The sequence below is a fragment of the Magnolia sinica genome, chromosome 19 (genome assembly GCF_029962835.1).
Source record: "Magnolia sinica isolate HGM2019 chromosome 19, MsV1, whole genome shotgun sequence".
Lineage (NCBI taxonomy): Eukaryota > Viridiplantae > Streptophyta > Magnoliopsida > Magnoliales > Magnoliaceae > Magnolia > Magnolia sinica.
In genome coordinates, this window is record NC_080591.1 from 28579808 (window position 1) to 28651896 (window position 72089).

General features: G+C 38.6%; 2 protein-coding genes, 1 long non-coding RNA gene and 1 pseudogene across 3 annotated transcripts in view; 3 read left to right on the forward strand and 1 right to left on the reverse strand.

Annotated features, from left to right (window-relative positions):
* Positions 1–843: 843 nt before the first annotated feature.
* LOC131235039 (subtilisin-like protease SBT4.14) lies at positions 844–34475 on the forward strand. Its single transcript, XM_058232129.1, has 11 exons — positions 844–966; positions 1649–1746; positions 7587–7684; positions 7828–7971; positions 8262–8367; positions 16879–17392; positions 19530–19630; positions 21327–21551; positions 30310–30418; positions 32517–32730; positions 33894–34475. Exons 1-11 carry the CDS (start codon positions 880–882, stop codon positions 34433–34435), a joined length of 2238 nt encoding a protein of 745 aa, XP_058088112.1. The 5' UTR covers positions 844–879; the 3' UTR covers positions 34436–34475.
* A 12536-nt stretch (positions 34476–47011) lies between these two features.
* LOC131234570 (uncharacterized protein At2g34460, chloroplastic-like) lies at positions 47012–49752 on the forward strand (annotated as a pseudogene).
* An 8729-nt stretch (positions 49753–58481) lies between these two features.
* On the forward strand, positions 58482–58984 carry LOC131235563 (uncharacterized). The gene is made up of 3 exons (XR_009166216.1): positions 58482–58517; positions 58661–58783; positions 58864–58984. It is a non-coding gene; the product is annotated as an uncharacterized LOC131235563 (long non-coding RNA).
* Positions 58985–70999: 12015 nt separating this feature from the next.
* Positions 71000–72089, reverse strand: part of LOC131234571 (uncharacterized) — a 2089-nt gene continuing 999 nt past the window's right edge. Inside the window, exon 2 of the mRNA XM_058231506.1 lies at positions 71000–71769. Within this exon, the coding sequence (XP_058087489.1) occupies positions 71000–71769 (770 nt within the window). The remainder of the gene's footprint in view (positions 71770–72089) is intronic.

A 72089-nucleotide genomic window follows, 5' to 3' on the forward strand; every position in this document is an offset into this window, starting at 1 on the left:
TTTTGGAAAACGTCCTAAAATGGGCTGAAAAAACAGATGGACGGCGTGGATATACAACACATCATCAAGGTCGGCCCCACAGTAAGGTAACACCTAATCTGCTCCCGTATGTATGCGCCACCTGACGAGTGGACCCGCCCATATTATAAGATGCAGCATCTTCACGTAATCTAGCTACTAGTTGATTCATGTCATGCATTTCTCACACGTGTTCCACTCTAGCACGGGTCCGGCGATTCGCCTTTTCAATCTCTCCATGCTAGCGAAAGAGTCAATGATCTCTCCTCCGTTTTCGAAAACAGACTCTACACGTGCCTCTTTAATAGAGAAACACGGCATGTGATAAACACGGACGACGCTATGTGCACTCGCGCGAGTCTGCTTTGAAAGTTAACTCGCCTCACACGTGGAAAAGAAGCACACATGCACACGATCAGATCCTGTCATCAGTCAATCCACGCAGAGTAAATCCGATATATAAAATTACACGTTGATATGATAATTAGATGGGGATAAATGTGGAAAAGAAATGAACGGCTTATAGAAACTAACCAACATTCAGAATTATATACTCTAGTATGGCCCATCTAACGATCAGACGGACACAATTTTTGAGAAGTGAATCCACACATCTGGGAGTCTTCTGATGAACAGTTCCGATCTCGTGCACGTGTTCATGATTTCTACGTGTGTGGCCAGTGAAGTTTTCAAGGTGCGCTTGGCATTTCTTATTTCCTTCGAGAATTAAGATCCAACGGCCAGAAACTCGTCCGAGTCGAGATTTAGTCCCAGAACTCTTCAAAGCGAGAGAGAGAGAGAGAGAGAGAGAGAGAGAGAGAGAGAGCTAAAATTGGTAGAAGATTACTCAATCGTCCGTTCATGAAGATGTTAGAAAAATCTATCCTTCTTTTCTCTCTATTGCTGGAGATTGTATTGATTCATGGGTCCGATCACGTAGAAAGAATGGTATACTTTCGTTTGCTATATCGGGTTTTCGTCGCCTTTTTTAAAATTATTATTTGAGAAATAATCCAATGCTCTCCTAGCTCTGAAAGTAATCATACTCCTAGTTGCATTTGGACACTTGGACAGTCCTCTCACTCAATCTAGACTGTCTATTACGTTCAGCATTCATTTCATTATCTATAATGCCAAAAACACACTGATTGGATGATCCCACTTGTTCATACTTAGTTTTTTTTTTTTTTAGTCATTCGTTCTCAAAGCCATGGATGGGATGGTTAAGATTCTAGGACAAATTTGATTTTTTAGACTTGTACGCCATCCATCATGGGCACCAACAATTACATATATCAAATTGTTGGTTAGGACTATTTTGCCATAAACAATCTTGACCGGCCATTTTATAAGCAATTGATTGATCTAATGGTTAGAAACGTTTGGGTTCGTGTGATTTTTTATGTGGTATCCCAAGAATGTGTGGTGGACCCAATGGACAAAACCCAGATTAGTCAATTGAACTGTCCCATGCACCTAAAAGCACCAAAAGCTTATAGTGCTCTAAGAGCAAGGAAACAGTTCTTCTTCTTCTTCTTCTTCTTCTTCTTTTTTTATTATTATTATATTTTTTTTTTCAAGTGATAATTCACAAACTAATCTAAGTTAATTATATTTGAATGACTAACAGCCATACATCATATACATGGGTGATGTCCCGAAGATGAGACCGTCAATGTCGTCGATGATGGAAATTCACCATAGACTCATTTCAGCAGTGATCGGAGAGTAAGTCGAATCTGACTATATTAAATTACCACTAATCAATCTAAATTAATAATAATTAGAAATTGTTCATGTTGTAGTTATTGCATTTCTCTGCATTGTATATGCAGTGCATGCATGTATGCATCGGATGCTCTCTCTCTCTCTCTCTCTCTCTCTGCAGATCAGCATACCATTTGAATTTAGTGCCTTGGGTTCGAGTCCTTACCTCAGTGGTAGACTCTACGGAGTTTCAACACGAGGTCTAGGGTTCAATACCCATAGGTGGTGAAATCCCACTAAGGCGTGCCTGAGGTTTGTATGTGTCGGGTGCATGTATAAAAAATAAAAAAATAAAAATAAATAAAAAAAATCGAATTTAGTGCCAGTTGTTCTGCGAAAGTGCTCAAATTGTCAAACCTCTCGCCGTAGCAAATGTCTGTGATCCATTCCCTCACCTTGTCAATAACCGCAGCTGTGCAAGCCCAATTCCTTAAAAGCTCAAAACCTGATCACTGAGTTCTTAGCTAACTAAATCTCCCAACAAATAAAACATGGTAGCAATAATTAGCGACCGCAAGCAGTTGAAAAATATATTGCAATATGGACTGGTTATGTATTAGGATTTTAATTAACCAAATTGGCCTCATTGTTAGGCCAAATGCACCAAATAGCGTTTCTTTACAAAACATTCTTTCTTTGACCCTATGACCATTTTTTTGGAGAATTAGTGGACGAAAATGCCCCTTCTTTGAAACCTAGTACCCATAAAGACCATTTTCTTCTTCTTCCTTTGTTGTTTTCCTGGGACTCATTTCTTTTTAGATATGTCTTACGAGGACCCACCACCACTCCCTTTGTTTGCATTTTCCTGTATAATGTCACCGCCATCAACTTCTCTAGTGTCTGGGCAGTAGCAATAACTTTTATGACCCTAAAAATGAGTGTTGTTTTTTCTCTGACAATCACAATTCTTAGAGATGGAAACCACAGTGGAAGAGATTTTGAATGAATTATTTATTTATTTATTGCAAAATAACATTTTCTTAGATATGGAAGCCACTTGTGGTTGTGGATAGAGAGGGGTGGTTGCGGTTGTTGTCGTGGGGAGAAGTGATTGTCGGAAGGGATTTAAGGTAGAGAGGAATAGTTTTCCTTGTCATGTACAAGACAATGAAGGTGATAAAATTTGGATTTTGTAATGTATTGCCTTGGTTGAATAGTTATGTCAACCTCGACCCATAATACATGTCAACCAGGAATGTTGTCATGTGTTAAGGATCAAGGTTGTCATGTATTAAAGATCTAGGTCATGGTTATTATATGTGAAAGGTCTAGGTTGTCATGTGTTGAGGGCCTGTGTCGTGGTTGTCATGTATTTATGGTCTAAGTTGTTATGTGTTAAGGGTCGTGGTTGTCATATGTTAAGGGTTGTGGGGCCCAACTTCGAATATGTGTCAAATCCACTTCATCCATTGGATTTAGAATTATAATTTAATGACATGAGTTAAAGAACGAGTTACATTCATGGATAAGGTGGACTCCACCACAAGGAAATAGACCACTGCTATTGGTTGTTGCGAGCCATTGTGATGTATATAATTTATCGAAGTCATTTATTTATATTGATAGAAAAATTTAGAGCATGAGCACTAAAAGGAGGCAAACCAAAGGCTCAAGTGGACAACACCACAAGAAATTGTGGGGATTGAACTCCTAAGGCTATGTAGACCTATATGAAGCAAAAACAAAAATATATATGGAGGTGAACCGAAGGTTCAAGTGGCCCATTGTGATGTTTATTTGTCTTTTGAGCTATTCTTAAGGTCACAAAGAGCAATATGAAGGGAAAACATAAATATCAGCTTAATCCAAAACTTCTATGGCCCCCAAGAAGTTTTCAATGGTATGTTTTCAATCTCACTGCTTTTTGTGGTGTTGTCTACTTAAGCCTTTGATATGCCTCATTTTTGGGCTAATTCCCTAAAATTCTCTTTCAAAATGGATAAACAATGTAGATAGAATACATAATCACAGTGGACCCCACGTGACCATATGTCTCTAGCTAGGTCCTGCTACCTAATCCAAGTCACGTCCCTCAAATGGATGCAAATTTTTGGTAAAAGCCTTTTGAAGGAAGTTCTTGTCATTAGAAGTTATGTTGGGCCCACCATGATGTTTATGGGAATTGCACTCTATCCATCCATTTTGGAAGACTATGTGATGACTTCAGACAAAAAAATTAGATAGATCTAAAACTCAAGTGGGCCACACGACTAGAAATAATGGAAAGGGGTTGCTTACCGTTCAAACCTTTTAAGGCTCCACCATGATGCTTATATGCAATTCAAACCATTCATAAAGTAGTCAAAATGCACATAAGGTCCTTACCACTAAGATGAATTAAAAAAATAAAAATATTAGCCTAATCCAAAGCTTCTGCGGCCTTACAAATGTTTCAATTGTAGGTGTACAATCTCCATTATTTTTTGTTGTGTGGCCCACTTGAGCTTTGGATCTACCTCATTTTTAGGCTCATGTCATAAAATATTTGGCAAAACATGTGAGCGGTGTGGATTTTTTCACAAACAACATAGTAGGCCCCATAGTGCTGATCCCGTATGCTTATGCAATACACAATCCAAATCCCTCATGCATCATGCCTTGACGGGGTTTGGGATCAATACAAGGCATTTTTGTCCCTTAAAATTTGCAATTATTGTCAGAGGGCTAAAAAAGTAAGACTTTTTAAGGGAGGCCATTTACTGTGTTTGCCCATACGATGAGGCCATTTTGGTTAAAATTAACGCTACACTAAAAAAGTCTTATACGACGTTCTCTAGTAGGCCATCCACAAGAAGGCATCAATTTTGTGATGGATAGGGATAGTATGGTTTGAGGTAACGATCGAGAGAAAGGTTGGGATCATTCAATCTTTTTTTTTTTTTTTTCGATTTATTCTATGATCGATTGGAACTGACATCCTCATTCCTCTTATGAGCATGATCGATTTCTCAAGAATATTTTAAAGGTGGTACTCCTGGCTAGTACTTAGTTTTGTAATATTTTTCAAAGGCATGAACAACATTGGTTGCAAGATAAGTACCTAGAGTTTTTTTCATGGCTCGACCATCCCAAGCTATGGTAGAGTAACTTATTGGCACTACACGAGTAGTAGAAGGGGTAGGAATGAGACCCGGAAGATGTCCAATGTCTGAAATTTTCCTAACGACTTGAGGAACTGTAGAAGTTAGACTAGGTCCAAAATGAAAGGTGTTGGTCGATCAGCTCCAGAAAGTCAAAGTTGTAGAAAGGAGGGAAGTATATACTTGATATTCAAAAAGAGAGGGCCCGATGCCTTCATATATGCTGATTTGTCTCCATGTATTGCCATATTGTTGAACTACGCAATTGTACCATTTTGTTCACCCTTTCATTAGTTTCAGCCATGATCATGAAGCTTTGAAGGCACTGACAGGATCTGGAAAATCATATTGAAGTAATAATTTTTCATTTAGACAGCCTAGGAAGAACTAATCTACCGTTGGAATTTCCTGGTGAGTAACTTTGTGATGGAAAGCTGGTCTAAGTGAAAGAAATGTTTTATTCTAATCGATAAGGATGTCAAAAACAATATCGTTCATAATCATGTGAGAGAGTGCCTAGCTCTTGTATGAGATCTTCCTGATGGCGGTGATCGAGATTTTAAAAGAAGAACAAGAGGGTATGAGAGCAAGAGGTGTAGAAAATCTAAATCGATTTGAAATTGTGTATTTATCGTTCAGAAGTGTGTTGATTAATGAAAGGATAATCATGACTCCTTGTATGATTTGACCATTCAAAAAAAGTTGCTACGTGTCACAATAACAACCATGGAAAAATCAAGACCATCATTTGAGTTTTCATCTTGGCCGAAAAAAATCAATAGGGAGTTGACACGTGGAATGGAAAGTCAATTGCATTATTGCATTGAATAACGAATCACCGTTGATGTCACCTTTTTGCCTAAAAGAGAAGCGACATGGGGGTAATGTTCTACCTTATTTTTTATCATTCCCAGAAGAAAAAATTAGGAACAGACACGTGTTGCACAAGTAATATACAACACGTATAAGATATGTGAAGATATTTGAGGCACCTTTTGGGGAATAACAGCTGGTGTTGGTCGGGAGATACACGTCATCTGAGAGTGGAACATAACCGAGAAATCAGAAGCACAATGTGGTTGAACAAGAAGAGCGGTTATCGGGATAGATGTCAAGAAGAGAATGAAGAATCTAGAAGGTCGGAGTAGTGTTGAAGCGGCTGTTGTAACCGATTAGACGTGGGAAAAAGCATCCAGATGGGTATTTTAGAGAAGTCTATAAATAGAAAATGAGCTTAATGAAGCAAAGTGTCTCATGCCAACCCAATAAAGCAAATCAAATTTATTAATTATCCTTTATGTTTCTTAGCATAACTATCTTTTATGTTTTTAGCGTAACCGGTAGCCTAATCTTATATTAGGAGTAGCAATAATCTAATAGTTGTAATCTTTAGCCGTAATCCAAGTCTACACTCATACCTTGGATGATTTCCATTGTAATATAAGTAATTCTTCTATTAGAATGGTGCTTTGCAGTTACTTTTTACAGTCAATTGTAAGTGCTTACTTTATATAAAAAAAAAAAACTTTTGTATATGAAATTCCTTTCATATAGAAGGAAAAGTGCAACCCATTTTCGGAGGACAAACCTACTCTCCAAGAATCAACTGATCATCTTAAATAGTGTGCAAGTGGCTGAATAGGTGACCGATCTCCTCAGATATCGGTAATATACAGTCAAGTCTAACATATTTGCCTATCTTGACGCTTGGGGTCAAAGTTGTTCGGTTGGAATCGAGCTGCAAAGCTGGTTCTACCATGCCCACATATATCACGTGTGATGGAATTTGAAACCAAGAGGCAACATATAGAAGAATTGCTTATGTTTCTATTCAGTATGTTGGTAGAATACATACATATATATATATATATATATATATATATATATATATATATATATATATATATATATATATATATATATAAATCAAATACTGAAAAACATCAAATAGGATAAAATCTTTCCTAATATAAAGGAAAGGAGTTTATCTTTAATTGAAGTTTTCCTAATAAGGATTAACTTTCACTTTATAATGTGGTTGGTTAATGTAACCGCCAGGAGTGTAGGATCATTGCTGTTTTGGCATAGGTGCGTGTCAGAAATAAAAGGGAAGGGGATAAAGTAAAAAATAGAAAATAAAATTGGAAAAATGACATGCAACGAGGTACGTCCGAAAATCAATTTCTCACACAGTTTTTAATATAGATGAGGTAAAAATGACTATTTTATCCTTGTAATTCTCGAATATTCCAATGAAGTACACACCATGGTCCCAGCTTACAAGCCAATCGGATTAGAAGAAAGATGAGTCTTAGCTACTTTTCATTTCAGATTTCCTTAAATGGCCACAAATCAACTAGTTAGTTAATCAAATCAGTATAATGTTTGGTCTATGGCCCATCTAAGTGGTAGATCACAGTTTGGAAGGTTTGAGTATGTCACTGGTAGAATTCCTGAGTCCTGTGTGTCAACCATCATAGTATGCCAGAGTATCAATGTTTCTTCTCAAACCAGAGTTACTAGTTTGGTCCAGGTACATCCAATATTTTGAATGTGATCAACTTAAATAATCTAGAGATACCAATGGGCGGGTCTTGAGCCCCCACTTGGGCCCTCTCTTCATGGGCTATTGGGCTTGGGCCTAGCACAATCAAAATTACATGCCTCAACATATTTTTGTTTTACTTCTTATTTCTATGTGGATCGAACAATCTGCAGTGAGGAGGTGGCCCGGCAATCAATCATACATAGCTATGGGAAAAGCTTCAATGCATTGGCAGCAAGGATGCTGCCTGACGAAGCAAAGAAACTATCTGGTTTGTAAAGTTCCAAGTTCCGAATTCCAAATTACGAAAATTTCCATCTCATTCCAAAAGAAATTGTTGAAATTTTTGTATTTTTGAGTTTTGGAGGTTGATAATTGCATTTTTCTTTCTTTGTTTCAATGGATTTCATGCAGAGATGGAGGGTGTAGTATCAGTGTTTCAGAGCACTCGTCGCACACTTCACACGACAAGATCATGGAATTTCTTAGAATTTCCAACGACAGTAGAGCGGAAGGTCGGCAGAGAGAGCAATATGATCATTGGGTTGTTGGACACAGGTACTTGGGACCGTGGATTCTTGTGATGGATATCCTGGACCATTGATGAGCCCACCTCCATCCAAATGGCCATTATAGTGGATCAATTTTAATAATTCTGCAGCCCATGAAGATGTTGTTTGGGGCCCAGCCCAAAATAATTACGTGGGTCAGACATATAACTGAATGTGCCCAACAGTGAATTTTTGCACAGGAGAAGCATTGGGTGTGCACACGTGTGCCATGGTGGCACGTGCTGGATAGTGTTGGTTTGCTTTTGGTTATAACTGTCTAATATTGGGGTTTTTCAGGAATTTGGCCTACTGCTCCGAGTTTCAATGATAAGGGATTTGGCCCACCTCCTTCCAAATGGAAGGGCAATTGCGAAAAAGTCGGCAACTTCAGTGGCTGTAACAAGTAATCTCTCTCTCTCTCTCTCTCTCTCTCTCTCTCTCTCTCTAATGGGCCGCATTCAGGTTAGATCGGTGCTCTGTGGGCCCACCTATGATGTATGTGTTTCATCCATGCCATCCATCCATTTTTCTAAATGCGTAAAAATGAGGTAGATCTAAATCTCGAGTGGAACACATCACATAAAACAGTGCTGATTGAACGCCCACCATAAAAAACTTCTTTAGAGCCACAAAAGTTTTAGATCAAGCTTATATTTGTTTTTTTCGCTTCATCCAGGTCTAGATAACCTAATCCAGAGGTTAATGTCAAATAAACAATATAGTGGGCCATAAGAGTTCACTCACAGCTGTTTTTTTAGTTTTTAATGACGGACATTTAATCACTACTATTTTCATATGGTGTCGTAAGTCTACATGAGATTTAAATCTACCTCATTTTTTAATTCAAGCCTTACAATGAGCTGAAAAAATAGATGGGTGGCATGGATAAAACATATACCTCATAGTGGGCCCACGAAGCATTGACCAGTAGCCGCAACATCACCAGTAAAACTAACCTATGCCTATGGGGTTCAGGCCACATATATAAATTTCTAATATATATTATAATTGGGTGCAGCAGGGAAGCAGATTGTGTGGTGTGCCACCTTGGTGGTATGTTGACATTACCAAGTTCCATGGCCCTACAATGATGTGTGTTTTATAATCCACACTGTCCATCCATTTTGAGTAATCATTTTAAGGAACGGCTCAAAAAATGAGGCAGATTCAAAGTTCAAGTTGACCACATCATATAAAGCGTAGGGATTGAACACCTACCATTGAAAGATTTAGGCCTGCGAGGTTTTGGATCAAGCCCATATTTGTGGTTTCCTTTATCCGGGTCCTTGTGACCTTATGAACAGGTTGGATAGAAAATAAACATAACGACAGCCCCTACGAAGGTTTCAATGGTAGGTGTCACTGTCCCACTTGCTTTCTGTGGTGTGGTCCATTTGAGCTTTGGGTCTACCTCATTTTTGGGCTCATACCCTAAAATGATCTCATAAAATGGATGGACAGCAAGGACATATTACACATAAATCACTGTGGAGCCACAGTACTTAGTGATGTCAATATACCACACAATCCGTCTCCGCAGGCAAGGTATGGTTATGGGTAGGCATACACCACACCTGACCCTATTACACCCAGTCCAGTTATTCACTCAGCTCATATTAATACCAAAATCTGCACCCATACCCATTTAGTCGACCTACCAAGCCCCCGATAACCTCTCTTCTCTTTCTGCATGGTTCCGTTGTAACTCTTTACAATTTCGTGGTATTGATGTAACCGTTTACAAAAAAATTGTTTAGATGGCTTTTCAAATTCGGTCATGTATAATATTTGTGGGTATGCAAGAACTGACTATGTGGCTCGATTTCAACCTAACAACTTTGCCCCAAGCACTTAGATAGTCAGATATGTCAAAATTGACCGTATATGATCGAGATTTAATAAGACCAATCACTTATTTAGCCACTCACAAGATGTTTAAAATGATCAGGCAATTATCGGATGGTAGGGTTCATCCTCCAAAAATGTGTTGCACCTTGCTTTCTATATGAAAGGACTTTCAAATAGAAAAGTTAAATCACAAAAGGAAAATACTTACAATCGACCACATATAGTACCTGCAAAGCACCTTCCTGAAAGAAGAACTCTATGTTTTGATGGAAATTATCTAGCGTATGAGCGAACACTTGGATTATAGCTACTAAATTACTACTATTCCTAATGTAAGATTATGCTACTAATTACGCTAAGGAACATAAAAGACAGTTTATTCGAAGAAACATAAAGGATAATTGATAGATTGATTTGTTTGATTGGGTTAGTATGAGATGTTTTTCTTCATTGAAATCCTCTGATAATTATAGATCTTCTTTGGCATAGTCATCTAAATGCTTCTTCCCATGATCGATAATTCTAAAAACTACTTCGACAGCACTTTGTCTTCTGGATCCTTCTTTGACACCTATCCCGGTAACCGCTTTAGCATCGCTTTTCCGTCGACCACGTCCCGCTTTCGAGTTTCTCGGCCACAATTCGTCTATAGATGACGTGTAACACCTTGACCGGCAGCATCAACATTAGATGCTTAATCAAGTACTCCTTAATTTTATCGAAAGCTGATTGATATTTTGCTTCCCATTTAAACTTATCTCATTGTTTTAACTTCACCAACGAAGAAAATACGTTAGTTTTTCATGCACAGCTGGAAATGAATCTACGTATAAAGTTAACTTGGCTGAGAAAACATTGTAACTCTATTTTGTTCATCGGCAACTATGCATTTATAATAGTTCATGCCTTGTTTTGATTTATCTCGATTCCTCGCTGATGTACAGGAAATCCTACGCACTTGTCAGCCAAAACGTTAAAAGCACATTTGAGGGGATTTATTTTTAGACTTTGGACCCTCATTTCCTCAAATGATTTGCATAAATGGGTGAAATGGTTAGTAACATTGATTAACGTGACCACCACATCATCATTGTATATACTTCTATGAAATGACCAATCATATCATGAAACCCCTGTGTTTTTTTAGCCCAAATGGCATAACACCAAACAAAAAGTCCCTAAAGGTCCCGAGCATTTGAATGTCGTTTTTGATACATTATCAGGAACCAGACCGGAAATAACTTTTTTTAAAGGCCCTATTAAAGTACCAAAGGCTTTCGGGGCTTACATCGGAACAAAAGGATTAAAACCTTACAAAAAACCCTTTTTGCTTCACCTAATGAATCCTGCTTTTGTCAGCCACATGATCTCCTATTTTATTTTCTTGGTGATCTCTGTTGTCATCCACTTGGGTGAATATTTGTGTATGATACCCTTCTTTTTTTGGCAACCTGTGTTTGACAAGGTTTCGATCTAAACTGAGCATTTCGTGGTAATCCCACATGAAGCAATCGACAAACCACTGATAAAAGTCGGCTTGGGATTTTGCTATGTTTCCAAATTTACTTCAACTAGGGGATCTTAGACTTGGGCCAAAGAATCCACTAGCTTTTTTGGAGCCTTTTTCAGATCCTTAAAATTTATTCCATCTTCGCCCACCTCAATGGATGATATTACAGCTTCAACTAAGTTGATAAAGCAGTCATTGCAATATTCCCTCAAGCTCTCCTTGAGCTTCTTTATTCTGGCCATGAAATCAGTTGTCCTCCCATCAATTGATGAAAAACTTGTCACGTGATTTCTTTTATAGTGCAACGATGAATTGCCCGATAGGGTACTATAGCCTTCGATAGTTCGTTATCTGGGCATATCATGGTAGCAATATCTTGTACCATGTTATTTGGATTAATTGTAGTAGATATTCTAGTTGGAGGCCCATATTTATTTCTTCTAGTGAAACATAGCGGCCCAATTTCATCTCCATAAAGGTATGCCTTGGTCGCACTAGATGTAGTCAAGAATAACTTATTGTCGTCTAACACCAATTAAACCTTATCTTGGTTCCAAAAAATATATGAATTGGTACAAAGATGATGAGATACATGAGAAAAAGTGTATCCAATCCCTCCCTAACGAAACATTGTAACTGGATAAAGTGTCGACCATGAAGAAAACTGCTAATACTTTCTTGGTTCCCACCATCAACTCAATAGGTAGGATGTCACGTGTCTTTGTTATCCCTCCCAACAAAATTACTCATCGAGACCTTGGTTGGAATTAAGTTGGACTCAGCCTTTCCCAACTTTACCATTATTTTGTTAGGGAGAATGTTCACAGCTGCCCCATTGTCGACTAGGGCTTTGGTGACTAGACAACCTTCTAAATGGACTAAGATATACAATGGCTTCAAGTGCTGGGTCATAATAATGGAGGGTCTTTCTGTGAGCACTTTTTCAGAAGATGTACTTGGCTTCACAATAATAGTCGATACATTTCTGGCTCCCTCCATTGGGTAAAAAGAACCATTTTGTATTATCATAGGATGACCAATCTCATTCATATCTCCTACCATCTTGTTAGGCTGAGACGGCTAGGTTTGAAAACTTAATGAGAGTGTGAGCACCGAGTTGTAGTCCACCATGACCGGTGGTAGTGATATAAAATTATTACAAAATTTGGACATTGCCCTTTAGGTGTTTTCAAATTTTGGTACTCTTTAGCACTCTTAACAGCAGGTACAATACTTGAGCAATTCTCCATTGGAGCCACCCCAACCTCTTCAGGACTAGGTGGGGTTTCCCCTAATAATTTTGTTGTTGCCAGAAGCTCTTCAATCAACAAATTGTCATCTAAGAAGCACTCATCGCTGAGATACTCAGTTGAGCCCTCAAGATTTTCTGTGTCTTTCCCATCGTATGTATTACTTTGCTGGCTTTTTGCAACTAAATCATCTCGGACAAGTTTCACAACTAAATTGATTGTGTTCATATCCAATTGTTTGTCCTTTGACCGGGGAATTATCAATATTTGGCGTGGCCACATGGTTTTTGGATGAAGCCCATTCTTCTTATAAGCCAATTCTCTTACTTGGCAACTTGCAATCTTTACCAACACCGATTCTAAGTGCGAGTCATCCTTTTATGCACGAATAAAAATTTGGGGTAACTGACCCTTCTTCAAACCTCCTCCTAAGTATGGAGAGGTTTGACCATCATTCGTCTCGTTGATAAAGCAAGTCGAGACTAGTCAAAATGAGGTTGGTATGTTTTTTACGGCTAATAGGAACTCCATCCTTCGACCCTCTGTGTAAAATAGAGTTTAATCTGATTAACCGAACTAGGTAATAACTTGGTCAGTCAGATCACCCTTGTGCAGTAACTGTACAAGTGTGGTTCGCTGTAAATGCGTGGTGTTATTCTCAGCCATGCCTCTGCACTTGTGGTCATCTGCCAAGATGTGTATCGTCTCTTAGTGGATTGTTGTGCCACAATCTAACGAACACAAGGACCAACGCCAACTTTCCATCTTGGTCAAACTAGCTTTTAAAGATTGATTATAGCTATATTGATCTCTAGATTAAATGAAAACGGATCAGTATCGATCAACATTGCTTCTTTTTCTTTCTTAAGAAATTTCAATAATTCATTGTCAATGTTGTTCTAGATGATATTCCTAAAAACTACAAAATCATTAATGGAGTGCGTATGGGTTCCATGCCAGTTACAATATTTGATCTTTTTTAATTCTTCAAATGTGGGCATTTTATGGTTAATGGTAACTTTAATGAATTTTTCAAATAGCATGATATCAAAAATTTCATCAGCATGGGTAATATCGAACGTATATACTTTATGAGTATTCTGTGTAGTTAGCACGGTGGATTCGGTTTTCACTAATGCTGAACACACAAGAGGCTTCTTAGCCACTACCTTGGCTGCAGTCACCCCATAGTTAGGATCATAATAATGTCACAGCTGATGATTTCTTTTGTATTACTCCTTCTTGAAGCAGGACTTCATATCGAAAAACTTTCTTTGTCAAATCATATAAATCGACAAACTCAATCCCGATAAACTTTTTACAGAGTTTATATTCCAATCCATCCTATGCAAGTTGCATAAACTTGGCCTCAGTCGTGACTACCTTGTATCGGCTCTTTACTTTCTTAAACTAAGTAATATAGTTTTCAACCGATTTACCCGACAACTACTTAAAACGAGCAAGATCGGCCATATAAATCTCCATGTCCTCGTAGAAGAATTGGGCGTGGAATTTCCCCTCCATCTCTTATCAGGTTTGAATGGAATAACCAAGTAAAAGCCACTGCAGTTAAGGAATGTCCAAACATTTATAAATTATGATAATCATTATTAGTTAATTTACCACATTGCATGGTAAATCGACCTATATAATATATGGTCGATTGACCAATGTCGCTAGTGAAAAGTGTGAAGTCTGGTCAATAATTCCTGGGTAATGGATATTGTTGGTTGATCCATTCATTTTAAGGCTTGTGGTACATCGGGGTAGTAGTGCAACCGAGAACTTGGCCTATGACTTCTTAGACTATTTGCATAACCTGATAATGATCCATGTGTTAAGGTCCAGACACTGGAGGCGGATATAGACCTTCTAAATATTATCCCCTCGAGACAAATTCTTAGGGAAAAGGATGCCCATCAGGCATTCATTGATTTCTAACTTTAAGAATAAAGTTCATGCCCTCTTGCTTAGGTCCGCTGAAATTCAACGAGCGAAGGCACAATTCATATACCCTGTGTTAGAGCAATATGCATGTTCTGTGATGGGGGAGGTACCAATGGTACTGGCAGTACTGATACCGGATTTCCAACAGAGCTGCCCTCACCATTCAGTTGAGGTGCACTAGATGCTCTTTCGGCAAGGATAGCCACCGTTCGGTTTAAGTTCTCGGTCTAGCTAGCTATCCATTTGTTGAAGGTTTCTGCATGACTTCACTATTGCTTTGCTTGAGCTTGTGCTTGCTCAACTTGAGCCCTCTATTGCTCTGAAATATGTTGAATTCCCAATTGCATATCATGCAACCCAACCGATATTGTCTCTAAAGGGTCACTCCAAGACAAGGATGCCCTATCTGGGTTGGAGGATTGGGCATTGTGTTGATGATGAACTTAAAAGTCCAGGTGCTAGTTGCACCTGCATATCCTCGAGTGGATGTAGTTTAAAACGTGTTACACAATCGTTAGCCCTAGAGGAGCTCTAGGTAACCCTTTGACTTATATTTCTAAAGTTGGATTAATTAATCAAGCTTATCTTACACCGGTATGTTTACCAAATTAGGTCTCCCCACTAGTCATGCCAAAAATTGTTGACGCACGATCGATGCACAATGAATATTTATGGCAACCAATTGGATTTGGGTTCCACTGGGCCTTCCAAAAACTGTTACCTCTCGATTTTAGATTTGGTTACGTGTAATATTTGCATGTGTGCTAGAACTGACTATGTGGCTCGATTCCAACTAAACAACTTTGACCCCCAGCACCAAGATAGACAAATACGTTAGAATTGACCGTATATGACCGAGATCTAAGAAGACCGGTCTCCTATTCAGCCACTTGCAATATGTTGTTTAAAATGATCAATGATTATCGGAGGTAGGGTTTATCCTCTGAGAATGGGTTGCACCTTGCCTTCCGTATGAAATGACTTTCAGATATAAAAGTTAAATTACAAAAAAGAAATACTTACATTCAAATGCAGATAGTAACTGCAAAGTACCTTTTTGAAATAAGAATTCTGTGTTTAAATGAAAATTATCCAATGTATGAGCATAGACTTGAATTACAACTAATGATTACAACTACTAGATTACTGTTACTCCTAATGTAAGATTAGGCTACTGGTTATGCTAAGGAATGCAAAGGATAATTGATAGATTGATTTGTTTAATTAGGTTAGCATAAGATGTTTTTCATAGTTGAAATCTTCTGCTATTTATAAGCCATCTTTGGGATAGCCATTTAGATACTTCTTCCCATGAGCAATGGTTATAATAACCCCTTCGGCACCATTTTGTCTTTTGGATCCTTCTTGAACACTTGCTCCAGTAACTGCTTTAACACCACTTTTCCCTTTACCATGTCCTGCTTTCGAGTTTCTTAGCCACGTTTTGTCTATAAATGACATGCAACACCCTCATAAGTGCCCAATGTAATTTTATAACACGTGCTCTAAATATCTTTGAAGATCTTAGATGTGTTTCATATTTACTATAAAATGACAAGTGTCTTTCCATTATTAATTTTTCCTATAATAATAATAAAAAATATGGTACAAAAATGATCTCATTATGGTATTGGTTGACATTTATTGGATAATTAGAAGTGAAAAAGATCCAATGATTCTATTTCAACAAACAAGTGTCCACAAATTAGAGTTCGGGAATGCTCACCCAATCTTACTTTGGAAATGTGACGTAGAACAGGTGCGTTCCACATTTCAGTCAGTCGAATTTTAGTTAATTTAAATGCCACCTGTATGATTTCTGAGTTCCTGAGTACGAGAAGTCATGCGCTGCAAGAGCATATCAAATAACTCCCATTACTGGAGAGGGGAGTCAATCATTGTGTCGTACGTACACGTCCGATTTAAACTATTTATCCCTTTTCCGAATTTGCATGACTTGATGCCTTGCGATCTTGGCCATCCATTTGAAGGCTACAAAATGGACGGCTACGATTGTACATACGGTATTTCTTTATACCGTAGACTATACGTGGTAAAACAAACCATGACTGATTCATTCTTAAGAGATATTGCAACGGCTGAGCTCGCCCATTCCAGCTCGGTCCAAAGATATATAGATTGGGCTAATTGGGCCCACCAGCCTTATGTGTAAATAACAGGTGTGCTCGCCCTGCTCAATCTCAGACCAATCCCAGGCTTGGCCCAGATCCAATCTGTAGTGAGTTGGGTCCAGATGGACCCATGCAATCTCAGCCCAGTTTTACTTCCACCACATATCAACGTGTGACCATGCATGGACCATTTTTTCAAGCTCTAACATTTGGTCTGATGTGCGCAGGAAGATCATAGGTGCTAAGTACTACAGGCTTGAATCCAGCCCACCAATCATCGACATACTGTCTCCGGTCGACAGAATGGGCCACGGTACACACACCTCCTCTATAGCAGCCGGGAACGCCATCACGGGTGCAAGCCTCTATGGGATTGCGAATGGGACGGCCCGTGGAGGTGTTCCATCGGCTCGGATTGCCATGTACAAGGTGTGTTGGTTTGGTGAAGGCTGCTCCGACATCGACCTCCTCGCCGGGTTCGATGATGCCATCGCTGATGGTGTGGACATAGTTTCGGTGTCCATCGGCGGTGTAACCGTCGACTATTTCAGTGATACAATCGCCATCGGAGCTTTCCATGCCATGAGAAAGGGAATACTAACATCTTGCTCAGCCGGGAACGGCGGGCCGCAAGCAGAATCCATCGTGAACACAGCGCCATGGATCTTGACGGTGGCTGCCAGCGGGGTGGATCCTCAATTCAGGACCAAGATCAGATTGGGCAATGGCAAGAAGCTCAGTGTAAGTTGTTTTTATCAAATACTTCATTTCTTTTCTAGTAATCTCATTACTAGGCCTGGGAATTGATCAGGCTAGGGCCTGGATTTTGAACTGATTGGGCCCACTGGCCCTATTGGAAATTTGATTTTTCTGGGCCCAGGCCTGCCCATTGCTAGCCTTACCCATTACTAATAATAATAATATAGTTAGCTTATCCATGTCATTTTAACCATTTAAATCAAAGATTAAACCTTGGATTAGCATTTTCAAAGTATGAGGGAGTGTTTCTCTTTGGGGTATTGAAGATCTAACCGTTAGATTGGTGGATTGGCCTTGCTTGAGTTTTGGCATGATGATCAGGTTTGATATTTGATTTTCATGGGCTGTCTGTAGATTTTTAAGCCAGTAAGGAGGCCCACCTTGCACAAGGTTTATATGCTCTACACATACAAGGAATGCTCACCTGCACACGTGAGAACTTGTTCAAAACTCATCACACGTGATGTGGGCCCAAAATCTGAACTGTCCATATGATGCAGCACCCCATAAAAACTGTAGAGCCTGACTCTCACTCTCATCCAAAACTTTGGTGGGCCATGGAAAAAGGAAACATTTTCCTCCCTTGATTTGTCTCTCTCTTCTTCCGTGTCCCACCAAAACTTTGGATCAGAGTGAAAGTCAGCCCCCGATGGTTTCATGGGTGCTGCATCACATGGACGGTTCAAATTTTGCTCAAAAAGTTTTCAGGAATTCTAGTGAAAATTGGTGTTCCTTGATACATTGACAATATAGTGTCTCCACCACTAAGATTAATTTTTGTTATTCTCTTTTTTTTTTTTTTTTTTTTTTTTTTTTTTTTTTGGGTTAGCTTGTTAATACACACCCATGTCATTACACACGCTCTATGTTAGCCACCCCCGCTAGGGATCGATACCAAGACCTCAAGTGTTGAAACGAGGTATCTCCACTTGAGCTAGTGTCAGCACCACTAAGATTGATTTTTGTTATTCTCAATGTTGAAATGCTTTTATAATCCATCATCAATCTGACTGTCCATTCCTTCCATGCCAATTTTAGTAGGCCAAGATACTAAAATCACAGCCATCAGATGGTGCTAAACCTTTCAATATTGATCAGTTCTTTGCAAGCGTCTCTATGTATGAGGCAAAGATGGACGGTTAGCATCATCTAATCAAAATACTTCCTTGGAGCCATGTAGGTTTCTACATCGAGCAGATGTTTCAAGATGGTGATGGTTTTATGTCTCGTCGATCTCGACTGTTAGTTTTTAAGGCATTGATGGGATGTTTGACGATCCAACAGTTTTAATTTTTGTATTATAGTTTGCTAAATGGTAGTTTGGGCAAATGGATAGTGTTGTGTGTTTGCTCTCTCTCTCTCTCTCTCTCTCTCTCTCTCTCTCTCTCTCTCTCTCTCTCTCTCTCTCTCTCTCTATATATATATATATATATATATATATATATATATAGAGAGAGAGAGAGGTATGAGGTCAAGCTGTGTGGGCCCATCATGATGTATGTCAAACATTAACACCGTGCATTTAATGGGTCCCCTTTAAATTATGGGATATTCTAAAAATCAGCCGTATACAGAACTTAGGTGGATCATATAATCTAAAATCATGTGAAGACATATCTAAAACATATAAAAGCACTTGGTCGAGCCCACTTGAAATTTAAATGCGTCTGAAACTTGGTCTGACCCTTGATTTGTGAACCACATCTCGGTGTGCCCAAAACATGATTATGAATGTTTTAATGAAGGGTAACCCCCCTCAACTTTATTGACTTGATTTGTAAGCCCTAGGCCTGCTATGGAATTGTGCGTCTGACGAATTTTGAGAGCTCGGTTTCCGAGTCTGGGGCATGACAAGTTCCCATGAGCTCGACTGTATAGAACCTTTTCATATATATATATATATATATATATATATATATATATATATATATATAAAGTTCGATTTTCCTCTCTATGATTTAGCTGATGATGTGTGTTGTTTGCGCAGTTGATGAAAAGCTTTGATCACTCACATGTGTGCTATGTTTATACGTGTGGTCTTAGCAAACCTCTCTCATTTTTATTTGCACACTAAATTCATAGTCATGCAACTAATCTGATTTTTCTTATGTGGCTAAAGGGAATTTCCATTAACACATTTTCACCAAAAAAACAAGTTTACCCTCTGATCAGTGGGGCAAATGCGGCCAACACCTCATCGACGAGCTACGGTGAACCCAGGTAAGTGATTTCTTTCCTTATAATCGATTACGATGATGCCCGGGCCAAGAGATAAACAGTAATTTTTGCTGATGTCAGAAATAGTAACTTAAAGCATGCTTGTCCGGCGCCCAATAGGTAATACCCCTGTTCGGAGCTCCCGACCTCCGAGGGCCACTATGATATATGAACTTTATCCACACCAACCATCCATTATTTTCTTTTTTTGAAATTATTATTATTATTATTATTTTAGAATATTATCCCAAAAATAGCGAATGTCCAGGTCTCAAATGGGCCACAAGGTCTACCGTTGAAAAATTCTTAGGGACCACTTAAGTTTTGGATCAAGTTGATATCCGTTTTTTTTTTTTAACTTCATCCAATATGACCATATCAAGGGGTTGGATGGAAAATAAACAACAAAGTGAGCCCTAATAAGGTTTCAATGGTGGCCGTCCTTAGCACCCCTGCTTCCTATTGTGTGGTCTACTTGAGCATTGGATCCGTCTTATTTTTGATTCAGTACTCTAGAATGATGTGAAAAAAGTATGGACAGTGTGGATAATAATCATACATCACACTGTCCCATCAATGGCCCTCAGAGCCTCTGCCTGTCCCTTGCTCCGAACAGTCGAGGTATAATCAGCGTCCTTTGAATGGGGCTGGCCCAATCAAACCTCACCATGCCGGGGCTTACTGGGTTGGGTGACGCCCTAGTCTCACCTAATCCACTCCCCTCTTGGTGGATCAATCCGTATGGGACATGTGGGACCCACCATGATGCGCAAGTGCCATCTAACCCAAAGCATCAGATGCATTCTTTATGTTAGGCCTAGATTCCAAAATTTGGATTGATCCATAAGTCAGGTGGGCCACACCAAATGGAATAATTGGAGACATTGGGGAGTGTGACACTTACCCTAAAATGTGGGGACCACCTTTTTGTTTATATGTCATCCAACCCACTAATAACGTGCATTCCATCATAATGAAGGAACATGCCAAAACTCAGGTGGGCCATTCAACATGAATATATAGGTTTTAATGGTGACTGTTGATTTCTCCCTGTGGTGTGTCCCACCTGAGTGTTAGATCAGGATGATTTTTGGCACCTACATTTAACATGCAACACGGTTTGGATTTTACATACATATCAGGGGTGGGCCACACAGCTCAACTGTACCGTAATTACCATAGGTTGGACTGTGATAATTCCCCATTGCATGATGCATTACATCGTTTCTCATGGTTGTATGGTCGGTGAATCTAGTTCATAGATCTGATGGGCCTTACCATGGCTGGCCTATGGGGTAAGAACTAAACTTATCGGAAGATCCTAGCCGTCACATTTATGGCCCTCAAAACGGATGATAAGAATCAAAAGGTTCAATGGTCTATGGATGGGCCATTAAGGAAGAAAAGTAAGAATCATTTAATAACCATGCAATCCTAGCCGTTCAATATGCGTCCTTCACATAAGTGGGCCTTGGAATGTGCCATGCCGTGGTATCTTCCCAATCAGATTATTCTACGGATACACGGATCGTTCATGAACATCTGATGGGGGAGATATCAGGGTCACCTTCCATCCATGTCAAGGCCCATGATCTGAACGTCTTGGATCACCCGAAGGTGGGCCTACGTGTATAGTTGGGCTGGACCAATGCTCGATCGTATGGATCTGTATTATTCATATTCCACATGTTTGTTGTAGTGCATGCGACACTGGAACCCTAGACAGTAACAAGGTGAGGGGTAAAGTGGTGTATTGCATAGAAGGAATGGGCAGACAGGATGAAAGCGTTAAGGCCTCTGGGGGCGTTGGGGCCCTCATTAGAAACGACCAGTTCATGGACACTGCTTTCAGCTTTGTTTTGCCAGCGGCTTATATCACAACTCCTGTGGCAGATATCATCAGCAATTACATTAACACTACCAAGTATGTATCATATCCATTCTTTTTCAGTACAACTGGCCCAGCCCATCCCGACCCAAGCCCAAGCCCAAGCCCATCAGCTAAGCAACAGGCCGATTGGGTCAGGGAGGACTTGGGTTAGGATCAAGGATTAATGACTCGTCGAGTTGGATATGGCTCATTCGAGTCGACTCAGATTTTGAGTTGACACTCTGAGGAACTCATTTCTGTTGATTATTTTTCTTTTAGGTTTTAACTGGCTTGGGGTTTTTGAGTATGAGTTTAGGGTTTTTGGAAGAATGGTCCACTTTGTTTATTTCCAATAAAAGGTGGTTTTTAAAAGAGAAATACCTGATACGCTGGCAGAGTCTGACGGATGATAAGCAGATGGTTAACAATTATTTAGAATTTACATACATGGAATACAATTAATTCAAGTTAATCCATCAAAATTATTTATGGGTATTGGTTAATAATTAGATTGTTGGACATTTATTCATTGGTTAAAGATGAAAAATATCCTGTTGTTTTATTTTATAAAACAAGTTCCCATAAATCAAAGGTAAGAATTGTAACTTAGTGGCAGCATGATGCACGATCTGGTATGTTTAATATAAGTTAATATCTTCTTGTGTACATGTTGTGTAGGATATTTTGGATTTTGCATATCTGTTGTGCAAAGAAGCCTTGTCATGGTTAGACTGAGGTGTTTTTCGGTTCAATTGAAAATTGGTCGTTTCTCAAGTTGTACCACTATGAAGATTTGCACATTTTTGGTTCGACCGAATAGTGCAATTGGGTTGGTTCGGTCCGACCAAAGATTACATCCTGTCCGATCGAACATGTTACACAAATTAGCGCAAATCAGGATATCTAAGTTCAATTGCGATTAGGGCTGGTTAATACGAGTGTTTTCTCTTTAAGGCCAAGAGTTTGCGAGGTGAGATGATTTTTAAACACTTGTAGGAGCTTGGGATTTTCTCAAGGGCCCGGGGTTTCCTAGGTGCGCATCGCAAGAAGAGATCCGAATTTTATCTGAAAAAAAAAAAAAGGGTGAGTGGTGTAATCTCTAAGGCTTTGATTAAAGTAGATTTTCATCGTTTTGTGCCGTGTTTTTTCCCACAAGGTTTTTTTTTTATATGTAAAATATCTTGTGTTTTATGGTTGTTTGTTTTATTGTTTAGTTATTCTACTTTATTCAACTATTCTATTTTTGTTGAACGTGCTTCTATGAAGCGCAAATATTAACGGTGGTATTAGATCCGAATTTCTAATACATAGAATTGATATGGGTTTATTGAGGGGTCTGAATCTAAACAAAGTGGTACTAGAGAGTTAGGTTTAACGACGTTTTAAAAATCCAATGAAGATGTCAGGGTCGAAGTTCAATATATAGAAATTTGATGGAAAGAACAATTTCAGTTTGTGGTAGTGGAATGTTAAGGATATTCTAGTATCACAAGGGTTAAGTAAAGTGTTGTTGGAGATTAAACCAGAGAAGATTACGGATGATGACTAGAGCGAACTGGGGGAGAAAGCTATAAGCACCATCTGTTTATGTTTATCAAAAGAAGTTATGTACAATGTTCTGCATGAGGAATCTCTCTAAAAGAAGTGAAAGAAATTAAAAAATCTATACATGGAGAAGTCCCTCATAAATAAATTGTTCGTGAAGAAACAACTTATTGGACTATAGATGAAGGAATGATCCGATATCCTAGAGTGTCCATGAAGTCATTTACAAGGGTATGTAGCGAGCTGTTAAGGCTCAGAGTGATAATAAATGAAGAAGATAAAGCGGTGCTACTTCTAGCATTGCTCTCCATATCATATGACCATCTCGTCACTACTCTACTATATGAGAAGAATACAGTGAAGCTAGAAGAGATCATTGCAGCTCTCATTTCCAATGAGATGAGAAAGAAGTCAAGTGATAAGAACTCTTAAGCAGAAGGGTTAGTCGCGAAAGGGGTCAGGGACATGAGAGATCTGTAGAGCGATATCGATTTGACAGGAAGAAAAGTCTATATCAAAATCGAAGGCAAATGATGGATGCTTCTATTATGGCATAAAAGGGACACTTCGAGAGAGACTGTCAGAAATGGAAACATGGCCTAGAAAGAAAGGGAAAAGGGTACACGGGTGAATCGACTAGTTTAGAAGAAGAGAGCTCATAAGAAGATCACCTCTCAGTTTTTTAGGTATGAGTCGTCTCTTATAGATACATGAACTTAAGTCAGAATATTCGTATCACATGTGCTTAAATAGGATTTGGTTGAATTCCAACAAGTCCTATAATAGTAGAAGTATTTTAATGGGGAATGGTACATCATATAAGGCCATTGGAATAGGGACCATTAAGGTAAGGATGTTTAATGAAGTCATACGAATGTAGATGATGTCAGATATGTCCTAGATCTGAAGAAAAACTTAATATCCTTGGGAGTTTTTAGATACAAACCAGTACACGTTTACTGCATCAGGTGGTGTAATCAAGTTCACCAAAGGTGCAATAATGTTAATGAATGGACATAAGATAGAAAATTTGTATAAGTTGATTGGGAGCACGGTTATAGGTGAGGTCACTAGCACCTCACACAAAATCCAACACATATGATACCAATTTGTGGTATATGCGGTTAGGGCATATGAGTGAGAGGGGCATGAAAAAACTTCATAAACAGAAACTGTTGAAGTGAGTTAAGGCATAAAATGTGAATTTTTGTATGCATTGTATTTATGGGAAGCAGTGCAGGGTAACGTTCAAGACTGCTACACACACTAATAGTGAGGTGCTTGACTATATTCATTTTGACGTTTGGGGGCTAGTGATAGTACCATCTATGGGAGGAGCACGATACTTCATAATCTTTATAAATGATTACTTGATGAAGATTTGGGTCTACTTCTTAAGACACAAGTCTGAGGTGTTTGCTAAGTTTAAGGAATGGATGATGGAAGTAGAGAAGCAAATCAAGAGATACGTTAAGTGTCTCAGGTTAGATAATGGCACGGAGTACAGAGAGATAGGATTTCATGAAATTTTGAAAGGAACAAGGCATCATGAGGCACTCCACAACTCCACAGACCACACAATAGAATGGGGTAGTAGAGAGGATGAATAAAACTCTATTGGAGATGACAAGAAGTATGTGGTTGCATGCGGGGCTCCCTAAAATCTTCTATGCAGAAGCGGTGAACATGTCATATTGTATTATATTATAAATTAGTCACCATTTACAGCACTAGACTCCAAGGTTGCGAAGGAAGTCTGGATAGGAAAGGATGTCGATTACTCAATGATGAAGATCTTCGAGTGTTTAGCATATGTCCATATAAAGAATATAAAGGAAGAATCTAGATCCCAAATCTAAGAAGTGTATCTTTATGGCATATGAAAAATGTGCTAAGGGCTATAAGCTTTGAGATGAAGACTCTCAGAAGGTGGTCATTAGTAGAAATGTTATCTTTGACGAGGCTTAAATGTCGAAGGCCAATAAGAACACTGCAGGGAAGTTAGGAACACATGGTGTCGCTGAGAAATTATCAGTGCAGTTGGAGCCAGTTGAGTAGGTTACTAAAGATGATATTCAGAGGAGTAAGAAATTGACCGAAATAATCAGTAGGATACCCAAGAAAGTATAGATAGAAACAAAAAGAAAAGAACAATTAGAACTCCAATTTGATACGAGTTTAAGAATATTGTTTCTTTTACATTGTTCATAGGGAGTAGAACTCTCTCCACATTTCAAGAGGTAAAATTTGAAAAGAATAGTGACAAGTGAATGTCTATCATGGCAGAAGAAATAAAATCTCTACATATGAATCAGATATGGGAGTTGGCAGAACTTCTAAAAAGGTCAGAGGGCTATATAGTGTAGTGGGTGTTCAAGAAGAAGGAAGCATAATAGAAAAAGATGTCAAAAAGTACAAGGCATGACTCATAACAAAGGGGTACTCATAGAGGGAAAGAGTATATTATAATAAAGTTTTCTCTCTGGTCATGAAACATATGTTAATTAGGGTGTTATTGCCTATAGTAGTGGGATCCAATTTGAAATTAGAGCAGCTCAATTTGAAGATGGCATTCCTTCATGGAACCTGGTAAGAAAGGCCATGTGCTTAGGTTGAAGAAGTCACTTTATGGGCTGAAACAGTCTCCGAGACAATGGTACAAGCAGTTCGATTCATATATGGTGGAGATTAGGTATATCGGGTATGAGTAGAATTGTTGCGTATATTACAAGGTGCTTAAGGATGGGGTCTACATTCATCTAATGTTTATGTTTATAACATCTTGATTGCTGCAAAGGACAAGATGGAGATACACTTGCTTAAGTTTATGATAAATAAGGAGTTTGACATGAATGATCTAGGTGCAGCGAAGAAGACCCTAGGAATGGAGATATATAAATACGGAGAGTTTGGGAAACTATAGCTTTCTTAGAAGGGTTATGTGAAAAATGCTCTAGAGAGGTGCCACATGAAAGGTACTAAGCAATTACCACACCTCTAGTAGGTCACTTTAAGTTGTTAGTTAGCTCATGTCCAAGTGCAGAAGAGAAGATTTTAGATATATCACGGGTATCATACGTGAGTGCAGTATGGAGTCTCATGTATGCAATGCTTTGTACGAGGCTAAATATCTTAAAGAAAGCCAGTGTGGTCAGCAGATACATGATGAATCCAAGAAATGAGCATTAGAATGTTGTTAAGTAGATTCTTGGGTACCTCACGAGCACAGTCAACACTGGTATAATGTTCGGGGGACATGGAGCTTTAGGTAGAGTTGTAGGCTATGTAGATTTGGATTATACTGGTGGTCTAGAAAACATGAGGTCCACTATAGGATATGTTTTCACATTAGCAGACGGACCAGTATGTTAGATATCTATGCTACAGTCTACGATAACTTATCTACAATCGAAGAGGAATATATGGTAGAGATAAAGGTGCCAATGGAGGCATTATAGTTGAAATGTCTGATAGGAGAACTTAGGTTGAAGCAGGAGGTAATTCAGTTGCATTATGATAGTCAGAGTACCATCCATCTAGTGATGAATCAGGTGTATCATGCGAGGACCAAGCAAATTGACGTGAGGTTCCACAAGATATGGGAGCTCATTACTTTAAGAGAGATTCTATTTCAGAAGATTAATACGGACAAGAATACTGTTGTTAACAAAGCTAATGACCATAGAGAAGTTCAAGCACTGATTGGGCTTCATTAATCTCATTAGCCATTAATGAGATTGAGCACCTTTGTACAGGGGTGTAGATGGAGCTGCATTCCAGTTGAAGAATATAGGGAGCAGTTTATGCCCAAGGAAGAGGTTGCACGAGAGGTCTCTGGGTGACTTGGCAAAATGCAAGTCAAGGTGAAGATTGTTGTGTAGGATGCCTTGGATTTTCCAATCTACTGTGCAAAGAAGCCCTATCTCAGTTCAACTGAAGTGCCTTTTAGTTCAATCGAAATTTGGTAGTTTCTTAGGTTATACATTATGAAGATTCGTATTTTTTTAGTTCGACTGAAAAGTGCAGTCCAGTTGGTTTGATTCGACTGAAGGTTACATCCAGTCCAATTGAACATGTTTTGCAAATTAGTGCAAGTCAAGGTATTTAAGTCTATTGAGATGCTAAAATCTATATTTGGGACATAAGTTGCATGACTGCGCAACAAGAAGAAGTTGCACAACCACAAGAAAGCAAAACCATGAAAAAATGATGGGACCATGTTGGGGTTGTGAATAAAATGATACTGATTGCACGGCCACGCAATTAGGAAGAGTTGTGCGGTCGCCCAATCTTAATATAGGTTGGATTTATCTACACAATTTGATTAAATTGTATAGAAGTCGGATATCACACATACGAATGCCTATAAAACCCATTCAGCCTTCTCATTTGGTACTTTATAAAGAATTTAAAGCTCTTTTGATATCTTGCCCAAGGAACAGAAAGATATTAAAGAGGGTTAGTGCAACAACTCCTCACCGAGTGTTATACATTATCCATAGTTAGTGTATCCTGGAGATGTAAGAAATTAGAGTTAAAGCAATAAAAGGCTTTTAGAAAAGTTGTGCAGCCACATAACTTAGCAGTCTTGCGCGACCATGCAAATACTTTATAGATAAATCAACTTAAGTATTTTTTTGTAAGTTCGTAATAACTCCATTCTGAAGTATGAAGGAAAGGTTCAAAACTCGCACAACTCTTCTGTCATTTTGACAGACATGCAACAGGGACCAGAATGCTGCTAAAATTATTCTTTTCAATTATTATTTTATACAAATTGCATAACGTTTTACAATCAAGGTTAATATAAGGAATGTAATAAGAACTTATAAAAATAATAAAACAATGTGCTGACAAATATTCTTCTATTCAAGCTTTCTTTATTATTTTTAAAATACGAATATTTCAATTTTAGAAACATATTTTTTAATCAAAATAAAGTCTAATCACGATTGTTTTTTTTACACACGCACACATACCCCCACACACTCACACCGCAGTGGGATTTCACCACCTATGAATACTCGAACCCTTGACTGGGTGTTGAAACTCCTAAGAGTCTACCACCGGAGCAAGAGAAAGGATCCAATCACGATTAGGGCTTGTTGATATGAGTGTTTTCTCTATACAAGGTAAGAGGTTTTTAAACACTTGTAAGGGCTTGGGTTTGCTTAATACACATCACAACGAAAGATTTGAGTTACATATAAAATTAAAGAAGGTGAGTGGTGTAATTTTTAAGGCTTTAATTATAATAGATTTTTGTAGCTTTGTGTCGTGATTTTTTTTCTCACATGGATTTTCATGTAAAATATCTTGTGTTCTGTGGTAGCTTGCTTTATTGCTTGTTTATTTTACTTTATTCAATTGTTTTATCTTCATTAAACATGTTTCTGCAAAACGTAAAGATTAACAGTGTTATTAGATCCCAATTTCTAATACTTAGGGTTGATTTGAGTTTGTTGAGGGGTATGACGATTGAAAGATTCAATGCAATATATTTTAGGAAATGTTAGAATTGATGAATAAAGAGTCGTTCAAATGATTATTTGAACTTCAATCATCCTTAGTATCCCGGTATTGTGTCAGTTTTAACAACAAGCTTTCATGTAGTATAAGTTCTTCTAGAACAGTTGGAACTAGATAGTTATGTCCTTAGTTGAGGTGTAGAACTAAGAATTGTTCCTTTTATTTTAATATCATTTTTTGATGATTCATTTCTCATTTATCTGATTTCATGGATTAGAAATGAAAAAAAGATTCATTTTTCACTTAACAAAAGAAAATAAATAGGATTTTTTATGTATCACAATTGGAAAACTACATCCAAGGGATTTCTATAAATAGTATACCACCAAACCACCTAATTTCCTCTATGAGGGAAAAAGAAAATTGACGAACCCGTGGATATGGGCAAAACCACAATTATTGTTAACCAAGAGAAGCTTTTCAAATTCTCCTAGCCATTATCCTACTGCAATAATTCTTATTAAGAAGAATGCCCATGTTGTGGCAATTACACCCAGAAAGTAATGGGTTACTCCTACGGCACATCCTTGTACAATGCTCAAGGCTCTTGGCTGAATATCTGGAGCAAAGTATAATTTCTAAGTAGCTACGTTTCAAGCACCATATGCAACAACTTACTTTAACAAAAACTTGAATTTTAGACAGCTGGTAATTAAAATTCATAATTTATAAAAGTGAGTCATTTGGCACTCCTGAAAGTCCAACGCTTCTATTCCAGGATGATTTAAAATTCAAGACTTTTACCTTTTTCAATTCTAAGGCAGACTCATAGCTTGTAAGATCCTAAATTTTATAGCTCTTCAATTGTTATGACTAATCTCTGCTCTCTCCTTAAGATATTCACACTATTAAATATTTTCATTTGTGTTTTAATCATGATGAGGGATACTATAAAAATCAAGCTTATACAATTTTTATATGGATCACGCAATAAAAGAAATTAACAACCATCCAAAAAATATGTAATTTTTTGCAACTTATGCAATCGTTTATTAAATTAGTGGGCCTACATTTGTGAGTTACCTGATGTTTGAAATTATCTCATTTAAACCAATGCTATCTTACAGTAGATTCAATATAATGATTTTCTTATATGTCATATGTGTTTTTCATGTTAAAGTATATCAGAGGCAATTTACCTCATTGAATTCATCATCCATGAATATACTACAAAATAATTCTAAAAATCTTCAAAGTTAAAATCAAGGTTGAAATCTAGGATTTCAAATCATGCTCCCAAATGATCCCTAAAGTGAGAAAAAAAAAAAAAAAAATTCAAATCAAAATTTTTAAAGGAAATTTGAATTTTCATCAACACTTGGAAACTTTTACAAATTTGAATAGCTTACTCGTGATTTTGATAGATACCCACCCAAATTCCTTTTGCCTTTTAAAATAACCCTAATCGATAAAAATATGTCCTTCGATCATGCCGATCGCTATGTGCTTGAGAGAAATGGACGGTTAGAAAAGAAGTCCAATGGTCTAAATTTAATGAATCTCTGCAGCTCACTTAATGAGTGTACTATGCTAAATTTTATATATGGCATGTTCAATGTGTACCACCTAATGAATGACTCAGATGGATCACACAAGTGCCATCCAACGGTGTGAACCTGGCCCCTAGCTGGGATGCTGGGGCCCACAATATATTAAAATCCTGATGAACTACATGTTGGTTTTCTTTCCTTTTAGAAAGGTTTGTCTTTCTTGCTGACTTTTGTGGGATGCATTGCAGGCATCCACAAGCTGTCATATACAAGTCACGTGATGTCCACGTGACTGCTCCCTTTGTGGGCTCCTTTTCTTCCAGAGGTCCCGACCCTTTATCCATGAAGATCCTCAAGGTAAGTTGCGTGCATGTAAATGTAGGTCTGTATCATTGTTCACTTTAATGGCTGTTACGTGGTAATAAATGCCGTTACGGAATGGTAACTGGGACAACCGCTACACACATTACAGAATGTAAATGATCATAAAGGCCGTTATGAAAAAAATAGCCCATAATAACCGTTGTAGCCTCCGTAACGGCCCATTATACCTGCCGTAAAGGCTGTAATAGCTCCATGCTCCGTAACAGTCCATTATGAGACACATACAAAATTTTCAAAGTTCTTTTTTTTTTTTTTTTTTCAATAAAAAGAAAGAGAGTAACGCTATTATAAAAGTGTAACCGCCATTACAATCGGTATAATAAAGGTAACAGTGGTAGCCATTATGACCAACGTTATTATTATGGAATACCTTAGTATGCATGCATGTTCACATCTCTCTTTTAGAGTGATTACGGTATCTTAACCGTTTATCATGAAGAGTTTGGACATGGCCAAAAAATCAGGATGGTTTGACCATCAACTAGGCCGCACCTGGATACAAACCAAATGCAATTGGCCAATTTTCAATTATCCATTCTTTCCATACAGCTGTGACCCATATCATGACCAGAATTAGCAGGGGAGAAAGTTCTTGCTAATACCTATCCCACCTAATCCAAATACATATCATTGTTTCCAGCCTGACGTAACCTGACTCAAAATTTCTCAACCCTACTCAACCCAAATGCACATCGGGTTCACATTTTCCAGCATGAACCCAACTCGTAGACCTCGGTTACCTGAACTCAGGTTGGGTCAAACAGGTTTCAGTTGACCTAAACCCAAGTTGCAGCCCTAACACCTAGTGTGGTCAAACCAGATGGACCCAACTCGATTTTTACGGATCCGGGTCCGATTTTCTGGAACAGTATAGAAATCAGATTCGGTTCAATGATAGATAAGGTGTTTTTGAACATTGAGATCTTATGTTCAAGCTCAGCTTACTGCTTCCTAAAATCGGGTCTAATGGGTCGGGTCGTGTCCAGACAGTTGAAATCCGCTAAAAATGGAAGTGATTTTTAGTAAGCCTTACAGATGTAAGAGAGCCCGTTCTGACCATGTTAATGCCCTTCAACCCGGAACTAACCTGAAACCAATGCCCATGGACCCGATCGGTATCTTGACCCGATTGGATCTGGGTTTGGGTCCTAGTTAACAATACCTGGTAGGGGTGCACATGGAACCAGTAGAACCGGTAAATCAGACCAGAACCGACTAGACCACACGGATTGATCCGATTCTGAAGTGCACCAGTTTCGATTTCGGTTCCGAAATTCAAAGAACCGGTTAATTTGGTTTGGTTCTCAGCTTGGGGTTATGTAAAATCGAATCGAACCATGAACTGGACAGTAGAACTGGAACCCTTGGTCAATAAATATTAATTTTTATTTTATTTTTTTAACATTAAAAACTAGACCATTCATCAAATGGATCACAACACGAATGGACATTGACAATGAAATCATTTTGGGAACACCAAATGATCATAAAAACAAACCATGACAAAATTACTCTATGTGAAAATTTTTAGCAAAAGATCTTGGGCTGAATTATAAGAAAAACTATGCAATTTGGCTGGATTATAAAAACAAACTATACAATTGGGATGGATTATAAAAAGCCCGTAACCGTAGAACTGAACCGGAACGAACCGGTTTTTTACAGTCGGTTCCAATTCTGTTCTAAGGTGCAAACGGTCTGTTTCTAATTCTAGTTTCTTTGGACCTGTTGGGAATGATTCAGTTCGATTTCACCCCAGAGTTGAACGAAACTGAACCATGTGCACCCCTAATGCCTGGACTTGAAGGACCCGAACTGGCAAGTCCCCAACTTGATCAGGGCGGGTACGGGTATTCTAGTATCCGACCCGATCCCAACCCGTTAATAGCCCTAACTGCACCATCTGATCCTCAAGTCACAAAGCATACATGTGGGGTCCCACCAATGAAAATCGTGGATCTTGACAGACATGTGACATTGGCACGTGTACGGAGAGCAGGACTAGGCATTTTTGTGTACAGAAATAACATTTGTAGTCTTAGCTTGATTTTGAATTTTGATGGACATGCAGCCCGATGTTACGGCCCCTGGTGTAGATATCTTGGCCGGTTATTCAAGGTTGACGACGGTGACTGGATCGTTCATGGACGATCGCGTTGTAAATTTCAATATAGTATCTGGAACGTCCATGGCTTGCCCGCATGTAGCTGCTACTGCAGCCTACGTCAAATCATTCCATCCTGATTGGTCGCCGGCCGCAATCAAGTCCGCCATCATCACAACAGGTAAGATGTGAAAAATTCGATCACTAGACCACAGAAACACAACACTATAGTGATCAGCAAAAGACCCATATGAAAATTTCACTGCATGTAGGTGAATCCTATCATTGTCCGGTCAAGATCAGATAGTTATTTTGAAGTGGGCCCCACTGACTTTGACTTGTTAGAGGTGGTGGTGTTGAGAAGGGCCCAATTCCCATCAATGTCCCCTCTTGATTAGGTAATGATTAGATTCATGCACAGCATGATTAGGTAATGATTATCTCATGTTGGCCCAAAACATACAATTGTGCAAGATCATACAGAGATTGGGAGTCAATGATTCGGTTTTCTGTGGGCCCCACCATGATGTGTGTGTTTCATCCATGCCGTCCACCCATTCTTCCAGATCATTTTATGGTATGAGCCCAAAAATGACTTTGTTCCAAATCTCAAGTGGACCGCACAGTGTTGATTGAACGCCCACCATTAAAAACTTCTTGGGGGCCACAAAAGTTTTGGATCAAGATCATATATATATTTTTTCCCTTCATCCAAGTCTGTATGACCTAATCGACAGGTTAGATGTCAAATAACCATTACAGTGGCCCTAGGAGGTTTTTAAAGGTGGATATTCAATCACAACTGTTTTTCCATGGTGTGGCCCACCTGAGACTTAGATCTACCTAATTTTTGGGATCAAGTGATAAAATTATCTTCCAAAATGGATGGACGGCGTGGATAAAACACATACATCTTGGTGGGGTCCACATAGCACTGACACTAGCCACCTGGCTGATGGCAGCGTCACTATCCAAACCACGTCCATGATAAAGAGCTATGAGCCGGCAATCGGACGGCCCTAAACATCCCTGATGGACCTATCTTCTATGTAAAACTCAGATGGTCCACTTGACAAGTTCAAAATCTAAGCCCGGGAATAGTTGCCATCTACACCTGAGGGCCAGGCCACACCTAAAAGTTCAGGCTCATACAGTCGCACCTAATGAACGGCCAGATCTTGAAGGGCGAACGTGAGTGGCCCAAGTTGCTTATTTTGGCCCGTCGTGGATCCCAACCAGGCTATCTCTAGAATTTATTTTGTGGGCCCGGCCATGGCTGCAAAGTACCCAAAAACATGTCTTAACATTCATTTCTCATGTTTGTCTGCACCCGTTTTTTGCCAGCCAAGAGTATGAGTTCTAAGAAGAACATGGACGCTGAGTTCGCCTATGGCTCGGGCCACATACAGCCAGCTAGAGCGGTCCACCCAGGTTTGATCTACGACGCCAATGAGATCTCCTACATCCAATTCCTGTGCAAGGACGGCTACAATGGATCCATGCTCCAGATAATCCTAGGCAACAATGCCATTGACTGTTCTGACGTGCGGGTCCCACCGGGATATGACGGCCTCAACTACCCAACGATGCAGTATAAAGTCCCAAGCGCTCGTCACAAGGTATCGGCTGCATTCCGTCGTACCGTTACTAATGTAGGGCATAAGAAGTCTATATATAAAGTGACGGTGAGAGCACCAAAGGAGTTATCTGTGATGGTCAAGCCAGATACATTGAAGTTCAAACGGTTGCACCAGAAGAAGTCGTTCCGGGTGTTATTGAAGGGTAGCCCGCTGGGGAAGAAGATGTTGCGATCGGCGGAGATCGTTTGGACCGACAGCAAGCACTCGGTACGGAGTCCGATTGTTGTTTATCAATCGTTTTTCTAGATCATTTTTAGGTGGGCTCACAGGTTATGACTTTTTTATTTGGTCACGTACAGTTTTTTTTCTTTTTTTTGGTTTTTTTCCCTCTGAGTAATGGAAAATCAGCGTATGCAAATCAATAAGGGTATTGGGTGTATGTATTTCTTTAGTGCACCCAAGGAGCCTACCATACATGCATTGCGTAGAGAGCTTTGTGTGTGGCTCAAAGAAGCTCGGCGTACTTTGGACACCATGCGTAGGTTAGAATTCTTGGCCTTTGGAACGAATTTTGGAACTTCCATGTTGGAGGAATTATTTGATAGTTACTGATGAAGTATGCTGGATAAGAAGCTGATGGGGAGGACGTGATGAGGTTGATCACGGTCTTCCTTGAATCTACCAGGCTTTTTTGAATACACAAGAAAAGATATTGAATTTATGAGAAAAAAGAAGAAAATTTTCTTGAATCTACAGGGCTCTTTTGAATACACAAGAAAAGATATTGAATTTATGAGAAAAAAGAAGAAAATTTTTAAGAAATTAATTTACTAAATGAATCAATGATTAAAATGAGTTAAATACTCTTTAAATAAACTTAAACAAATTTTAAAAACATAATTAAAGAGTTCTAATCAAATAAGGAAATAAATTCAGAAAATTACGCAAATTTCTGCCACCCGTCAACATGTCGTCGACTGGTCAATTTGACAGGTCGAAACAACCAAAAAGTGTTCAGAGACTTAAAAAAATTTGTGATTTTTAACCTATTGACCCGATCTATCAGCCTGTTAAATTGGATTTTGACTTGTCCACAAGATCTGTCGACCTCTCTAAACTAGTAGAAACTAAACAACAAGCAATCTGGAATTTCTGGTAGAATTTCGACCCATCTACCGGATTTGTCGACTGATCCCGGTCGAACTATGTTGAGTATGTTCAATCATTCTTGGCTTCTTTTCTTTGGTCCATCTTAGCCATGAACGAGAATTTCGACCATTCGACCAGATTTATCGACCAGTCCCGGTCAAACTATGCTAAGGGTGCTCGATCCTTTTCGGCTTATCTTCTTCAGTCCATCTTAGCCATGAACGAGTCCGAGACCCGTTCTACATTAGTCCCCTCCACTTCAAAAGAACCTGTCCCCGAGTTATTCATTGGATTCAGTTCATGATACTCGTACAGGTCCGCCACATTGAACGTCCATGAGTTCTCCATCTCTTTAAGAAGATCAACAACATAAGCATTATCATTGACCTTACGGAGGATGGGCATAGGTCCAATCTTCTTGTTATTCGGTTTATTATACGTCCCAGTCTAAAATCTCTCTTTGTGCAGATGAACCATCACATTATCGCTCACATTGAATGCTTTTAAACACCAATGTGTGTCTGCCTTCTCCATATACTTGTCGTTAGATATCTTCAACTGGACCTGAACATCAGAGTGTACTCTTATGATTCAGTTTACCATATGTTCTGCGACAATGCTCATGCCTAAAAGTTTGGGCAAGGGAACCAAATCAAGGGTGTGTCGAGGTATTTGTCCATACACAATCTCAAATTGGGACTTGTTGGTGGAACGATTCAGTATATTATTGAACACGAATTTTGCTTGAGCGCCAAGGCCAAATCCCACTATTTGGGTTTATCACCCGAAATGCATCGTATAAGGTTTCCAAGTGTATGATTTACCACTTTGGTTTGTCTATCAGTCTACGGATGATGCGTACTGCCAACTGTAATTGAGTGTCAAATCATTGCTACAAAGTCCTCCAAAATGACCGAGGAACTTAGTGTCATGACCTGAGGTGATGGATTTTAGGACCCAATGTAGCCGCATAACTTCTCAAAAAAATAGATTTGCAACGTGCGTAGCCTCGAGAATTTTCTTGCATAATATGAAATGGGTCATTTAAAAAAATTTGTCAACTATGATGAAGATAAAATCCGCACCATGTTGGGTCCGTGGGAGAACTAGCACAAACTCTATAAACAAATCCTCCCAAGGGCCATCGGGGACAGGTAATGGAGTATATAGTCCCATGTTTTGTTACCACCCCTTGGATGCCCGACACGTGTGATACTGTTGCACTACTCTTCCCACATCCCATTTCAGTTATGGTCAATAATAAAGATATTCCAAGAGAGCTATTGTCTTGTTTCACCCTAGATGACTACTGATGCCACCTCCATGTAGCTAGCTTGGATGATACAATCTCACAATGAACTCCAAGAAATGCACATTTGATTTTCTTTGAAGAGAAATCCATCTTAAATGTGGAGGTCGTTAGGTTGACCTTTCTAGCATCTGTTCCACATGTGGTTGAAGTCATCGCCGTCAACATATAGATCTTTGAGGCATTCAAACCCGACAACCTCATTGCTCATTGTGACTAACAAAGTCGTACGTTGGCTAAGTGCATCAGTCACTTTATTCTGTTTTCTAAATTTATGCTTTAGCACAAATGTGAATACCTGAAGGAATGAAATTCACCTTAGTTTGGCTATTAATGAATTTGAGAGCTTGATGGTTTGTGTAAAGAATAAATAACCTCTGAATTAAGTAATTTTACCAATGTTACAATGCCTAGATCACTGCCTACAATTCAAGCTCATATGTCGACCACTTTTTGTGTGCATTACTAAGCTTTTTATTGTAAAAGGCTATTAGCCTGCCTTCTTGTGACAAAACTCCCACAATTCTGACATAAAAAGCATCAAATTCGACCTCAAACAGTTTGTCGAAGCTAGAAAGTATAAGAACTGGGGTTGTGGACAATCTGTACTTGATTTCAACAAAGCTCTTATCAACTTCATCAGTCCACTGAAATGGTTCATTCTTCATATAATCTGTAATAAGTAGCACAATGGTGTCAAAGTTCTTCATGAACTGATGATAGACTGTTGCCAACTCATGAAAACTTTGTACTTCATGAATGTTTGTTGGAACTGATCATTTCTTGATGGGTCTCACTTTTTCATCATCTACCAGGATGCCTGTGGACGTCACGATAAAGCCTAAAAACAGTAGGCTATCGGTTAAAAACTGATTTTTTTAAGATTAAGATACAACTTATTTTTATGAGCACTTGAAAGACCTGTTTAAGGTGTTCCATATGGCTTATTTCATCCTAACTATATATAAAAATGTTATCGAAGTAGACTACTACGAACCACCCAATGAATGACTTTAGAACTTGGTTCATCAACCTCATAAATGTATTAAGTGCATTCGAAAGACCAAAGGGCATGACCAACCATTCATACAACCCTTCCTTGGTCTTAAAAGTTGTCTTCCATTCATCACCTAGCCATATTCAGATATGATGGTAACAGCTCCTTAAATCCAATTTTGAAAATAACTTCGCACCCTTAAACATATCCAACATACCGTCCGACCGTGAATTAGAAAACCTATATTTTATAGTAATCTTGTTGATCGCCTGGTTGTCGACACACATATGTTAACTCCTATATTTCTTAGGAATTAATAGGACCAGTATGGCGCATGGGCTCATGTTTTCTTGGATTAGACCCTTATGGATTAATTCCTCCACTTGTACTTACAGAATATAACGTTCTTTCATAGTAATCTAATAATGAGGACGATTGGGTAAGATGGACCAGGGGGCAAGGTCGATATGGACCTGGATCCATAGGGACTAATATGGTTTTCCAACCATCTTAGACAAAAATGCACCTATTATCTCGCCCTCTATGAGTGGTGTTACGATTGGATTGCCATGACCGATCGAGCAAAATGTGACAGGCGTTCACGTTAACAACATTGCATTCCACTTGGTTTTTATAATGTTTGTCAATTGAAAAATATATTTTACATTATTTATTTACCTTCGTTTTATTGACTTTCTTAATCCAACCGATTGTATACTTGAAGGGATGGCGTTCCATTTTCACTTGCAACTTTTCCACCATGACCTTAGAGACGATGTTCTTGCTGCTTTCATATCAATGATCACATCATAGACTATTTGATTCACCGTACACTGTTGAGGGTCAAATATTGTATATTATCCTCTATTTATAACTTAGTTTTATAAACATGATAATGCTTAATGTTCTATTTTAATCATGTTTGTGTTGTAAGGTGAATTTAAGAGCTTTGATTAAAAAGGATGCTAAAAGCATAGATTTAACGCTCAAGAATCACTAAAGCTAAGGATGGATTTTATGAGACCAAGAATGAAGAATTCACATGTCAAAGATCCAAGAAAATCAAGTAAAAAACGAAGAGAATCAAAGTTTTGAAGTAAATTTTTATGATCCTCGACTAGTCTAAGCTTCGACAAGTCCTAGCGCCTACTCGACTAGTCCTAATTTCGCTTTGACTAGTTAAGGCTCCTGCTCGACTAGTCGAAGAATCCTCGACTCGAACTCCGACAACATGAACTTCTAAATTCTCATCATCTTCGACCAGTCGAAGGCTGTCCTCGACTAGTCGAGAGTTTCGCAGATTTTGCGCGGACAGCGTAAATTTGAGGTGGTTTTCAGAATTTTCCAACTTGATGCGAAAGTTGGAGTTGCACAACTATAAATAGGAGATCCTAGGATGTTCCTAGGCATCTTTTAGGGTTTGAGGAGTGAAGAAAAAGGGTTGAGAAGCCGTCGTTAAGAGTTTTTCTTCCTTTTCCTTAGTTGTTTTTATGCTTTTCTTAAGAGATTTTAGTTCAATCATGTCTATGATTGGCTAAACCTCTTAGCTAGGGCTAAGAGGTGAAGCTTGTAGCATGATGTGATGTTTCTTTTACTTTAATTTATGTTTATGTTGAACCTTCTTTGATTTTAGTTTGATTTTAAAGGAATGCTTTCAGTTCTTAATGGTTTATTATGACTCAAATTGCAGTAGATCTGCAATAGCTTAGAGTATCTTCTTTTCCTAATTTTGAGATTGTGGGATTAATAAATCTTGTTATTAGCCATCGTCCCATAGGCATGGTTTGGTGATGGAATCTCTTCCAATTATCAGAATTCTCCTCCAATGAGAATTAGGTCAAGAAAAGTTCAGATTGATCTTAATTGTATATCTTCCAATTAGATAGGATATGACTCCAATTCCAATCGCGTGACTCGAATCAAGTAAGAGGGCTCCCTAATCTCTACAAGTGGATCCTTGGACACCCTAATTACTACATTTGAATTTGTTAGTTTTAATCACTTTAATCACAATTACTCTTTCAATTACTCAGATTTAGTTTCAGTTCTTCATCTAATTCTAGTTTAGTTCTAGTTAAATTTAGAAGACACACAAGTTCAGTCCCTGTGGATTCGACCTCGGTCTCACCGAGATTATTACTACATTGCGACCTTACATTTGGGGTTGTGAACAAGTTTTTGGCGCCGTTGCCGAGGACTAACAGTTGCATTTTTCTGAGATTGATTAGTTTTGGAATCAAGTTAAGATTATGATTTTTATACTTTCTATTTTTAGGTTAGTTTTTTTTTTCTTTTTTTTTTGAGTTATTTTAGAAACTAACTTTGCTTTCTAATTCTAGGTTTATAAAGTTTCTTTTTCTATTTTTAAAAACTATTTTATAAAAAAAACTTTTTATTTTCTGTTTTTATAAACTTTCTTTTTTCATTTAAAAAAAAAAAACTAGATTGCTTTCCTTATTTCCTTTTTATTTTGCAGGATCCTAATTTAGAAACTTCTAATTTGGTAACTTCTCTCTCTCTCTCTCTCTCTCTCTCTCTCTCTCTCTCTCTCTTTATTTCTAGATTTCTATTTCTCTTCTTTCTTTTAGGTTTAGGTTAGATTCTGAAAGTGAGGGCTGAGAGTGTTTCATGCCCAAGTGGGTCTGTGACAATACCCAACGTCTCTTGAGTGAAGGAGGATTGGTTAAGGGGTTATCAATCCATCACAGGGTTAGACACCACATGAGATCCTCAGAGTTAAATTGGGTTATGACTGCAAATCAACCTGTAAATCAACCGGTGAATCATCCGCAACTTCAGGTTGCGGAAGTCCAGGATAAGAATGAGGTGCACCATGCACCCCTGCTTCGTACTTTACGAGATTACTTACAATCGGCGGGGGTGAGCACCCCTTCCTGTATGGTTTTTTTCAAAAAACATAGGAAACATGGATATTAAGCTTAGAGTGATCCAACTCCTTCTAAAGTTCCTTGAACTTGAATTTGAAGGTCTATACCTGCATTTACAAGAGTTTGACAAGGTTATAACTGAAAAAGCTGAGCTAAGAGTCCTAGAGGGGGGGTGAATAGAACTATGCCAAATTAAAAATTTTAATGCGGAATAAGAAATAAATAAATAAATAAAGATAACACTTATTAATTCAAATTGCATAAATGAATAGCAACCTCAAATGCATAAGTATTGAGAGGTTGATACAGATGTTGTTCTAAGGACAACCTTACACCAAAAACTAATGGCTTATGGTAGAACAACCTGATTTCTAGAACGGTCTATGTATCAAAATCCCAAACGATACAGAGGAATAAAAAATAAAACTGAAATTAATTTCTACTGTTATTACGACATTCACCACTTGTGCAGAAAATAAATTACAATCATTCACCACAAAAGTTGAAAAAATAAATTACAATCATTCACACACTTAAGCACATTCAACCATCATCCACAACTCCATCAATTATAGTAGTTCTCTTGTGTGTACACCAACTGTTAGAAAACATCCACACAACTACTCCACTCCCAATATCATCATCCTCGGGATATTGGCTTTCACTATGAAATAGGTTTTCCAAGGTTCACCCAAAACCTTCACAATTGTGTTTTCAAAAAGGACTACCACAATTAGAAATCCCACTCATTGAGATTTTTTGGTTATCTCAGTCAAAACCAAAAATGAAAGATTTTTGGCAATCTTACAAACCAGATACAGAAAGTTGAAATGTATTCATCTGATGATTCTTCTTTTGATGAAACCCGGTAGAACCAATTCGATATAAATGTTCAATGTAGATACTCATATATGAAAAGGTTCTTAGATCTAAATGATTTTTAGATTAAATTGACCTGGAATAGCTTGATTTGATTTTGATCTAAAAAAGGGTAATATCAATATTCCCTTTACAAAAGAAATAGAATTGAATAGAGATTACAGAATCAAATGCAAAAAAGCTATTAAAAGAATATTAAATACTAACCAATTAGCTTCTCAAATGTGAGGACAAGTTCTCTCAGAGTTGTGACTTAAATATCTTGGAATGGAATGAAAAACTCTGAAAATCGTCCTCAATTTATAGGTAAAATTACTATTCACTCGACTGGCCCAGTGGTCAGTTCGACTGGTCGAAGGACTAACAAGAATTCAAAATTTCGGGTACGATAAGATAAGAACGATTCTCGACTGGTCGAGTGGGACCCAGAAAGGTTGCTGGATTTTGAGTCAAGCCTGCTCGACTGATCGAGTAATGTTCACTCGACTGGTTGAGCAGTCACCAGGACTGGTCGAGTAGTCTCCAGGACTGGTTGAGTGTCCAACAGAAATTCTGAAAATTCACAACAAATCTTAGACTGGTAGAGAAAATTCTTAGACTGGTCAAGCCAGTACTTGGACTAGTTGAACATAGGCTAGGACTAGTCGAGGAAAAACCTATAAAATTATATAATGACCCAAATTAAGTATGCAATCAATATGACCTAACCTATAGTCAATCTAGGGTCATTCATACCTTATAGGTGAAAATTGAACATTGAAACATCGTTCGCTTCGGTTGATAGTTTATCTTGAAGTATTTTGAAATTTGTCATCTTGAAGTACTTTGAAGCTTGTCATTGTATATTCGAAGATGAGCTTAAACTAATGAGCTTGTGAATTGAGTTTCAACTTGAGTATATAGCTTAAGCTTGAGAAGATTACTTAAGCATGTATTCTTAAGTAATGTACACTGTCTTGACATAGTTGAAGCTTGAAAATTTGATCTAGTACTTGATGTTGTACTTGAATCTCTTGTTCTTGTACTTGAACTTCTTAAACTTGAATTTGAACTTCTTGAATGTAGGCAAGGATGATATAAAGTTGAGCTACACAAGATACAGATTCCAAGAGGTTTTGGCACTACAAAATTTGACAAATCTAGTAGCTAGATAAGATAGCATTTACAATCTCCCCTTTTGTCAAATTTGTGACAAAACCAAATAAATAATATGATGCATAATACATATAGTAAAGATCATATATGCACAACAAAGAATCTTGCACCAGTTACAACCTGGTCAAAGAATCATGCACCAGTTAAAAACTGCAAACCAATACTCCCCCTTAATATATTACTCCATAGAATCTAAGAGGAAAATTTGCTACCTAACCACACTTCTCCACATTTCTACATTTTTAACCACTCTATAGAATCCAATATCATTATGAAATAGGCATATCAACACAAATTCTCCCCCCTTTTGTTACAATATGACAAAGGAAAGAACCTATAAATGATTATGGAAACAAAAGAGCAATGAGTAATGATAGAAAGAAGTAAGTTTAAGATAACATAAACCATTCAAACATGTCCAAGCTTATAAATCCAAGTATAAGAGTTATTACAGATCAGAAATTCAAAACTAATCTGAACCAGAGGAAGGAGCAGGTGTGGAAGGATTAATTTAATGTAGTCCCTTGTTAATGCGCATCAGATATTTGTGCATGTATTTAAATTAAGTTTCTTGGGACACATGCATACCCTCTTCCTTTTCCTCAAGGGAATGCAAACGTTCATCAAAATCAAACGGTTGAAAATCAGGATCCGCTGTAAAGTCTGATTCAATCTCATCAAAGATGTCATCCATATTGACATCATCTGGAGGCAAAGCACCCTCCTCTTCATTTGCTTCAGTTACTCCACCAACACCCTCATCAACCTGGCCTGGAGCCAAACCTCAAATTCATCTTATTTATATTCTCAAATAGGTTTAACCACTAGACTATGTGTGGCTAATACAGTTATAAGATAAGTAAAAGATATATCACTATGACCTGGATGGATATGGAACTGAATCATGATATAGCAGATAAGTGAAGGAAGACACACAGAGACTCCAGTAACAATAGAATGAAGAATACGAACCATGAATATAGTAAGCTCAGTTTTATTACCAGATCTAGGGCAGACATTTGAAATGAAAATCTGATAAAGAACCCTATATCTGAGTAACATAAACTTGAAAGCGAGTGCATTCTCGGTACTCCATTCCGCATACATATTACATAAAACTCTAGTGAGCATTCGCTTCTTAGATTCAGACGGTTTTGCTACAAGAGTATTAATGAGAATACCATCATCATTAACTGGAAGATTTATTAATCTAGAAATGAGGTGACGGTCCACATCAATTGGACCTTCTCTAGTAGAAATTGTAAACGTAAGATTTTCAATAGAGAAGTCAGTAATACAAGCATATATGGCTTGCACAATAGAGCGAAATGCAGGACTGCCCCAATATAAAATGTTATCCCATCTTATAAATTAAAGGAGTGGAAGGATACTAAAAGGTGTCAAATGATCAGTGTTAACTATCTGTTCAACTATCACGTTGCGTAAGCGAATATCCCACATATACTCGGGATCTTCCTCGGGTGACCGAAGATGGCGCACCTGATAGGAGTGGAACGAGAAGAAGAGGGACCACGAGATCCTTTCTTCTTGTTTCTACTCTCCATTGCAACAAGAAAATCAAGGAATACAAGGATTGCAAAAGAGGCAAGAAGAGTTTCAAGCAAATCAAATTTTTAGTTAAAAAATCCACTAAACAACCATAAACCTTGAAATAAACAACACAAATAAGGAAATAGAAGATCAAAGAACTCAAATCTATAAGGAAATTGAAAATAATGCACTAACCATGGAGGAATCGAAGATGGGTTCGACCGGTTGTGGTAAGGCTTGTTGGAGAAGAAGAACCAAGTGAAGAAAAAAGTGTTTTTTCCAAATAAAAAGCAAAACCCGAGTTCCACGAATGGTCGTGTACATACTCGACCAGTCTACTCGACTGGTCATGCACCACTGAAAATATGCAATTTTGCGTCTATTTTTGAATTTTAAAAAATTTCAAAATAATAAATATATGCATTATTATACAAAAGGCATAAATCATCAGTTCATATTGTACATACCAAGATCAAATTTCAATTTTGCAAACCTGTTTTTGTCGAGCGGTTTTGTGAATATGTCTGCAAGTTGATTCTTGGTCGGAATATATTCTAATGAAATTATCTTGTCTTCCACCAGTTCACGAATATAATGATATCTAATGTCAATATGCTTGATTCGTGAATGTTGAATTGGATTTTTAGAAATATTAATTGCACTTGAATTGTCACAATATAAAACCATGGATTCTTGTGCAATTTGGTAATCACTTTGCATTCTCTTCATCCACACAAGCTAAGTGCATGCATTACCAACAACAATATATTCAGCTTCAGCTGTGGAGAGCAATACAGAACTCTGTTTCTTACTTAGCCAAGAAATCAAACAGTTCCCAACATAGAAACAACCACCGCTGGTCGATTTACGATCATCAATGTTATCAGCCCAATCAGCATCCGTGTAACCAACTAATTGCACACCAGTATCATGTAGATACCAGAGACCAAGATTAGCTGAACTAGCGCCGTATCACTACCAAAAAAATGACCAAAGGCTACGGACTATTCTGGTTTTTAGCTACGGCTATAAACCGTAGCTAATTTACTACGGCTTAAAACCGTAGCTAAAATTGTAAAAACCGTAGCAAAAAGCTAACTCCGCTAGATGTACGTACAACCTTAGATACATCATAAGGGACTCCATGAGGCCCATTAAAATGTGTGTACTCCATCTAATACGACTATCAATTTTTTAAAAATATTTTATGCAAGAACCCAACAAAGGAAGTAGATCGAAAGCTCAAGTGGACCACACTGTAGGAAAGAGTGGAGATTAATCCATTGATCGATGGTGTGGTTCAATTAACCTTCGATTTGCCTAGATTTTGGGTTCAATTCTTATAAAAAAATATTATAAAATTAATGGACGGAGTGGATATATCGATGGCATCAATATGGAACCCACACAGCCCTTGACAAGGTCGTCCATCCAGATCCTGTCAAATGTGAGCCGTGGAGGGCCATGCAATGGCTACGGTCATATTAGATTTTAGCTACGGTCAAAAACCGTAGCAGGACCGTAGCAGTAAAAAATGCGAAAAACCGCGTTTTCTTTTTCTTTTCCCCCTCTCATGAAACACCCATTTCCCTCCACTCAACCCTATTCCGTCTCACTTCCGACCCTTTCTCTCTCTCTCTCTCTCTCAATCTCCTGCGCCCCTCTTCTTTATCTCTCTCAATCTCAATCTCACGCATCCCTTCACTACAAGAAAAAGTCGGTGATCATGGAAATCACCAGCAGCCGTCCGCCCCTGCTTTTGAAACATGGCTGTCGGTGAAAGGATGCGATTAAAACAGAAAACCTAGAGGGAATTTTTCATTTCCCTCTCTTATTGCAGGCGCACACTCCCTCTTCTCTCTCTCTCTCTTGTCTGGCGCACTTCTCCCTGCCCTCTCCCTTCCCCGATCTCTCTCTCCCATCTCGCTTGTTCCTTTACCTTCCTCGATCTCTCTCCCTTCCTCTCCCTCCACCTCTCGATCTCCCTGATTTCCCTCCCTCCATCTCTCGATCTCCCTGATCTCCCTGAAAGCAGCCATTGATCGATCTCCCTCCAATAGCTGACGAGAATAGAAGAAATCAGAGCACACAAAGTGAAAGGTACTCTCTCTTTCTCTCTCATTTCCTCTTTTAATGGCCAGAAATTGGGCAGCAACCATGACAGTGACAGCCATATCTGTCGTTGTCCATGGCCTCCTACATGTTTGAAGAAATGCTTCAACTAAGAATCCCTAGAATAGATGAAACAGCCCTGAAATGGTAGTTTCCTAACTGTCCCCTTTCCATTTTGGGGCCTTGAAATCAACCTCATCCATGGTAAATAACATGTAGTGAAGTTGCAAAAAGGTGGAGTTTTTTTTTTTTTTTTTTATAGTTTTGGTATTATTGAATAATGCCCACATGGTCTTGAACTTTATACAACTACAGATACCTTTCCTCATAATGCTGCTTCTCTCCCGTTGTTAGCTTTGTAGAGCAGTGTGGGAAGGAGCAGATTGGATTGAATACAAATCTGGGTTTTTTTGAGTTTTTCTTTTGGTTTGAATTGTGTTTGAGTAGTTGGTTTTTGAGTTGTTGTGGTAAGGTTCTTGTTTTTTATGGTTGTAGATTGAATAGAAATCTAGGTTTTGTTGCTTTGTTTCGGTTTGGGTTGCTGTTTGGGAAGTTGGTGTGGTGGGATCTTGTTTTTGATGGTTGGAGCTAAAATGGGTTGTGTTTGTTTCTTGATTTTGAGATCTAAGTATTGAAGATTTTGAGACACTGTAGTGGATTTTGCAGTGTTTTGGGGAATTTGTGTTTTGTTTGGGTGGGGAAAATGGCTCCAAGCTTGGACAGTTCAGATTGGTGGGTGAAGGAAACACAAAAGGGGACCCCAGTTATCATTACAATGGAGAACCACAACTACTCGGTTGTGGAAATCAATAGCCCAAACACTGCATTCTAGCAGGTTGATAATGACAGGGGAAGAAGGCCAAGTAGTTTACTTGATGTTTCTGTTTTTGATTGTTTCAGTTGGAGTGCCAAGTGAACTCCATCCTTCTATTTTGGTACTAGCTTAGAATAGATGATCCACTTGTGTAAGATCCAAGTCACTCATTAGGTGATCCCAATTTGTAGCTCCATGGTTTAAAAAATCAGACTTCTTTTGTTTTTTTTATTTATTTATTTATTTATTTATTTATTTATTTATTTATTATTATTAAGGAAGCATATGTAGAGTTTAAGCACTTGCTTCTTGCATTTATATTTGACAAAGAAGATCGGACATCTCCTGTGGCAAATGAGGTATTGAATTACTTACCAGAGAGTGTTTTATTTGAATTACTTGGCTAATTTTTGGCCCATAATACATTTTAAACTTGCCAGAGAGTGTTTTATTTGAATTACTTGTATTCCACATGCAATTTCCAAGTGCTTTTGTATCATCCATCACACTCAAACAGAGTATCAAAGTCTTCTCTTAAACAAGGGTTGTAAATTTGCAAAGAGGACAGGTCTAGTATACAATTATCCATACTAAAAGTTGGCTATGTGTGAATCCTATCATTGGCTAACCAAGGGTGGAGAATGATGGAAAGTGTATTGGACCCAATTGGGGCCCACTTCCCACCCCTGATCAATCTCAGGTATATTAATCATAACAAAATTAAATCTCTACATCCAAGCAAATAAAAATTGAAGACAGTGCACTAAATACATGTGATTTATAACCAGATTTTGGAAATAGGTTTCATTAACAAACACAATTAAAAAAGAAAAAGGAAAAATCATATCTTTATATATTTATAAATGCCAATCGAGATCCAAGCCATCAATTAGGTGGCTCTCCATACAGACCATTGTGATTTCTCATCCTTGAGATAAGATTTCAAAACTCTTTGGTGTTTTAGATGGTTTCAAATCAAGATCATAGATGCATGTGTTTAGAATTAGATTCGTGAATGGGTGAAAAATATTTTATTTTTTTGGTAAGGTGCAAGTTCAAAATGGACCCTTTTTATTGTTGAAGTTCAGATTTCTTGCATGCCTATTTTACTATGTATAAAAAATTTTAGATCTAACCTTTCCATACAGCTGTAGCGGTATTCACAGATTAAGATTCATTGTTTTTGATCATGTGTTTTCTTACTTCATTGAATAAAATGTAGGATGGAAACATAAAGACGTGTTTGTGAAATTTGAGCCTATTCTTGAAGTTGACAATGACCTTGTCATGGTTGTTGTTGCTGACAACCTCCATGATGTGGTTTTCAACTTTGAAAAAAATGGTTTGTACCTACTAACATCTCTTTTTGTATTCTTCTTCATCATACCTACAAAATGAACCTCTCCAAACATTTCATATCCAAATACACTCACATTCAACACTCATGCATGTATTTCCTCTTATTTCTTGATAATGTTTAACATCTTTTCTCCTTGTTGGTGCAGGTCAGGTGCATCATGCAAGATTGAAGGGTCAGGTCAGGTGCATATGGTATTCCAATTGGTTTTAGCTACAGATGCTCTTCTTCAACCCGAATTTGGCACTGAAGGTAATTTTCTACAGTTGAACATTCAACTAGGCCGATTGCAGCAGATTGCATGCATTCCATTGCAGTGCTGCTTGGAATGAAAGATGCATGGTTGAGCTAAGGTATGACAACGAGGAAGTACATTTAACATGTTTGAACTTTGAATATTGGTCTTCCTTATTCATATGCATTGGGCTTCAATCAAATACAGGGATATTACTCAATGGCTAAACAACCATCTGACTTTGAGTTTCTCATTCAGGTAACAATCACATGTTGTCCTCTATCATCATTGTGTTTTCTTTTTTGTATTTCTATCTTCTTCTTGGCAGTTATTCCTAATTACACTAATCTGTTTACTCTCAGCACAATTGTCATTTACATATTTATTTTGGGTTGTTTTGGTTAAGGGAATTTGTATTCTTTTTCCGTGGTTTTTCAGGGTGTTTTTCTCTAAATTATTTATGAGAGATCAAGTTACATATTCTGGGATACAGTTACAACCCAATAACCAGAAATTGGGCTGTAACTAGATCCCAAAATATGTAACTTGATCTCTCCTAAATAATTTCTTGGTTTGTCTATTAAACAGATTGAATTATTTGCAGGTTGATAATTTTGGCACAGCGAAGCTTGTGATGCATGTCAAAAAATCGGGGTGAATAGGTTCATTCTTATAAGTTCAATTCTTGTGAATGGAGCTGCAATGGGCCAAATCCTTAATCCGGCTTACATCATTCTAAATGTGTTCGGGCTCACATTGATACCAATCAGGAGATCTGGTATAAACTACACAATTGTTACGCCTGGGGGCCTAAAAAATGACCCGCCTAGCGGAAATATAGTCATGGAGTCTGAGGTACAGAACACTCATTCGCTCCTACTTGTTTCTGTTTGATATGCACATCTATGTTAAGATCATTTCTTTGGTAAAATAGACTAAAATGCCAGTTCTATTTATGATCTGTCTCTTGGGGTTTCTTTCACAGGATACTCTTTACGAAGGTTCTATATCCAAAGTTCAGGTTGCAAAAGTTTCTGTTGAGGCATTGCTGTACCCAGAGTCTCATTACAAAGTGGTGGAGATGGTTTCTCGTACTGATGCTCCTAAACGTTCATTTGAGGACCTATTTGGTGCTATTAGGCAAGAATAGATTTGAAGATGATTCAAAAGGTCCAATCTGGCATTCAAGGTGAGATTTTGGATGTTCTTCTTTCATCTTTCCAATGATTGTCTATTATTGTACATGTCCTCATTGATGTGTAATTCCATTATTTTGCCCATGAAAAGAAGAAAAACCCAAACATGTCAAATTTACAAAATTGCATGATATATCAAACTTATAATTTACAATTTATGCATATTCAAATTGGTTGCATTATTATCTACATATTAATATATATGTAAGCATTAAGACTTTGGTTGAATGAGACCCAAGATAAATCGTTTTGCTCAAAACCTTCAACAAGATTGGTGTAATCTAGTTCACATGCAGTCCAATTCACATTAATATTTACACATTGTGATGATTTGAAAAATAAAATAAAATTACAAGAAAGTTTCTCATACCCTGATAAATAAGTATAACCTTGTGTTCAACCTCATCATTGAATTCAGTCTGCACTTCTACCCCTCTAACGGTTCCAAGTTTCCGAAGTTGTTGATCTTCCCACTAGCATTATCAGTAGTAAGCTGTGATAACTTCTTGTTCTATGGAAGTGATATCATTGTTCCATCATTGTATATCTGCAATCCACATACATACCATATACATAAGTACTGGGACTAAAAACTCAGCTTACATTTGACTTGTAATCCTCTAGGTTAAGCCCAAACCTGGCTAGGGCAGACTCAAGCTTGCCGCAAGCCAATCAAGTCCATTTGCACCTCTAGCTATAGTTTTGGGTTCTAAGAAGTAGCAACAATAGTACAAAAGTCTCAGATGGTGATGTTGCCTACACAAGTTCCAGCTAGTTTCCTACATACATGTAGTCATGAGAAAATACCTACATCTAAGTAGGGAAAATGTGAACCCAACATCGCTTCTTTCTTCTTCTTTTTTTCTTTTTTCCTTTTTGAACTAAGAACCCTCAATCCCATGATCCAAAAGTCATGGTTTGAAGGGATTGGTCAAATCTATGACCCTGCACATACGTTGTATCTGAAAGGGTGTCTTGAACATCCATGTCATGAACAAGCCAAAATGGAACTGAGAAAGAAAAAATGAGCAACACATGTTATTAGAAGCTAGCCTCAATTTGGATAACAATCAAATCAAGAAATTCAATGTCCAATGCAGATGAGATCTATACTACTGTTTGGTGATCTGATGAAAATTTACATTTATATCATATATGTTAGTGATAACTCATGTTTATGAGGTTTGGGCTGCTTGAAGAAGACTTAAGCCTAAGCATAACACCACCTAACTTGACCTAAACAACAAATCTGATTTGCAAATGTGGTTTTTGATGAAACCCAAGATGCATCACCCTAATGGAGATGCAGCCCAATGGAATGGTATAATTCCTTTTTTTAGGAGCATTTTCCACTAACTTTTAATGTCCATTGAACGGGTACAGCCAATGTGTCACATGTATACAACATCCAAGCTGTAGCTGTTTAAAATATAAGTCCCACCTTGAGAACTCGAGTGCAAAAATTGGATACTTTCATCATGACGGCTACACATTACATTTGATTAAATCCATTGGCCAACCGTTTTATTCATTCCGTCCATGGTTTTCTATGGCGTGGTACCCCTTGAAATGAATGGATGTCTTTTGTTTATATTCTAAGTGCAGCCTCCCATCTCAGAGGCTGCCATATCCCATAGATATTTTCTGTTGAGCAAGGCTTAGTTCTGACTCAGCTTGGACACAGATTGCATGGTGACCCAACACCAAATAGCTCAATGGTACGTGGCCATGAGCTGCGATCAGAAATGGAGCCCATACAAAACATGTTTCTGAGTTGTTAGGTCGAGTATGTACTTGACCAGGCTCATCTTTGACAGGAGTCTTGGCCCAATCACATGCTACCATGCCCCAACACCACTTTAGCTGTGGTGTTGGAGTCACCATGCAATCTGCATCCAACTCAATGGGCCTATGTCACAATTTGCTAGACGATGATTGGAAACTGTCAGGCTGTTGTTAGATATGAGCTTGGTTGAATATTTACTCAATCAATTACTTGTAAACATGCTTTTGCATAGGCCCATCTCCAACAGCGGCCAGCTGTCCAAACAAACTCCACCACATCAAGGATCAAGGGAGCTGGCAACAGGTGGGACCAGTGCCAGATTCTTCTTAGGAATTTCATCAAACACCCCACATGCACACGCAATCTCTTCATATTTCACATAGAAACTCAAAATAAAGATTTTCCTTTTCTATTGATAACTAAAAATTGCATTTCCACTCACTAAATTTTGTTTCCACTAGCGTACATTTCAATTAAATACAGGAAACATGAAACTAGGAGATCACCTTCAAACATATGAGAATGTAAACATTCACCATCCCCTCTGAAAGGTCAGTTAAGAATTTTCATTTAAAAAAAAAAAATTGCACTATAGTCAAAATTATAGTTGGATTTGTTTATGTGAACATATTTCTTAAAAGATGCATGCAGTTATTTAGGAAGTAAAGAAATTTTGAAAAAAAATGAAAAGAATTTGAGAAGACAGTACAAAACTTACAAAACAGCAAGAGCTTGCATGAGTCCTATCACTTCTGGAATCTTCCTAGTAAGCCTATGTCCCTGAAGAGACCTAATAATAGAAAGTTTTTTTTCATTAGGGTCAGCACACCATTATCAAGAAAAACAAACCTAATTAAATGCAACAAGAATGGATGACAACTGGAGCAAAAAATAAAAGAAAAAAAGTTGCAGATTGTCAACTGTAATAGAGATTCAGTGGAGTATACTACAGCAAGCAGTTTAACTAGAAGAGTTCAAAAATATCAGTAGCTGAATGATTCTAGTTGGTTGATTAGTAGATGAAACGAATAGTTATTTGCAGATGGAAAGAGATACAGCAGAGCTTTTGAGAGATGGAAACATACAATGTAGCTACTTGCAGGAAACCAATGTTGTAAGGAATCTCTCCAGTGATTTGATTGTAAGAAATATCCCTGGAAGTCATAACAGTCAATAGACCATAAACAATTGAAGAAAGAACAAGCACAATACCCACACCAAAAGGAATGCCAGCCATCTTACAGGATTTCGTAGCTTGTACAATTCCCAATGTTGTCCGGTATGGTTCCTGAGAGGTTATTGTCCCGCTCACATCACTGCAACAACACCGGTATATAGAGATGGTTCAAACAAGGGTATGAACAAAATCTCAAATATAAATTCCCAGACAACCATTGATGCAGGTTCCATTAGTATCCACGTACAAGTACCATAGGCCAGTCAATTGGCACATATCAGGAGACAATGTTCCTGTCAGCAAATGGAATTGTGACCACAGAAAAGCTGGCTAGTGTTACAGTTGCATAACAGTAAAGGCCATGTGAAAGCAAAAAATGGGTATAAATGAATCATTTTCCAGTTGGGTCACCCACCTTCCTTTTCCCCTCCTGCCAAGCTGAGACTGATGCTCTGTGTAAATGAATCATGGACCTCACTAGTGTAAACTGAATACATGAGTATATCATGTGTATTCTTGAGTTGAAGTCCATGTATTCCTGATAAAGTAAAAACAAAAAAGCTAATGTAGCATACTTGGAATTCTTTCAAAGCTAATAACCTGATCAGTCTCAAAAAACCTTGAAATGAATTAAACAAACAGAAGACTATCCAATTAAAAGCGTGAAAATATTTAAAGAATCCATAAACAAATTCAAATTCAAATTTAAATATAGTCTAAATTTTTATAAAGCTAAATGTAGAACTTTAGTTGACTGTGTATGATGTAGCTTATACCCATTATATCTCACAGTTACAACAAAGTGGGTTGCTTAAAGGGGATGATCACATGGATCGCTTTTTCCGAATCCTCATGGTAAACTTTTTCTGTGGTTTTTATTATGTTTCCATGAGAATCCTCCAGAACCTCATAGTTGTTAAGAGTTTTCCTTCTCTTTCTACCTATAATTTCAGGAAATTTCTGTAGCAAATTGTTTGGCCACTGACTGATTAATCCAAGCTCCTTGTCCCTACAAACGCCACAACAAGTCCAGCATCTCTCATTTGCTGTTATTGATATGTATGCAAAGCTTGTGGTTTTAGTTATTAAGGTAGGGATCTTTTTTTCTTTTTTTTTTTCTGACTGAGCTTCATGCAATGAATGGAAACTAAATTGATGAATGTTTCCATCATAGTTTGGGTATCTATGAACAATATCAGGAGCAATGAGCTGATTTGTTGCAACCCCATGTGTGAGTTCTCTTTCTTTCCCTGAGGAAATACCAAGTTCATCATTCTTCTCTTCCCTCAAGTGATCATAATAACCATGCTCTTGTCCTGAGAATCCTAAACCATCACGCCATTTCGACTCATGATAGCTTGCAGGTCTCTCCAGTTGATCCTTGTAAAATGGACTGTTGTCATTAGGCAAAGCTGGAGATAATGATTTTGTTCTCAATCTTGCCTAAGAGTAATTTGGGTTTGTTGTATATGATTAAAGAATTCTTTTAGTTGCTTACTTGATTGCTAGTTTAACTGGTTGTGGTTTTTTCTTGGCAGGTTGTGGGTATGTTGTATATGAAGTTCGATCAATAATGGTAACTCCCTCTCCTTTTTGTTGCATTGTAAAAACAAATGCATTTGCTTGGTTTGCTGGTTGTAGGTGGTTTAGCTGGAAATCATATCTACTTTGCAAACCATGTCGAGATTTCTGGAGGTAAGCAGGCACTAAACTCTACTTTGCAAACCATTGGGTTGAAACTCAAAAGACAAAACAGAATCATGTAATGAATGTAGCATTCTTGGGTTGGTGTTCTCAACAATGGGATGAGAGGTCCTATTTAGAAGGAGGGTCCACTGAACTCTACCATGGAGATAAAGGCAAACCATCAACATGATTGTTTAATTTGTACACAGAGATAGACATGCTCTAGGGAGTAACATGAAGAAAACGTAGAATCAGTATATATAGGACTTGGTGGTTTGATCCATCATTAGATTCTGAAACCATCTGATTTTTTTTGCTCCTCAGTTATGTATATCTGAGGTTTGAGTGCTTTTTTTTTTTTGTTAGCTTGTTAGTACACCCAAGTCCCAATTGTCAGTTCAGAATTCAGAATCGACTCTGCAATGGATTCCAATTTAACTAAATCAGGAAAATGTTTATAACCTTTTATAACTCCAAAAACACCCTAATGAATTAAAAATGGGTATGATTGCCAACTCACCACCTGTAGCTCCTCAAGCTGAACAGGTAGCAGCTTGATCTATTTTTGCTAGACCCAGTATCACAACACATTGTCCTTCATGTTTTTGAGTCGAGTGATGAAAATGGCTGGTTCATTGTATCTTGGATGTTCAGTTGACGTCAGTCTAAATGGGCGTCCATTGCCAATTAAATTATTAATTGTTGTAAGGGGGTCATTGTTGGGAGTATGGGTTCTCGTCTTAGGTGATGGGTTGTTATATTAAACGTAAGGTGTGTTTGGATGCAAGGCATGCTCAATTGAATTGAACTAAAGGAAACAAAGAAAAATGGAAAAAAAAAATCTTGAATCAGGTATCATTATTCTAATTTGAATGAGGTTGGCATTGCATATCATGTATTTTAATTCAGACTCAAAATCATCTGAATTTGCAGTTTCGGCCTTTTCCTGTCTAGCAGCATGCTTGTTACTCGTTTTTTTGTCAAAGTGAATGCTTTTTTGAATTTGATTGAAATTAAGGGCCTGCTTCCCACCTAAATGAAACGAAATGGCGATTTCAACTACTACCCATTTAGCATATTCATCTTCTTTTTCTTTTTTCTTTTTGCATGCTCCAGGCGGCAGTAGAGATCAGCTGTGAGCCATATGTCAGGATTTTTTTTTGTTTTCTTAACATAGAAATCGATTGAATTCTTATATGAATTGTATTGGCAGGGTGTTAAAAGTGCTGATCTCACGGAGGATGAGACTGCCTTGCTTGAGCAAGCCCTAGCAATGTCAATGGATGATCTTAGATCTAGTCAATCTGGTGATGTGTTTGTGGGAGATACAGATATGTCAGAGCCAGAATGACATGAGCAAGGTGCTTGGAGACCAATCTTTCTTGTCATCTATTCTTGCTTCGCTTCCTGGAGTTAACCCTAATGATCCTTCAGTTAAGGATTTGTTGGCATCTCTCCAAGGTCAAATAGAGCAAAAGAAAGATGAAGATAAGCCACCAAGCGAGGGTGAAAAGTGATGGTGCTCTGTAAGTTGTCCATGCCTCCACATGCTCTCCAAAGGTCAGGTTTGTGATATACATACAAAAGGCTCCTAGGAAAGTTTGTGAGAAGTAGACGTCTCTTTTCAACCATGAATGAATTTGATTTAAACAGTTTCAATGTTTCCAAATTATGATGACTTGAAGTGAAGCTCACTGATATGCAAGCTGTTCTTGTTTGGGACTTTGATGGTGGCAGCAGCAGCAGCAATCAGGGAGGTTATTTGTGCATTCAATTAGAGGCCTTGGTAAATTCCTCCTAGTTTGAATTAATCAAACAACCACCTATTATAGGTTATTTATTTCCAAAGCACTGGTTTAAAATGGATGCATGCCTATCATCGAATTCTTTGACACGGACCATGCAAACACGCCATCAAATTCTAAGGTTTTGCACAGTGAATTTGAACATTAATCTAGTTTGAACAGTGAATTTGAACAGTGATTGGCATTGGTATCATCATATCATGATCCTTATATATATTTGCAGCAAAACCAAGGACGTTTGTTGGATCGGTTTTCAGCCAAATGCTTTCAGGTTAGACAGAAGTGTCTATGGCCCTCAGACCTGAGAATATATTTTTATACGTGGGGCAAGCCCTTGGTGTAATGATCTAGACTGTTGATCTGATGGCCCATTTTGGAATTGGGAATTTTCAAAAAATCTCACTGATATGACAATCCTAACTGATTGGAAAGAAGAAATAACAACAGCTTCAGGGTGAGTTTTATCATTTTATTTTATTTTTTCATTTTTTTAAGCTGTTATAATTTTAGTGCTAGAACTAGCATGTGTGGATTGGCAAAAGTGCGAATGCACTTGGCGTTTCAAATGCCACCCACTGTTTTGATAGAAAGATATTATGTTTTAAATAATATATTTAATTTTAGCAATTATTATGTTTGATAGTATCAATTGTTTCAAATGCCACCCACTATTTTGATAGAAAGATATTAAGATTTTCAGACCTCACCTCTTCTCTAACCTTATCTTGCATTTTATACCAGATGTGCCGAGATCTCCAAGCCCGACTAGCTGCTGCAGAGGTAGAAAGGGTAGCGGCTGAACAGGAGAAGTGTGAAAAGGAGGAATCTTTTTCTTTTTTCTTTTGCTGAACAAGAACTCATCATGGAAAGGGTGGTCCAAGAGTCAAAGAAACTTCAACAGGAAGCAGAGGAGAATGCGAAGGTAATGATAAAGGTGACAGCTACGAGCAACAAAGACTAATATAATTCATAGCATTGTCTGATCGTCTTGATGCTCTGTTGCAGCTACAGGAGTTCTTAATGGACCGTGGTCATGTTGTCGATGTATTGCAGTAAGTCTCCATTCCCTTGTTTCTTGAATTATAGAGCTAGAGGTTTCAGTTACTTTTGGACTGAAATCCCCAAGAAAAAAAAATTCATGTGAGACAGTCCAATCCAGTCCAATGTTGCCAATATTGTAAAGAGTGGGTGGCATTTGAGACAACAAACGCTTTTCTTATGTAGTATATCATGGGATTAGCTATCTGTTGATAAATTTTTCTTGGGTATTTTAGTCCAAATGCAACATAATCTAACTTTGATTTATTTGAAAACTTGGCTGGTCATTCATTCATTTCCTAACAATGAAATTCTGTCATAACTGGACAAAAAACAAGCGTCTTCTGGTCATAAATGAACTATTATTAGCATTCCTTTCTTGTCACTGTCTTGGTCCGGACTCTTAGTTGGCCCTAGTAGCAGCAGATAAATGGATCTGACTCTGCGACATTGTGATATTGCATTGAAATGTTTCTACTTTAGCTTATCGATCAGAAGAGAAGGATACACTGTAAAGGCATGTTGTCATCATAGTAGTAGCCTTGTCCCAGCCATTTGGGGTCAGCTTTCACACGGAATGCATGAATCTTGATGTTTTCCTCGGATGAGAATAGTTGAAAACAGAACTTGATTTCTCAAACATGATGAAGTTTGAAGGATAAATCTTAACTGTTTAAAAAATACATCAATTCTTTTTTACTTGACCCAATTTCTGATGAATTTACAAGGATAGAGATGATGTTTGGCCGAACAAAAAGGTGTTTTTAGTTTTGCTAGCAATGGTGCTATTGGCCTCCACATTTCTGTGACCTGACCATTCATCTGGTGGCGCCATCATGAATTTATTCCCAAAGTTCACCTCTGGAAAATCTTGCACATGCAGTTTGACTTTTCCAATTGAATGTGGACATGACATTTTAAGGAAATTGGATTGCTAGACCCCACAGTGATGTTTATTTGTCATCCAACCTGTTCATAAGATCATACAGACATGGATGAATGGAAAACAAGAATATAAGCTTGATCCAAAACTTCTGTGCCCCCTAAGAAATTTTCAACCGTAGTACATTTTATCTGTTTCATGTGGTGTGGTCCATTTAAACAAAAATATAAGCTTGATCCAAAACTTCTGTGCCCCCTAAGAAATTTTCAACCGTAGAACATTTTATCTGTTTCATGTGGTGTGGTCCATTTAAACAAAAATATAAGCTTGATCCAAAACTTCTGTGCACATACAAGGATACTTTTTTCGAGGTGATTCACATGCTTTATTTCATTGCCATTGTATGAATGAACTTGTCCTCAATATATGCTGCATTTTTTTTCTCTTAAAGCTTCTTGAACATGAAAATGTTTAAGAGTCCACTCATGGACGTCTTTCTTTCTTTTTTTCCCAGGATTGCCTCAAGTTCTTAAAAGAAATACCTTCTGCAGCAACAAATGATGCATCTGCCAATCCTTTCCAACATTCCAGCTCTGTCATGAATCTTTATCTAGAGACAAGTTCTACTCTTTTGAAGGTTTTTACTTCCAAAATTTCTTTTTCTATTACCTATACACAGCGTCATAGAGAACTATTATGCACATGAATATTTCACAGGTCCTTCAAGCCCATTCTGGCCAACTCATCTCCCACCAACTTTCTAAGGAATTGAGAAGGTTGCAGGCATCATCTGTGCATGCTAATCCAAGACCGCAAAATGGTGGAGCTACAGATTCATGAACACATGATGCATCATATCTGACTATTCACTGGAATCTTCAGATCAACAAAAAATAATCTTTTTTAGCATCTCTGTCCAAACACAGTTCAAAATGTATGATTATTCACTGGCCCTTCACTCACCGTTGTTGTTTAAATATATCTTAATGCTGTTGTTGTACAGAACAATGGTAGCAAATTTTTAAAGTGTGTGGAACAGTTGTTGGGGTATGAAGGGTTTAGTTGAACAGTTGCTGTTGTATAGAACAGTTGGTGAAGGGTTTTGCAGATTTTCAGAGAGATATTTGAATTTAGCTTTGTTCTTTTGCTCTTTTTTCTTGAATTTGAGGTTGGGAGTTTGGAATTTCAGGTCCTCGGGGAGAGCGATGGATTTCAATGTGATCTTTAGTCTTTCTTCATGAACTGAAAGTGGGTATTTGGATTATAGTTTTCTTCTTTTTTTTCTGATAGAGATTTGAATTTTAGATGTGTTGCTCTTTCCATGTGAATCTGATTTTCTTCTAACATCTTTCTTACTGTAGATGGGGTGTTAAGAAGCCTTAAATCATGAAAATTTTTGTCACGATATTGTCGAATGCAGATCTTGGGATGGCCATGTTCGGTCTCGGTAAGATCATTGATATACTCATCATGTTCAGTCTCGGTAAGATCATTGATATGCTCATCATGTTCAGTCTTGGTAAGATCATTGATATGCTCATTCGACGTGAGGGGTGTCATCAAGAAATATGACAGTCCCAAACAAAGTAAGCTTGCTTATTCTATGTACTTGCTATGAATTTCTTAAATCTATATATGCTTTCTCATCACCGTGCCTTCTTTTCTTGCAGTTCTTGAAGAATTCTTTCATTTAAGACTTGAGTTCTATGTAAAGAGAAATGTGAGCTTTGATCTAGGCCTCCCATTTTTTCTTTTTGGTAATTGAGAAGATGGTAGTATTGACTTGCTACTTTCATGCAGAAAGTAATGTTGGATAATCTTGAAATAAAGCTGTTTGGATTGTCTAAGAAAGTCAGATTCATCATTGGGGTGGTAGAAGGAGAGATTATTGTACGTAACAGGAAGAGAGCAGATCTGGTCCTCGAGTTGCAGCAGAAGGGTTTCACACCGTTCCCTAAAACCAAAGGCGTTGATACCAGCGAGGCAATGGAAACAGAAGAAAATGAAGAGACACCGGAGGTGGGAATAGTTGTAAGAGCAAGTGATTTTGAGTATTTACTGTCGATGCCGATTGGATCTTGTTGTTAATGAGAACTTTAAATAGACATATAACTATTATTATGTTGGCATTATACTTTTGTGAATGGAAATGAATGATTGTGTTTGATTGAATGAATGAATGATTTATCAGGGTGTACTACAATGGTAAGAGCTGCCATTACTAATTAAATTTTCTATTAACAACAAGCATTAGCTACGGCTATTCACCGTAGCCCTTTGTTGAAACCGTAGCTCTTGCTAAAATTAGCTTTTTGCTACGGTTCTCATTCTACTTTTAGCTACAGATAAAATCCATAGCTGTATGTAATTTTAAAATACGGACAATATTGCTACGGATTTAATCCGTACCTATACTTTCATTAGCTGCGGCTATTAACCGTAGCATTGTATCTAAAAACCGTAGCTATTGCTAAATTCAGCCTATTGCTACGGTTCTTGCCCAACTTTTGGCTACAGATATAATCCGTAGCCGTAAATCCTTGCCCGCTACAGAAGCAACGGCTACGGCTTTAATCCGTATCTATTATCTCTATAGCTACGGATTTTATCCGTAGCCTTAGCTTTTAGACCTATGGCTATGGCATCAATGGCTACGGTCGTGCTACGGATTTTAACCGTAGCCATAGGCTTTTAGCTACGGTTTTTATCCGTAGCCTTTTCCCTGTTTTCTAGTAGTGATCGTAAAATACACTTAACAACAATCAGATATGACTCTTTAGGGTCCGAATGATATCTAGTACAAATTCCCACGCTAAAAGCAATATTAGGTTGGCTCGCAGTTAAATAAAGTAAACTACCTATCATACTACGATACAACTTAGGATCCACACTCTTATCTGTTGAATCCTTAGAGAGTTTTAGAGTAGTACTCATTGGAGTATTAAAATTTTTCCCACTCTCAAATCCGAACTTATCAACTAAGTTTAGAGTATATTTGGTTTGAGAGATAAAGAAACCATCAGGGAGCTGTTTGACTTGCAATCCTAGGAAATAGTTTAGTTCTCCAACATGCTCATTTTAAATTTAGATTTCATAAGATCTGCAAGCTCAACAGTCATGTTAGCACAGGTAGATCCATAGATAATATCATCAACAATGTCTTATCAACACTTCTCATTACAAAGTTATGACTTGGTAGAAACTTAGTCAACTTTTCGTACCATGCCCTCGGAGCTTGTGTCAAACCATAGAGTGCCTTCTTTAGGCAATAGGCATGATTAGCATGCTTAGTGTCTTCAAAACCCTTTGGTTGTTCAACGTACACTTCTTCATGCAAATCACCATTTAAGAATACACTCTTTACATCCATTTGGTATATTTTGAATTTTTTTAAAGCAGGCAATGGATATAAATAGTCTGATTAAGTCTAGACAAGCTACTGGGGCAAAGGTCTCATCATAATTAATGCCTTTAATTTGAGTGTACTCTTGTACAACCAGCCTAGCCTTGTTTCTAATAATATTACCAAGTTCATCAGACTTATTTTTGAAAATTCATTTTGTTTCGATAATGTGTTAATCTTTTGGTCTTAGAACTAAGTACCAAACATCATTTCGAATAAACTGATTTAGCTCTTCTTGCATTACAACAATCTAGTTTTCGTTAGTAAGAGCTTCTTTTACGTTAGCCGGTTCTATTTAAGATGTAAAGCACGCGTAGTTGCACATATCTTCAAGTTGTTTATGAGTGCGCACACCAGTGAGAGGGTTTCCAAGGATTTGATTGGATGGATGGTCTTTAACTATCCTCAGTTCAGTATTATTTTGACTAGATGAATAGTCTGGTTTATCAAATAAAAGGACTTCATCATTTTCTGAACTTAGGACAAGTGTATTCAAGTGATCATTTATAACCACATTAATGGACTCTTGAATTACAACAGTCCTCTTGTTAAGAACCCGATATGCTTGACTATTTAGAGCGTACCCTAAAAATATCCTTTAATCACTTTTGGTGTCAAATTTACCTAAATTTTCTCATTCATACAAGATGTAGCACTTGCTGCCGAAAACTCGAAAGTATTTGACAGTAAGCTTCTTATCAAACTACATTTCATAAGCCGTTTTACTATTTAATTTTCTAGTATAAACGTGGTTAATTATATAACAAGCAGTAGTTACGGCTTCAGCCCAAAGATTTTTAGGAAGCTTCATACTATTTAACATTACATTTGTCATTTCTTAAAGCACTCTATTTTTCCTTTCCACCACACCATTTTGTTGTAGTGTTTTGGGCGCAAAATATTCATGTGATATTCCCTGATCACTGCAAAATTTCTAAAAACTGCTATTTTCAAACTCAGAACCATGATCACTACAGATCTTAGTGACTTGTGATTCTTTTTCAGTTTGAATACGTTTAAGTACCATTTTTACTTCATCGAGAGTTTCTGGTTACTCTCTTAAGAAGACTACCCAAGTATACCTGGTAAAGTCATTTACAATTACCAGAATATACTTCTTGCCACCTCGACTCTCCATTCTAGTTGGTCCAATGAGATTCATGTGGAGAAGTTCGAGTGATTTAGATGTGGCTTTGGAGTTCACCTTTTTGTGAGCACTCCTGGTTTGTTTACCAATATGGCACTCACCACATATTTTATCCACTTTCTTTACTTTGGGTAGACTTCTTACCAATTCTCTTTTACTCAATCTATACAAGTTGTGGTAGTATACATGTCCTAGGTGCTATGCCATAATTTGATCTCATCGGTTTGGACCATGTAACACGATAGCTTAGATGAGCTTAAATCACTAACATTGATCTTGTCTCAAGGGCAAGTCTGCCTAATTGCCCACATTATCAGAGAGAATGTGAGATGTTGTGGGTACAAGTGAAGGAATTGATCCATACTAGTCAAGTTAAGGATAGCATGAGTACATGCATCGTGTCAGCATCAGAAGAGAAGAGCTAAGTACAAGAGAAGAGCTAATAAACATCAACATCGGAAGTTATCTAAGAATCATGAGCCAAGTCCCTTGAGTAACTCGAGGACGAGTTTTTTTTTTTCAAGTGGAGGGGTCTGATGTAGGACATGACACCAATACACTCCTAGCATGGCTGGGCCAAAAGAAGGTGAACCGTAAATTAGCCATAACTTTTAATCCGGGTATCATTACAGGGCACACTAGACCAGGTATAATGAACCGAAGCAGGATGAGAACTCGATCACAAGTTCTTTTGAAGTGGAAGGGACTGATATAGAGAGGGTCGCAGACACTTTCATGTCCAAGACGGACTAGAGAAGACCTGATCGGAGGCGGAGGTGATCCAAACCGTCAGAACCTTACAATATGCGTATCTCACAAAGCGGAATGAGTTACTCGATGTACCATATATGATTTTGGGTAGGAGAAGTTACTTTAGCCAACCAACCCGGATGTGCCGGGTTGCCCATGCCGAATTTGTGAGATTCCATCAAATTGATGATTGAAAATTCATTTTATTTTTGTTTTTACTATTTATAGTAAGTTTTGATTTGATTATAATTCTTAATCATTAGATTTTTAGGAGTTGTGTCTAACATGAAAAGTGTTTATAAAATTTAGGAGAATAATATGGTTAAGCCACACAGGACACTTACTATAAATAGTAAATTTACTATTTATAGTAAGTTATAGGGCGTTTTAGTTGTAGTTTAATTCCAAAACTTATTCCAAGGCTTGGTATCTTTATTAAAATGATTGTAGACTCGTTTATTTCAGACAATCATTTGATAAATTTTCGTGAATATTATTTCTATTTTCTTATTTATTTATTTTTCTCGTGGATTGAGAAGGCTCCGTGAGGAGTCCAAAAAAGGCAAGGAGTACTCTAAAAAAAAGCTTAGTAGATTCGACGTAGTTATATTTGAGGAACACAGTACTGATTGACCTAATCACATTCATCCCTGCGTCAGGGGCCATCTTGATGAATGTTAGGCGTCTATTCTATAAATCTATTGTACTACTCGTGTTAAGACATCAGCGTAAAATGTAGGTAAAGTAGAGCTCAAAGCAAGGAAAACAGTGATGATGGGTTGCCCATCATTTTTTTTCTGTGTAGTATGTGCATCAATGTAGAACCCTTACCTTTCCCTACATTTCTCTTTCCTTCCATCTATCTCTACCGTGAATCTCCGATTTTGGGGTAACTAGGTCTGAGTGAGTGTCATGCCCCAGACTCGGTAACCGGATTCACAAGGAACCCGATGGCTGATTCTAGCCGCAACAGCCTCCGTAGTACCCCATTCTCGGCTCCTGAAGCAGGTTCCGATCCTGGGATCCTACAAGGAGGATTTTCATAACAATATAACCATTTCCAATACGAGCATACCCAAGATCATAACAAGTAAATCTGATAATAAAAAAAAGTACATATCACAAAATCCACTATGAATTTGAACTTTTACAAGTTTACATAAGGTCCAAAAGGACATACATAAGATAATAGAAGAAAGAAAGGAAGGATGCAATACTGGGTCCTCAAGCTCAGCTCTAATCCAAACTCTGCCACTGCGACACCTGCCTAGGATCTCCTACACGCATCAATCGTGCATAAGCTTAGAGGGTGGTGTAAGTGTGTGATAATAGTGCACAGAAGAATAATAGGAGATACAGGAAGGAGATATGCTCAATGAGAATATCACTAGCCTTACCAAGGCTTATCATGAATATGATGCAATGAGTACTGGACGCCATACCAAGACAATGCATGAAGGAGCTTACATAACCAATACTAATGCGATGTAAGTAATGCCAGTGCTCATAACCAAACCGTATGTCAAGTATATTTCCAATCATAAGGAAATCACCGGGGTCCATTACACTGCTGGATGACTGTCGCTCTACAGACCCCGCACAGTCAAATGAGCATAAGAGACCTCACTACCCGCCTGTGGATGACCAATCACCAGCAAGGCCTGACGGTAGCGGACCCATTCAGGAGCTGGTCAGACTCAGCCTAGCAATGCCCTCTTACATCAGGCGAGTAAGGCCATACCCCTATCCAACCGACTACACGACAGTGGGAGTCGCCGCTTAATGGTATAAGGCCCTCGTGCGCTCATATATTCCACTCGGTCACGGAGTTGGAGCAGATCCTTGGTACCATGGAAGTTTTAAAAATTTCACCCATGGGCATCCTATGCACCCGGTATGCTCAAGTAACATTTTCGGTGTCCAAACATGACCATCCACGATGTATCTGTGGAGGTTACAACCCTGATGAAGCAAGGGTGATAATGCTCATATATTATGCAATGCCAGATGCATGAATCACACAATCAACTATGCATCAATTCCAAGCATCCAACATGCTCAAGAGGGAATATTACGTCCCTTGGGAAGACAGCATACAATGCCCAATGGCACAATCATAACCACACATACAGTGTCATCCAAGCATACAATGATGTACATGGGTCATGAAGATGGGTCTAGGCGCATCATGCGGCGATATACAAAGTAAATTACATTCCTCCTATCTAAGAAGGAACCAAAACTAGGTACTTAGACAATATCTATAAGGAATTCCACATCTAGTGGGGGCCCATTTACCTGGGGTAGCCCACGAGACTAAGCATACAACTATGGGTCTAAGTAATATAGAAATGAGCCTAGCAACTGTCTAAGATAAGTATCCAATCACTCTTAAATACAACCGGACCTAGAGGGGTCCATAATGGAGACATTTAATCACCATTCCCCAAAAAAGCCATATCAACCATGAACTATATAGATAAAAGGCCTAAGGCCTACATTTAAGATAAAAATAAAAGTAACCACATACATATATTCCTCATAATAGGCCATAAAAAGATATAATACCACATTTAACAACATGGGCTCTAAGAGGAGAATTAAGGCCCAAGGCCCAATTCCCAATGGCCATAGAATCCATGCATTAAGTTGGACTGGTGAGCAGCCCGCATACACAATATACGGCCTAAAAAAATAGGTTTAAGTTTGGATGAAATGGGCCCCACTACATCAGCCCAATAACTAGCAATTTAAGTAGGCAACCGAGGGCCCAATATTATCCTTACCTCAGCCCACAAGTCCATCAAAATGGTGGAAGTTGGCCTAATGTATGGTTGGGCCAAGCTGGGATGTCCCTGCCCAATCTGGGCTCACTGGATGTCCCAAAATTCTGATCTTAAGATGGGGTCCTTATAAGATCACTAAAAGTGATCCAAAAGAACGCACTGATTAAGCCCAAAGATTATAAGAAAGCATAAGCATGTAACACGTACATAAGTTCTCAATATGGTGAGCCCTACAACCAAATAAAGTTGTAACCATAAACTTGTACATCGAAGGCCCTTTGATAAACTTTTGGCCTGTTTGACTTCCTGGGCTTGCAAAGGTCCAGAAATTAGTTGAGTATGTGGAAATAATCTCATGAAGGCCAACTATACTCACTGGGGGACCCCACTAGATGGAGAGTATGTATATATCATGAAAAGATCAAGTGGGCCTGCTACTGGATTGTGAGTCCAGTAGCAACCCAAGGTAGAGAGTGCTTCCATAATCGGGCGATCCAAGGCTTGGACGGCCTGGACCAAACATGCATTAAGGTAGGTTCCACATACGTGCACATTGAGCCTTAAATAAATGGCCTAAGGTCTATGGTGGGCCTTTAACCACCCATAGAGAAACCTATGAGCTTACCTTAGGATCACCCAGGAGGACATCCAACCTCAACTGGTTTCCAAGAGGTAGCTCGCCACTACCCATATAATGAAAGATCTAAGGCCTAAGCAATGTGTGGACTAGTAGGCCATACACCAAGCCCAACTCATAGGCCATATAGTGGACCCTCAAGTAAGGTTTGGGCCCAACCACAAAGGTCATAATTCCACATATTGTGGTAGGCTTCATGGGCAGCCCGGTAATTCATTTACATGGGAAAGTTTCACATTTAACACAAGTGAGTTGGGCCTCACTTTTTACCTAAGTACAGGGTCAGTTTAGTGGGCAGCCAAGGGCCCGACTTCTTGTGTATCATTGCCCCTAAGCCCATCACAATAGATAGGAGAGTATAGGCCCAAGATCAATGGGCCTATCCAAAAGAACTGAGTCCACAAGGCCTACTTGAGAACACAAACATGTATATACTATATCACATAATTGGCCCTAAAGAAATAGCCCAAAACAAAAGTCATCCAATTCATACATTATGGTGGGCTTGAGGGCAGCCCATAAACCCAAGAATACATATAGGCAAGGCCTATATTGACAGTGTGGGCCTTGCCACATCAGCCCAAAGACTTAGCAAGGCCCTCCACACTATACATTTATGTGGGCCCCGCAAGTCAGCCCAATTAAGCATTTCATGAGGGCATCGCGGCTAATAAATACACACGGTCAGCCTGTAGACGGCCCGTTGGGCTCGTGAAACAATAAGGTCAGGCCCTGCATGATCTTGGGCTCAAGAAATAGGTTTTCAGCCCATTGGGCCTATAAACTACCAAAAATCTGGTTAAGGCTAACCCCCAACATCACCACAAAGGTGGGCCTTAAGAGGAACTAATTATGCCCAAAAATGTCTAAGGAAAAAGGCAAGGAGTGTGTGCAATACTCCCTTAAATCTGGTGGGCCACAACAGTTCCAAAACAATCAACTATGGAGCAAATTTGGGCCCCTTACTGGAATTCCAGCCCACCCACTTCCTGGGCCTGCTGGAATCCAGAAATTTATGTAATTCAGATGGGTTACTAGCCATGGTGACCCACACATATCACAGTGGGTCCCACCAGATGAGAGGGGAATGCACAACACACATTAAAAGTGGGCCATGCCGCTGGAATACAGACCGAGCAACAGCCCATGGTAAGAGCGTCCCGTGGTGGGTAGTCCTACGGGCCTGAGTATCTAACCCAAAACTGACCCAAGTTTGCAGGCCACACCACGGTCAGTACAGGGGCCCGATGGCCATGAAAATTTACAAGATGGTCTTCCCATAGGTGGACTACGAATCGTCAAAATTTTGTAATTTTTGGACGGTCAAAAGTATTTTAATTAATTTAATAAAACAGACCATCAAGAAAATCTGGTGAATCGGGACACCTGACCGTGGTGAGCCAGTCCAGCACTTGCCACGGTGTGCACGGGGCTCCATTGGCCCCAAATATTTGTAGGTGAGTCCCACCATGGGTGGAACACCTCCCTGTAATTTTTCATGATTTTAGGATACTCAAAAGTATTTAAATTAATTTAAAGAATACAATCTATCCAGGGTGAAATATTGTTGGAATATAACTGTCCTGAATTTGGGCCATCCAATGGGCGGGTTCTGGGCCTCCAAAATTCCTGAAATTTGGACCCAAGGTCCCTCATCAAGCCTAAAACAAGGTGGGATTCAGAAATATGGCCCACCTTCTTAGAAATTATTTTTTTAATATTATTTTTATGCGACTATGCTGCTAGACTGCATAGCAGAAATTTCTAACAATCCAGTATGTTGGCCCACCCTTTTGGATGCCCAAATAGGATTCCTTGGCCCTGAAATTGTGTGGATAGGTCCTACCGTGGGTGGGACACCTCCCTACAAAAATTTAGAATTTTTGGGATAGTAAAAATATTTTATTTAACTCATGCAATTTATGGACAGCAAGGTCCAGATTTTTATTTTCCTGCTGCAGCAATGCTGCTGTCTCTGACTTTAGAACCTCATTTGAGTGGGCCCAGGTCTATGTAAATTTGAAAAAATGCAAGGCCAACCTTCCTATACAGGTATACAGTAAGGTGGGGTCCACAAAGGTGGCTCACCATTTCAAAATCAGGCTGATATTTATGATTTTCCAACAAACAGTGTGGCTGGACAGTCCAGAGAAATCTGGACCGTCCACCCTCCTTGGCCCACCCTTTTGGGTGATCAAATAGGGACATTTGAAGGTGAGGTTTAGCATACTTTTAGATGGGGTCCACACCTCAAAGAGAAGTCTAAGAAATCAGGAAAAGGAGACCACAAACAAGGCCTACAACCCATACATTACAACATAAAAAAAAAATTCCAGCAATCTGGACAGCAACATGTTGCTGTCTAGATCAGCCCAAAAAAATTAATAAATGGGAAATAAATCATAGATTCCACAAGGTGGGGTCCACCCTGATGTGTCACACAACTCCTAGGCCCAGCCTCTCCCCAAGAAAATTCATAAAATCAGGCCCAAAGGCTTTCCAAATCAAGCAGTAAAACTAGGCAGCACAGTTGGGCCTGGGTGTCCAACAACTTGGGCCTGGATGTCCCAAAAATTTAAAAATTCTGGTTGTATGGCACATCAGGTGGGCCACATAGTCATTACATCCAAACCACAGAAAGGGGAGAAGAGAAGAAGAAATGAAATCTCATCAAGATGGGGTCCATGGAGAATGGCCCCATCAAGATCACATGCATGCAAGTGATGGCTAAAAAAACCTTATCCAAGGAGTGGTGGACCTTCACCATTGATGTGGTGAGTCCTGCACACTCTCCATATGAAGCAACAAAAGATCTATGAAAATAAGAACCATGCAATCTATCCTACATGCTCACCCACTTGTTGGATCTTCAAGATTCTTCAACCACCATGCTCCTTAAGCTTCAAGGAAGGAGGTTCAATGGTGATGATGGATCTTTGATGGTTAGATCTAGGGGGAAAGAAGAGGAAAGAGGGCTGGAAAAGTTCAGCAATGGAGGACATTGGAGGGCATTTGCAAAGAGGAGAAGAGAGAAATGAAGAAAGAGAGAGGGAGATGAGAGAGTTTCTAAAGTTGAAATGATTACTTTCTTAGAAAAAGATGAGTTTTTGAAAAGAGAAAATAATCATTGCTCATGGGATAGGGTGGCTCATCATTGCCTAGAGAAGCTAATCTCATCATGGTTTTCTTGAGAAAAGAAGCCATCATTGCTAGGCTAAAGGTGGCTTGCATGGGGAATAGTGGACATGGGGAAATGTGCAATTAGGTGGGTCCCACCAAAAATGCAATCAACGGTCCAAATAATACGCGGTCCATAATTTTTGGTGGACACGCCGGATTTACGCATGAGATGCGGCACTGGAACCGCGGCGACGATGCGGTTGCAATGGCATAGGTCTTGGGTCAATCCGAGTCGGGTCTACATGACCAAACTCAAGAGTGACCGCAATCACTATCCGAAGGTCGCAGGTCGCCGAAATTTGACCGGTAGGACCGCGGGACCAAAATACACGAGATGCATACTCACACACACACACATGCACACATGTGAACTCAAGTCAGGTCTCACAGTGAGTCATGTCTAGTCCTCTGATTTTGGGGTAACCGGGTTTGACTGAGTCAATGTAAACTCATCCCAATCTTAAAATCATGTTTTTTCTTTTTTCTTAAAATCAATGTAAACTCCTTCCAATCTTAAAATCATATTTTTCCTTTTTTCTTTTTTCTTTTTCTTTTTTTTTTTAAGAAGGAAGAAGTGGGATACGGTATACCCATATTTCCACAGCACATGAGGCAAGGTAATGCAACAATCGGGTCTATCCAATCTACTGTTTTCAGCATGGATAGCTAATTCTTCGAAAATCTCTCCTTTTGAACATTTCTATCCATCTGATCAGTGATAATTAAAATACACGGTAGAATTATAATATATGTAATACCAAGAAATGTACATCTTGTTTAACAAGCCAAGGCAACAACCCTTAAAAAAAGTTAAAAGTCAACTCATGCAACAAAAGGAATGCCGCATCTTATTTCACAAGCAATGGCAATAAATTTCCTTATTTCGGACGCGAACATGCATGCACACACGTATGTATGAATACCCACACGTGTGTCTCATGGTAATTCATCTACTTCTTGCAAACAATACCATTTCCATTCATGCCACTTCCGCACTCCAAAGGAGCGAATTCGGAAGCTGCTTTGATATCCACCCTCCCACGTATCAAGCGAGCAACAGAGCAGTCAGTAGTGAAAAGCCCCGACGAGGCGAATTCACGCTCCCCGCCCATGATAGGCATATCAGATGCAATCTTCACTCTACTTGTATAGTCCTTCCCATACGTCTGGCCTAGAACGCCATGCACGTCGTCCGCCAACGAATAAAACTTGAATCCGAGCTCCAAATGTGCAAGGCAATCTTCACCGTTCATGCCATAGCCATGCACTCTAGACTCTTCATCGGTGATCGGGACCACGGTGGCCATGATCTTGAAACGCCCATCAACTTCGACCACGACACCATTAGTGTCACGTGATCTTGCTATCGTTACGCTTGGCGTGGCGGCCGATTGCCACTTGGTGCCTTCACTTGCTGGGAGGAAGATGGGTTCGCCGTCAAAAGCGATGGATAGGCGGTCAACCGAGGCGTCCCATGTGGCTGTCTTTTGGGCACCGATGAATAGACGGTGATCGTCGAAGAGGACACCGATGGATTGGACCCATGTGAAGTCCCGATTCATGGCGGGATTGCGCTTGCCGATGAAATGGGCATTGATGTGGAGATTGGAATCAGATAAGAGGCAGAAATCTCGGTCTTTTCGGCCATGGAAGTAGAACGTTACGCCATCGCCACCGATAAACCGTGGGTCTTGACACACTGCACCTGGCTTGTCACATTCTGCACATGTATGGTCCGATTTAGTACGAAATCTAACATAACCAACATTCTCTATTGGTGGATTTAAAACCTTAAGTTTGAGGTTTGAAGTGGGCCCATTCAGGTTTACCACCCTACACTAAAATTTCACTGTGTTCTTTGAACTAGAATCATTTCTCGTAGGTAAGCGGAAGAGAATTGTTCACCTACAGCCGGTTGTATGATAACTTATGATGCAGCCATTCTTGCCTGTAAACATGGGAAACGGATTGGCTACTCCCCCTGTCACAGCCAATGGCTGGTGGTCGGTGCTCTGTGGGTATATCCCAATCTGAAGTGGA

What these genes read in the sequence shown, in the direction of transcription:
- LOC131235039 (XM_058232129.1), top strand. Translation starts at nt 880, where the DNA reads ATGAAGATGTTAGAAAAATCTATCCTTCTTTTCTCTCTATTGCTGGAG. An exon ending in CCGATCACGTAGAAAGAATG is followed by an intron (nt 967 to 1,648) that starts GTATACTTTCGT and finishes AATGACTAACAG; the next exon opens with CCATACATCATATACATGGG. An exon ending in ATTTCAGCAGTGATCGGAGA is followed by an intron (nt 1,747 to 7,586) that starts GTAAGTCGAATC and finishes AACAATCTGCAG; the next exon opens with TGAGGAGGTGGCCCGGCAAT.